Raw genomic sequence first — 72089 nt, 5'->3', positions numbered from 1 at the left:
TCATAACTTAAAAAACTAATAAATAGTTAAATACCGGTAATAAATAAGAATCGGAATCCCAACATAAATATTATTTGTCCGATTCCAATTCCAGAAAAAAAACACCCAATTCTCCGACTCTGATTAATTGTTCCCTCACTAAGATAAATACACTCAAAAAACTCCCAACATATTTTGTAAGGGACTAAGATTGTCATTGTGGAAACTTGAAGCCCTTTGACTCAGTTCTGAAAGTTTGGATTCAAAAATACACAAAACATTTCCTTTCCAGTTATTTTCTAAATATTTTTTTTTTTTTTTGTTTCCTTGTAGAAGTACATTTCTCAATTGGATAATTAATGTGGTTTGTATTGCCACCCTTTTTCAAATTATTTCTAGATACATAAATAATTGTATTCCCCTTTTTTTAAGATATAGGAATGACGTAAGCTCATAGATTAAATGCACTTTTAACATATTTTATGTAACTCAAAAAAATGTATCCAAGCTCTATGCTTTTTTTTTTTTTTTTTTTGGTTACTCTTAAAGTTACAGGGGTTATAATGAAAGTGCATTGAAGAAGGGAGATATTAGTATGCATATCGAAGATAAGCCTACGTCGTTTTTATGGGGGACTTGTCCTTGAAAGATAATAAGTACACATATACATAATATATCAAAGTCAGATTGGATTTATTTCATCGCATCTAAAGATGATTTTATGAATAACCAGGGGCGTACACAGGATTACATTTTTTTGGGGGTAGGGGTTTTGTTTTTGGATTTTTTTTTTAAACCAAAAAATAAGATTTATTGAAAAAAATTGAAAAATTAAATTTAAATATTTTTTTTTTTTTTCAAAAATCCACAGCTACTTACAAAAAATTTACAGGAAATTTTTGGAGAAAAAAAATCAAAAATTAAATTTCAAATACCTTTAATTTTTTTTTTTTAATTTGAAATATAAAATTTTTTGAAAAAAATATTAATTGATAAATTTTTTTTATAAAAAATTTCAAAAATTCTTACTTATTTACAGAATATTAAGTATATAAAAATTTCATAAATCCATATTTATTCAAAAAGAGTTATATATATGGTAAATTTTTATTGAAAACTTTATATCAATTTTTTTGAAAAAAAAAATGTAATTTTAAATTTTCAATTAATTAGCTAAAATTTCACTTTTTTGTGGAGGGGTTACATCCCCTCCACCCCACTCTTATGATGGTAACTATTTATTTACAATACATACAAAGTTTCAATTTGAATAATCTAAACCAAAGACTACAAAAATCGAATCAATCATTTACGGACTTGGATATTGAGTTTGAAATAAGCGCGCACCATCCTGTCCAATCATCTTTGAGCATCTACTAGTATAAGTTTATAACTACAAACATACTCCAATTAGGTTGGATACGAAAGGAATATGAAAAATTTAATTAAATTTTCAAATATTAAAGTTTTTGAAAAATTGTTCAATACATTAAATTTTCTATTAAAAAGCAAAAATTCCTTAATTTTGGTGGGGCTACAGTTCCTCCAGCCCACCCCCTGTGTACGTCCCTCTTCTAGGTCAATTGGCCCAAAAGATTTTTGCCATGGACAATTTGTCCAACGAAATTTTGCGAATGACAATTTACTTAATGTATATTTTGCCCAAAGACCATCTTGGAACGTTGGCTGAAAAATGATACTAAATTTCTTTATATATAATAACTTGATGCTTAGGTTCAGCTGCAGTGGAATAATTTAATTTGTTTCGGAGCACAGGAGCTCATCTACACAACCTGTGAGTAGATATGTATTATAGCATATTATAAGGGGTCTTTGGTGCTTAGAAACGCGTCGGCGGTATACTCGAACTATAACTTCTGTGTTGTGTTTTTTAAAGGATCATTAATTAATATAAAAATATACTTTTCTGCAAAAGAACACTCATTAATTTACATATATGACATACAAGTATATAGAATATGTACAATACGTATTTATCATAACATCATTTTAAATTGAATTAACATATGCAATAGTATATATAAAGAAATTTAGTATCATTTTTCAGCCAACGTGCTCCTCATGGAGCCCAAGGTCATAATTGATGTTGGAAACTCTTAATATCCCAAAATACACCCTGGCCCTAAAGTTTTATAGTTGAATTGCTGAGACAAAAGAAGGTATAAACTGTACTTTCGACGTGTTTCTAAGTACCAAGGACCTCTTCTAATATGCTTATGAAACTGTAGTACTGATGATTTGTTTGTAGGACAGGTAAAATACAGGTTCTTGCAGATAAATTGGGACTGGCTTTAACTGAATCCACATCAATAAAAAGATAATTTAAATGTACTTTTTGAGAGGTTATGTTATTATATTTTCATAGAGTCCGTTTTGAATGTGATCGACAGTAAGTAACGATGGAGTAGCGAAGAAGGTAACAAATTGTCAAACTTGCTGAGGCGGGGAACGAACCTTCTTTCTATAATCAAAGCAACTGGCTACACTAAGTCTACTGCTTACCGGGTGTACAAAGGCTGGAAGAAGGAGTCTTCAAGAGCAAGTTTCCAACATCAATTATGACCTTGGGCCTCATGAGGAGCAACAGGCCAGTGATGTCCCCGTTCTTCTTTAACTCGATAAATACTGTGAGGTTTTGAAGAATATTGCCATTTCTTGGATAGTCAAGGAGGCCAATGGAACCCAGCTCGTGTTTCAGCAAGACTCAGGACCTTCTTAATAGCAATAAAATTCCTTTTTGGGGCCACAAAATCTCACACCCCTAACTCCTCTGATATGAACACCATGGACTTATACTTCCAGGAGAAGTTAGAGAGACAGGTTTGTGCTACCAGCCAAAACAGCATGAAGGTCCTGAATACCTCTAATACCAAACACCGGGAGGCTATTGATCTTGCGAAAGTTGTCAAGGCGTGCAAGGCCTTCAGGCTAAGAATTGAGAGAATGGTTGCCAAAAATAAAGCTCATATAGATTAACATAAATGTCGATAAAATAAAGAATTAATTTAACCATTACACTTTTTTACTACTTGCATCTTTTATTGATCTAGAAGAAGTTAAATTCAATGTCAATTTATCTACTAGACCCAGTATAAATCTCTATGTAGTCAATAATTTTGTAATTTGCTAATTTCTTTTGCCTCAATATCCAGAACTGTTTTGACTTGAGGTGGCTTACGACATCTATCATGAGTGTACACCTAATACCAGTATAAACAATTTATTTCTAAGAACTTTGCATATTATATATTCATGCCCAACAATTCTTGTAGATAAATTGGCATTGAATTTAACTTCTTCTATATCAATAAAAGATGCATTAGTAAAGAAGTGTAATGGTTAAATTAATTCTTTATTTTATCGACATTAATGTTATTCTATAAGAGCTTCATTTTTTACTTCACTTTAAAAGTATCTATATGATTAGCATTTTATATACTTAAGTTGATTAAATTAAATGGGCATCAAATCTCCCCTAAGTTTACTTTGCAAACCATAATAATCTTAGAACAAATAATACTGTAAGGAGTTTACATAATGTTGAATAGATAGATATCCAATATCCTTCTTTTCTTTTTTTTTACAAATGCTTAAAGAATGTCATATACAAAAAAAAATCAGGAATACTAAAAGCGAGAAATGCTCAAATTCTTTCATCAAATATTCGTGTTGATATTTTCCCCTTTCCCTTGTATTACCTAGTACTCATCATGGTTCAACCAACTTATTTATTCAATATATTCATTTATTCTATTTTGAAATATATAATTTCTAGTTTGACTTACATGGTTTGAGGGATTTCATCATTGAATTACGAAATCAAATCTATATTTTTTATGCATAATGATATGGTGAATTTTTATTTTACATATGTACTTCTTTTTTTTTTGAGCGCCTTGAGGTTGAAAGAACAAATAAAGTAATTTGAAAAGAGTGTATCATCCTCTTGAGTCTTTTTTTTGTAACGGTTTTTGTTGTCATTTTAAAGAAAGAAAGACATATGCGGTTCGTCATGATAAAAACAATATTGAAGAAAAATTAAGAAAACAGAAAAATCCAAAAAAAAAATTATTTACTCTATACAGGGTGGGGCAATATAACTGCAGTTCTTCTCCAGTTCAGTCCTGTATATCAGTCCTAAAACTTGTAAAGTTCAATCCCTGATGACTTAGCCCAACTTTGTTTCTTCTTTTTTAATCAGTACTAGTACGGACAGCTCGAAGTCTTAAGGACTGGTCCCAAGGACTGAAAGGACCAATCCCAAGAATGGAATGGACTTAATAGATAAAGACAGACACCAGGGGCGTCCGCAGGAATATACTTTTTTTGTGGGGGGAGTTGTTTTTTCAATTTTTTGGAAAAAAAATCCATAGAAAAATTACATTTCTTAAAAACAAAATTAATAATCCACAACTATTCACAAAAAATTAAATTTTTTATTAAAAAATTTCAAAAACACAGCTCTTTTCCCCAAAATATTAAATTTTGCCGAAAAAAATTTCAAAATTCCAGAGCTGTTAAAAAAAATTAAAGTTTTGGGACAAAAATTTCTAAAAGTTACATTTCAAATATAATTTTATTTTTTAATTTTTAATATTAAATTTTTCGAAGAAAAATTTCTCAAATTCAAAAAAAATTAAACTTTGCAGAAAAAAATTCAAAAATCCGGAGCTTTTGAAAAAAATTGAATTTTTTTGGGAAAATTTTCTAAAATTAAATTTAAAATATATAGTTTTAATTTTAAAATTAAATTTCAAACATAAAATTTTTGAAAAGAAATTTATAATATTAAATTTTTTGGAGAAAAATTTCAAAAACTATTCACAAAAATAAAATTTTTGGGAAAAAATTTCAAAAATCTATGATAATTCTCAAAAATTTAAGATATTCATAATAATTTTCAAAAAATTTGAAAAATCCTGAGTTGTTCAACAACAACTGAAATTTTTTGGAAAAAATTTAATTAAATTCCAAATATTAAATAAAAAATTCCTTAATTTGGGGGGGCACAAGGACATTGAGTTCTATTATAATTCAAAATAATAGATATTATGCTTGTAATTATTACATTTTTTTATGACATTTTGTTCATGTAAATACAAAATGAACCAAGTTAAATAAATTCTTCATAATTTTTCAAATTTGAATCGAATATTTTAATAAAGAATATATCTCAAAATTATATATATTTCTTCTTACATGTAAATACTATTCATACAGGCGATAGGTTAATTAGGCAACCGGTTCCTATTGGTGTCCAATAGAACAAATATAGATTTTGGAAAAAATGAGATTTAGAAATTTTTTTAGAATAATTGTGGATTTTTGAAAAAATTTCGAACTGTATATTTGAAATTGTTTTTCAAAAAATTTAATATTATAAATTTTCTTCAAAAAATGAAATATTATAAATTTTCTTCAAAAAATGAAATATTATAAATTTTTTCAAATATTATTTAAAATATTGAAGAATCGGCATTGCTAATTTTTACTAAAATTGCATGGGAATTGGCATTAGTATTTTTTTTAATCGTTCTATCACTAATATTTATGCTATCAGACAAAATTGGTATTATAACTTTATTTTATTAGACAAAATTGAAGATATAGAACATTTTTTATCTATTTTTTCAGTATTGGACAAACATTAAGAATCGAGGGCACCATTAAATATAAATTAAAGTCAAAAATATTTTTCATAGAAATGTTTTATTACAAAAGGAACAAAATGGAAGGGATTTGAGACAAGTAGATTTAAAACAATGATTTATAAAGGCCACCCAAACTGACAGCTCCTAATTTGTAGATATCTAATAATAGTTATGAACTGAAAAAGAGAGTATTTGAATTAAAATAATTTTCTTAAGGAATTCATTACTAAATATATGTAAAATAAATAGATAAATACTTCAAAATCTTTGAATTTCTAAAGACATTCATTACTCGAAGGTTTTATTCAATTCCTCCTTTCATTTCCATATATATATATATATATATGTAAGGAAAGAGTATTCTTTGCAACGTCGTAGAATGAAGTAAATACGTTCAATTTGTACAAATTGCTTCTAATAAGGGATGACTATAATAATAATTGATCTATTGATTTATGCTAAAGAAGTACAAAGCAATTATGTAAGTAATTAAGGTTTAGCGAGAGAAGGGGAAGAGAAAAGCCCAGCATTCCTGTACTTAAAAATAATACGGGCTTTGGCAGCAAAAGGTGGACTTGAGAGGTTGCTATAGAAATACTAATGGCTATAGTTTCCATAATAACAAAAAAATGATTCTAACAATACAACTAGTAAACAAGGCCTTTGCAAACTTTGTCACTCAATGTTTGCCCACCTACAGCATCAATCACAGCCTTTGCAGGAGTTTATGACAAACTCATCCGACAAGTTGACCCAGGCAACCACTACAACAGTGAGTACACATTTGGAGTTTGAAATTTCTTGGTTTCAGTTTCCAAAGTACCTTACCAAGCAAAGTGTAGCAGGTTTAAATCTGGGGAGGAAGGGGACCAAATCCCTTTGTGCAATTGCCTCGTACGCCTCCTTGCCTGAATGACTTCTGCCAGAAAGTGGTTTGGGGTACTTGTGTATGAGGACAATCCCAAGGTATCCTTCACGGGCCTTCTGATGGTCCAAGAAGCCCGGAGAAGTTGTTGGCGAGGCGATTCATCGATTGGGTAGGGTCCTCCTTGATCTTCTTCTCCAAGCTGAACAGGAACGCCGGATCACATTTTAAGTAGTGCCTTCCACTTCCTGTTTTCCTGGATAGATCTTCTTCATCATCATCTTGGCCAGCTAACACAGATTAGTTATAAGTGTAAGGCCTAATTGAACTTTAAGTAGGATTGAGGATCGACATTGGAGTAGTTCATGCCTATTGCCTTGCTATATACGTAACGGTGTTTGCGGTTATGTTTTTAAAAACCAGAAGATAATAATATTTTCATCTTTGTGGATGATCAGGGGCGTCAGCAAGGGGTTGGCTGGAGAGGTTGTACCCCCCCCCCACAAATTAAGGCTTCTTTGCTTTTTACTAGAAAATTTAATATTTGATTTTTTTTTAAATCTATTTTATGTAAATAGCCATGGGTTTTTGAAATTTTTCTCCAAAAATTTAATATTTGATTAAGTTTTTTTTCAAATTTTATATTTGAAATTAAATTTTTGAATTTTTTTTAGAAGAACAATGGATTTTGGAAAAAAATTGATTTTGTGAATAGCTGTGCATTTTTGAAATTTATTTTTTTGTCAATAGCTGTGGACTTTTAATTTGCTAAACAACTTTGGAGTTATGAAATTTTTTCAAAAAAATGTAATTTTTTCAATTTAAAGAAAAGAAAAAAATTCCAAAGTTTTTTTTTCAAAAAAAATCCAAAAACCAAGCCCTCCTCTAAATATAATCCTGCGGACGCCCCTGATTACTCCCTAAATCATCCTTACTGTCGAATTTTCATTAGCACAGGCTCGGATGGTTATACTTTATACTAAGATTTTATCTCTTCAAGAATGAAAGAATATTGATCATACCTTTGAATATAAAATTCTCTGATCAGGTTTTCAACGACAAAAGAAATTTCACAATAAGAAATGCTTAGAATTTATAGCCATAGCAATACCATATTAAAAGACATTCGTAAATAACCTATATAAGGTAAGAAGGTTGTATATTGCTTGTCCTTATATGAGCAATGATCATCATGTTACATGTTTGATGTTACGTAATAAATACCGTTTCAAAGTGTTTTAATCAGATCAAGTTTTTATTTATTCATATTACAGTTAAAAATTGAATAATTAAGATTATGTTTCTTCTTTTAACTTGTCAAAAGGACAAACTTGTAGTATTTTATTCTTCAAAGTCATGATATGACTTTAAATATATATAAGAAGAGCATGCTTGTTCAGGGTAATTTGGGGGAGGGGGCGGGCTTCTTTTTTTCTTTTTTTGATTTTTTTTCAAAGGTCTTGCAGCTATTTTATTTACTACTTTGAAGGCTTAATTTATTAAAATTAAATTAATAATTAAAATATATTTCTCATGATGGTAATGTTTAGTACCATGTATTGTAAAAATAGATCAGCTACAGATAAAAGTGTCTTGGAGAGAAAAACAGACAATCCAAATTTATTATTTTACTTCACATATTCGATAGCCGTTCCAGAAATACCGTCGGCAATCGAATATAAAAAATTCTTGCAGCAACTACAAATATTCCTCACAAGTAGGGGGGAGGGGTGCAGATTCCTGTACCATTGCCCATAAATAAAAAAATTACTCCACTTTTTTTTTTGGATTTTTTGAAAAAAAAAAAAAATCCAAAATACATGTTTTTAGTTATAAATTCGTGTTTAAATCATCAAACATTGGAGGACATTTAAAGGTATTTGAGCTAAAAAAAATACTACATTTAAAGCTTTTTTGGTAGAATTAGGGAGAAAAGAGTATTAAAATGACCATATTTTTTTCTAAATTTATGTTTCAATTGAGTGCCAAGCGAAAGTTTACACCAACAAAGTAGAACTTGTAAAAAATTGATTTTTTTAAGACAGTCATCTTACATACAGACCAATATTTCATAAGCATATTAAAGTCAATCATAGACTTTGGCTTCAAATTTGTAGGATTAGTTAAGATATCCTAAAATGTTAGCTAAAGTATAGAAACCTTTATTTGATCCATGAGACTTATATTGGTACCAATAGGCCCTTTCAAATAAAATCTATCTACTTAGCATTCTTCGATTGAGAAGGTCTTTTTTTTTTCTTGAATGGCAATTTGCGACACGACCAATGGGTTAATAATCATAATCTACTGATAAAAATTAATTATAATTCGGCAAAGAATACAAATGTAAACAACCCTTAATTTTGAGAAAATTCTTTGTAGGTTGCTTTTGTGTTGACGTGCCACATATGTACAATTTCATAAAACCTTGAACACAAACACGATGAAATTTTGGAAAAACGTACCAAAAACTATATAAATCACATTTTGGGGTTTGGGAATGTGTCTAATATTTTTTTTTCGCAAAGTATATCTTTTAGATAAGGGTTCAATGGTTAGAAAATATTAATATCACTTTTTAGAGATAAATCCTGGACCACTAACCGTTAAATATTTAAGGTCATGCTGAACTTCTTTTTTCTTTTTTTTCATTTCAAGAATTTAAAAAATGATAGAATGACGTAGCTCAATGGACAAGCGCTCGGGAGAAATTACTGTCATGAACTCAATGTACATAGGTTTGCAACCCGTTTTTTCCTATAAAGTATATATATTTTATGTATATGGACTTCACAGACCTAGATCAAAAGAAGTAAATATAATAATATGATGTTATTTACACTCAATCAGTGTACTTCTATTTGACCAATTAAAGAAACAATAATAAAAATTAAAAATGTATAACATAACTCTTGTTTGCCTAAGCTTTCAATGATTCCCTATAATTGCTTTGGTTTATGATATATCACTAATCAAATATTCATTATCCAGCTAATTACTTTATCTATAATATCTAGGAATTTAGAGTAGATCTACTATCAAGGACACCACATACAAAATTTCAGTGAAATCCGTTTTTTTAGTGGAATACCCCATATATAATTACTGAATTACCTTCATAATATATGTTAAACTTCTCTGCAGGAAGTTTTGCCTCCAGTGATTGCAGACTTAAACATTAAGGTAATATTTAAAAGAGTGAAGACCTTGACACACTTTGAAATGTTTTAAATGCAATGAAGCTCAATAGTATTGTAACTAACAAAAAAAAAGATATACTTCTGAAAAAACGGTCATAATCAAAGCCTATAAGTCGGTTGACTTTTTAGTTAGTATTTATAAATATAAAAATTATCATTGTTAGTAAGAGTAATGCATTTAAGATAAGAATATTAAAGTATTAAAAATAACGTATTAGTTCAAAGAAAAAATCAACGAAATAAAATTATAAAATACTTATTTTCGTAACTGATAATGTTGTATTTCAAGGCTCACGATTCAAAAAATACTCTATATTAAAAATAATGCTTGAAAATGTTTATATTTGGTTATGCTGTCAATTTTTAGTTTGAATGAAGCTCTAATGGAAAGTTTCTTCTAACTTTTTTTGAAAAAACATTGATGAACATTTTAAAAAGCAGTATCGTAATTATAATTTTATTATGTTTTTTTTTTTTTTTTTGGTTTTTTTTTTTTTTGGGGGAGGGAGGACGATTGGAGTGGCTATAGATGAATTACCATTAATAAACCTGATGAACAGATTTGGTGATACGGGGGGAGGAGGGCTTATGAAGTGTTAGAGTGGAAAAACATCAGTAGGAATTTTTTTTAATTATAAACGCAGTAATTTAAAAAAAATTAAATATGGGCTAAAATATAACTTTTTCTATAAAAGGTTATTAATAAATACAGTTAAACCTCGATCTAACTAATAGAGAGAAAAGGGTTTCTGTTAAATCCAATAGTCCGTTAGAGCGAGGTACCGTTCACGTAGCATTTTCCTCCAATATTGTATTCTTCCTAATTTTTTCTTCCAATGTGTCTTTTTTTCCCGTTCCGAAATGCTTGCATATTCTTCCACAGCAACCTCCAAACAAAGTGGGTTCATCATTGTTATAAACTTGATTTAAAATGCAAGTCTTATTTTTAAATTAATTCATTTATTTTAAGCCTATTGGGTTCTACTACGATGCTATCAGCAAACCTTCCAGGCCAACAAGCGGAAAAAATTGGTGTTGTGAATTTTGTCACTTGCATCCGAAATGTGTTGCAGCAGGGTCCGTTAAATCGAGGTTTAATTGTAGATAAAAATACTATTTTCCATACAGAATTGTCGTTAAACATATTGACACAATCTAAGAAAAAGAGATCCAAAAAATGGCTTGAAAAATAAAATGAAATGTACATTTCATACAAAGTTTAAAAATAAACTAAACTATTTATTAAAAGGACCCATGTATATATATTTTTTATTTATTAGATAAACCTTTTAGTCGGAAAAAATAAGACTTTAGTCGGAAAATTAATAAAAAAAAAAACTCACTTGCCCCCTTTCCCCTCTCAAAAAAAGTCCTAGCACTGGTCTCCCGGGTAAATGCAAAAAATATGGGGATCCAAGCCCCTTGGTGATAACAGCCCTCATGATTCATTCTGAAACTTCAAATTCATGTTTCCTTTTTATTAAACTTTTTTAGTTATTATTGATTTGTTTTACCATTTACTTAAGTGAAAAAGTTATTAATGTCTTAGTTTTCAACTATTGAAGGTTATATCCATATTCAACTGTGGATTAAAAAAATATAAAAGTTTTTTATTCTTCCCCCCCCCCTATCCCATATATTTACATAAAATGAAAGCTAATTTCTTTTTAATATTAATATTTAGAAAATAATTTATATGAATATCGATTAGTGTTGTCTGAAATTCAATATTTTGGTATCAGTTCAGGTATCAAAAATAATATCGGTATATCAATATTTTTTTATAATTATTCAACTATAATTAACAAAGAGCTTGTTTAGGGCAATTCACATGCTCTTAAAAAAGCACATCAAGATCTTTTGTATGGGAAATTGAACTAGCTCACAAATTTGATGACCTTATATAGACAATTTTTTTTCTTCCTTTGTTCTATAAAATCCGATTTTCTAGTTTAGAAATTTGGGAGGACATCATCGACAGTACAATTGTTATCAGACATAACAGCACTACGAGAACAAGCAAGGTTATATTTAGGAGGGGTTCTGGTTTTTGGAAAATTTTGAAACAAAAATTCAAAAATCTTTAGTTATCTACAAAAATTTAATTTTATGAGAAAAAAATTTCAAATATTACATTTTTAGGAAAAAATTCCTATAATGCATATTTATTTGAAGATAATTAAATTTTTAAGAACAAAATTTAAAAATATAAATTTCAAGTATTAAATTTGTGGAAAAAAATTTAAAAAATTCATATTTATTAACCAAATATTAAATATTTTGAAAAAAAAAAAAATTAGGCAGAAAATATGAAAAATTAAATTTTAAATATATATTTTTCTTTTTGAAAATTAATAGTTATTCGCAGAAAATTAAATTTTTTGGGAAAAAAATTTAGAAGAATTAAATATTTTGGGGAAAAAAATTTGAAAAATTAAATATTTTGGGGAAAAAAACTTGAAAAATTAAATTTTTTGGGAAACAAAATTTGAAAAATTATATTGTAATTATTTAATTTTTTGGAAAATAAATTATAGTTTAGAGCAAGAATTCCGTGATTTGGGCGGGGGCGGGGGTCTGGTTAATCTTGATTTCTAGGCAATTAAATAAGTGCTCACATTCCGGTCCAACTCGACGATTTCCTTTATTTTATCAACATCAGTGACGTCAATATTTCCAGAACAAAATCGTTTGAACCACCGCTTTGCTATTGCATTCGATCCTGTATTTGGTATATAAACAGCACAATTTATTTTGCCTGCATGCTCCGCCTTTTCACCTTTGTCGTAGTGATACTTCCACTTTGGAACGCTGATACACAGAACTGACTTCACCAAACACAAAACTGTGAATGAACTTTTTTTAATTGTATGCTTAACCTTTGGTCATACTCAAAGCTTTTTTTATATATACAATGTATTAATTGTGAGATATAGCTCACTAAAGACATCTAGCAAAAATGCTCAGTACTTTTTACTTAGCCAAATATTAATGAGAAAAGGGGTTTCATTTGAACAAAAATATGGTTGTTTATACCCCAAAAATGATCAACATCAACAACGCTGACGTCTTATGAAAATGTTCTATTTTAAGGGATACTTATGTAGATAAAAGTACATAATACATATAATATTTGTGTAGTATTTGCACAATAGTTTTTAAATCATGTTTATAAGGCTGAGCCGTACTGAACGGCTTATAGGTACTCTATAGCAAAAAGGATAATAATAATAATAATAATAGAAAATAGAAAGTTGTCAATGGACACATTACTTTTAAGGTTTTGCAATTTATACCTGATATATACAGTGAATGAACATATGTATGTATTGGGATTGCGTTCCTTAAGTATATGGTGATTTACGAGGATAAGAAATAATATCCTCCTATTTTAATAAATCACTCCTCTTAACTTCAAAATTAAAAGAAAGAATCAAGCAAAATACACTTATGTTTTTTAATTAGTTACAAATGACTGCCTTGGAAAATGATATTTGAATTTTAGCATTGTTTTAAACTTGATACTAGTTTAAAATATATATATATATATTACCTATCAATGTTATTAGAACAAAGTTAGGGAACAAGAAAATCGTAGAGCAAACACAACGAATTTATTAAGTACGTCATTGGGCGCATTTGTTTGGGTACATAAAAAGTAAAATGTGTAAAAATTTCATTTGCCAACAAAGTTGAATGGAGACCATATTTTTGCTTCTATTTCATTATTAGTCTTTGTGTTATTTTCTCTGTTAGTCACCAGGATTTCGGCAAAAGTTAGAAATCGATTTGTATCTAGCTAAGTACAATGATCATTTATGGTCACAGTAGGAGGCCATTAAATTATGAGAGATCAAGGTCAAATTTCAAGGTAGCACAAAATGTTAAAAATGCATAATCGACATTAGATCATATTGAGGTATATTCATCAATTGGTGTTCTTACGAAGGTTTAATAAAGAGGCTTCATATAACCAAATATCCAATTCAGAAAAAATGACAAAAACTGAAGATTTGCAATCTACCGAGTGTCCATTAGGGTGCCAATAAAATCCCTTTTTGTCAAAAGTAAAAAATGGAGGGTTCAAATGCCTTCCTTAGAAAAAAAAATACAATTCACAAAATTTGAACAATTTCCTAGAATATTTAAAAGTAGCTGAAGGACCCTACAGTTTTGTAATTTTACATATTTTGGGGGGAAAAAACTAAATCTTGTTTTAAAATATTTAGTATGCTACTAAATATAGCTTGTTAGTCAAATTAACAAATTTAGTTAAGTTAAACTTCTATCAAAAGTTTTTTATAAATGTTTATGATAAATCCTTTTTTACGTCTCTAAAAGAATGATAAAAATATTTAAATGAAATGTAGCCTTTTTACCTATCCGTCTGTTCATCTGCTTATTACAGGCAGTGAACGGCTATTGATAACTACAAAAATTTGCAAATGCGTTTTTTTAATTAGATTCACAAAAAAAAAAGTGCAAATTTGATGATCTTGATCTCCTATTTTATGACAATTTTTTAAGGAAAATCACATATATAGTCTAGTTTTATAGAATAAATCAAAAAAATCTGTCTTATAAAAAAATATGGCAATGAAAATTTGTTAGGAGCTAATTTTACAGAAAAACAAAATGACCACCAAAGTCATTTGAGGAAGAGAACATGAACAGGGTTAACAATAGAAATATATATTATTTTTTTTAGATAAAAAGTAATATTGCAATGTAGCTTGTTTCTTGCTTAAAAAATTACTTGGAAAAAAACTTTTTCAATTTGTATGCAAGCGCCATCATGGAATTAATTATTGGGATTGTCTTTCAAAAGTATTTCTCCCGAAGTTCCAAATTTCAAAACTTTCGGGCCGTTGAGCTGCATCTAAATATTTATAAAATTGTTCAACCTCTCTTAATTGTATTTTCTTTATCAAAAGGAACGTATTTGAGCCCTCAATTTTTTAGTTTTTCACAAAAAGGATTTTGCATTCGTTCTTGAAAAAATTAGTTTTTTCCCATTGATTCCTTATTTATTAATATTAAGAGTGACTGAGCATACAAATAATCAATTAATCAAATATATAACGTCAAAATTGCCCATGTAGTTTATAAACAAATCCATGATTGATGCTGATTCTCAATATATTATTTGTAGGATATAAATATGTTTGTATCTTCAAGGATATACCATTAATATGATGCAATCCACACAAGGATATTACAATATATGCATAGTATCAATTGAAGGAAACGAATAGGACTAAATTACTTCAAGTAATATATGCTTCAATGTATATATTTTGACTCTATGAAACTAATGTATCCTTTGATATACTATACATAAATAGAATTAGAGAAAATATTTCATTTTGTATTGTTTCCATTTGATACAGTTTATGTTGGTACTTTTGAATATTTTCTTGCAAATACATACGGAGTTAATAGTAATATAATGAGAAATTGAACAAAGGAATATTAGATCAAGGTTTTTTCCTTCTTCCCGTGACAAAAATTCATAGTATTACATTACTAAATAATTATTAGTATTGGATTCAAGTTGATATTTTGAGCCCAGAGTTGTTAAATTTTTTGGAGAATTTACCTCATAATGTATCCTTTTTAATAGTAGGACATCAAGACTTTTTTAATTAGAAAGTAACAAATTCTTTATTTAGGTAGTTTATACTATCCTTTTGATTAAGACTTAAGGGGAGTGAAAAATAATCTACACCGTAATAAAAATTGTTTAAATTAAATATACAGGATGTTAAGATCAAATCGGTTCATTTTTCAAAAATCTAAAAATTGTTTCTGAGGCCACATTTTTTGGAAGATGTACTTGAAAATTAGCTTGAATTGTACATATGATTGTGGAAGAGAGCTCATTTGATATATCTACCTCGAATATTAATCCTGGCCTGGATCCGTGTCGGGGAGGAGGGACAGGTCTTTACGAGGTAGGTCATATACATGTTATTCATTGTCTCCTTGATGGAGATCATCAGAGATTTCTTGATGGCATGAGATGATCAGTTTGTTATAGATTCAACATAGACCCAGACAAAATAATCACGATAAAGATTGATGATCTGAGATCACGGGTCTTCAGATGAGCCTTACAAATCTATTACACACCAGTCACATTTGAGATTTCTAATTTGAAATCTCAATGTTGTTGTAGAAAAAAAATTATCGTCACGGCGCAAAACTGTTCTCCTCTGTAAACTCAATCTACTTTATATCTTGAGAAGCTGTTTCATGAAGGCCAAAACTTTTTAAAGTTTGTTGATACAACATCGTTTCTGCTGGTAAAAAAAAGACACTATCAGACAGCTGTATCATTACAAAATTACCGGCACACATAAGCGCCGATTTGATCTTAACGTCCTCTGTATATAAATGATAAAAAAATTCAAAAAAAAAAAAGTAGCTATCAACACCACCACTTAGGAGATGGGAAAAACGTGGATAAAAATAACAGTTCATACTTTGTGATGTTAACAAATCGCTCTGAATGATGAATTCAGGTCTTTTTTTTTTTTTTTGTTCTAATATAGTTTTAAAATGCACCATAAAATAATAATATATTTTGACAGAACTATTAATAAGTTTTAAAGGTAATATTGAATGCGATAATTAATAAAAAAAATATATATTTAGCAGTCAGTAAAAATAAAAGTTCTAGACTATATTTCAGAGTTTATTTTTTATAATTTAATTATTCAATATAACAGTCGTTATTAGCTAATACATCCTAAAAACAAGAGTTGTAAAGAGTTGCATGCTCTACGGAGATATATTTTGGGAAGTTCCCCACACTTCATCGATGTGATTGCGGAGAAATAGTACATTCTGAGAGGAATTAACCTTAACCTTTGGGTATATATAAACTTATACAAAATAATCGAGGGTTTTGAGATCTAAACTGGATGGAGGCTATATCATTTTTTCTCAAATGGAATCCTGTCGTTCAGCCATTCCTGAGATTTTCAACAAGAATGAATTGAAGCTCCATCTTGCGGAGGAATGTTTCTTAAATTAAGGAAGGACAAAAAGTTAAAGTTTTGATCCATATCCATTTTTTCTCTCACACTAAAGACAGTTAAGAGATTCAGCATACAATTTCCAACATTTTCTCGGACCTTTCAATTATTTGGATCCTATAGCCTCTCTGAGTTTCTGACCTTGCTTCAAAGATTTTATTTTCAAATCATGCCGGGCCAACCTACGCATTGATAACTGTAAAATTCCGATTTATGACGCCATATTGGCCATTGATAGTTTACGGTTCCTAGAAATTATTAAATAGATTTTTTCGATGTTCTTACCGGTAGTTGCTGACTTTTGATGACCACTTTTGGGCTTGTGATCAAAACTAGCAGTCCTAAGAAGCTTCTGGATCTTATATTCAATGGAAATAAAGATTATAGGCTCTTGATAATTTGCAAAGGCAACTTCCCTTCTTTGTAAATAACTTCAACAGCCTTCCTTTATGGATGCATGATAATTAAATGTTGGATCTTTTTCTTAACCCTTTTTATATTTTTTGATCGGGGTTGATATAAGATTGAATTTAAACCAATCAGATAGAGGATTGATCGTTTAAGCGCTGAAAATTTCGTATAAAATTTTGGTATGTACAATAACCAATAGTTGCGAAACTCAAAATTTAAATTGCAGATCTACAACGCAATCTAGCTCTGAGCTTCTTTTTAAGATGAATTTGATCAAAATTGTCTTGATGACTCTCGCGTTTTGGATTATTGCATGTAAATCACTCATCTGATGGATGCATTCAATAGCTATTGAGTTATGCATCAAAATACTTTGAACATTTTATATATAGTCTTTTACAAAAAAAAAAAAGAATGTATCGTTGAGTTTGAATATCTTAAACATCATATCCTATGATTTTGATTTATAAAATAATCAGAACAAGATCAAATCAATATTTCACTTTTTTTTTAAAGATTAAAGTGGCTGATTTAAAAATAGTCTCCTCCCAATTGAAGTCATTTGTAATGCATTTTTGCATTCAGTAGTGTAAAATGAGTTTGTAGAGGTCAAGTTCAAATATCAAGCTAAAAAAAATGTAAAAAATACATAATAACCATAACTTTGGAACAACTTGAGATACAATTGGATTTATGTGTGGAGGTTTTGCATCTACCGAGTGCTCATTCTAGTTTTTACAGTGAATTTGTTCAATCTATATACACGGCCAGTCATGAATAACATTAATCTTATTATATCTTAACCTACTATAATAATAAATGAAAAATTTAGTTCTTTCTGCTTCAAAAACTATTATTTAACATATTTTTAGTGGATTTCTATAACTGTTGCAACCATTTCTAGCCTCGAGGATAGTTGCAACATTTGACGAGTTGCATTCAAATACATTTTTTGGGAAATCTATTGACTTGTGTGTCGTTTCAACAGATTCATACAATAGCAGAAATATAAAAGTTGAAATGTAACGAGTCTAATACAAAAAGTTTTGGAACAATTCCCAATTTCTCCTACATATATATTTACTGGTTGGGTGTAAACACTTTGAACTTTATTATAAAACTATGGAAATCTCCATATGATAAAGGATAGGGAAGTTCAACTGCAAATTCAATAAGGTATGAATGAATGTATTACATATCTCGTAGACTGTAATCAATTTATAATAAACAAAAGAATTGATGTTGGCAAGATCTTCTCATTGATCTAGCATTAAGAACAAAACCAAACAAACAAATTAATTAATTTTTCTGTATTTTATTGTAATTTCATTTAAAAAAGAATTAGGAATATAATTTATTTATGGTTCTTTTTTGGTTCGATAAGGTAGGGGGCCTTCAAACTTGAGATGGAGGAAGGGGGAATGGTTTTTATATTGTTTTATACAAATAAATATGTCTTTACACATAGATAAAAAGTCATGGAAAAAATGGAGAATAAGACAGTTGTACTCCAACTGTCCGTACTCAATCTCCTCTTTAGTGATAAGTAAAGCTTTAAAACCAAGTAGTGAAAAGTACCTATTTGCCTGAGGAGATACATGTTTGTAATAAAAAACCACGTGAAAAAATTAGAAAAGGAAAAACAGTTGTTGCGTGTGCCCTTTCTTCTGAAAGAAGTTGGTCGCAGTGCTTTAACTTGTCCCTCAAACAGAAGAATCATCCCCTATATTTGGTGTACATTGTTTAAAAATTTATATTAAAATAAATATATATGAATTTTAATATATTTACAATATTTCCCCTTCACTAATACTTTTTCAAATGTAGGAAGCTCTCCTGTTTATAAGCAATAATTCATTTTCTCCCTTCAAAATCATATAATAGGGAGCTGATATTAACAAGAGTTATATGTAGTTCATTAGTACCATATATATTTGGCTCCTGCCTTCTCCTTGCGCTCTTAAAAGTTTGTGACCAACTTCTATATGAGGTAATAATGGACCATTTCTATAATAGACCTAGTTTAATTGATCTCAATTATTTCGAAAACAATAGTTTAAAGATTTGATATTTAAAAAAAAAATTGGGTCAAAATTGATAAAAAACCAAAATCCTCGCCCTCTAAAAGAAAATATTAGTCACGGAAGCGCCCCCCCCCCCCACACTCAAAAAACATCCCTAATGACGTCACAGTCTGGATCCAGGGAAGTAATTGAGACTGTAAAATGTCCTGATAGACACGTTGATTGACCTTCACACCCTAGGGAATGAATATCAATGGTGTCTTCTTATTTCAGGAGGTGACGTCTACCCAGAAAATCCCTGGCACGCTTCGTGTAAATGATGTGGTTGTTATAGGAAAATAACCCTTTTAGAAAATAACCAAAAATAAAGATGGAGGTTGAGTTAATCATATACAACAAACATATTTAAAAAATACAGCCGTCTAGGAGAAATATAAAGTTGAAGTTGTAATTGGGTAAATAAGTATTATGTAATCACTAGTGTTGTAAGACGAAGAGTAACTCTGGAGATTTGTTGCAGAGTTACTGTTGGACTTGGAGTAGAATTGAGGATCGATATTGGAGTCGTTCCTGTGTATATAATTCCTACATGGACGCGGAGTAGGGTTTGTGTTGATTTCCTTGATCTCATAGCTGTTTGCAGCTAATTCAATGAAACGTCATGAACGCTAATCTGCTCTACTCCCAAACATTATCCAAATTCTCAGTATGAGTACATTCATTTTTGTTTTCTTATTATTTAACATACCGGAGGAGTCTCATGTAGGATAATGAGTATTCCAACATAATACACATGTTTGTTTTGTAGCCACTTATAATAGCTCCTAATTACATATTTACCAAAAATAAGGTTATGAGATAATAATAAGTATATAATTAGGGAATTGACTTAATGAATCTGAGTTAGGTTCTATAAATAGTTCTTAACAACAGCACACCTATATGTACGTACAACTTGTTTTCAGGTAAATAATTAGAAAGTCAATTGAATTACCTAATGGTAGAAGGGGTTTAATAGAATTGGTCATTCACACTTTCTCTGTTTTTGCTTCGTCGGATATTTATGTTTCTCTGGCTCTTTTACAAACTATTTATTACGCCCTTACACGTTTTGGAAATTGTATCTCCCTTCCATCTTCTTGTGCGAGCTCTGGCTGTAGAGAGAACAGTCATTGGTCGACCAATCTCAGTTTTGCCCGATAAACGATAATTATCCTCCTAATACGACCATTCTGAGCCTTTGATACAATACTTCACCATTTCTAATCTGGCAACACTGAGCACCTTGCCACTTCCACTAGTTGTATTGTTTACAGTACATGACCGAAGTAAAATGACGAAAACAAGTAAAGTGACGATCTTTTTAGTGATTAAAACAGACACTTCTGTTACAACTCCAGAGGGTACCCTTGCGTTTCATACAGTGAAGCACCCCAACAGCTCCAGATCGATGGACTGCACATTTGGTTTGCTTTGAAAGATTTTTCCAGATTCGTTGACAGCTCAAAAAATCTCAAGTGCTCGCACCAAGACAGAAGCCATTATTAATGCCGTGATAGCCCCACATTCTACCGAAGTTGCTCTGGAAGCACTTGAAGAAATCCCCGTATTGTGGTGTCTCTACTAATTGCAGCAATCATGGAGCTAAGAAACTATTCCCTCTGCTCATTCAATATTTTGATTGGAAAAATGGTGGTCTGCAAAGCAAATTAGTTGAAATTAAGAGCAGCCCAAAAGAATCCGCTGAAACGATTACAGAATACATCAGAGAAACACTGGAAAAGAAAGGGATATTTTCGAAATGCATTGAATTTACAGATGGCAACTGCAATACAAACTTTGGGGGAATCCGGCGTCCCGAGGAAGGGAGGAATGTTTTTGAAACCTTAAAAGAGCAGACCAAGTCTCTAATTGGCGTGGGCTGTCCAGCACACAAACTCAACAATTGTGTTCACCATGGACACACTGGATGTTGACATTGAGAACATCATCTTTAAAATGTATCAACACTTCCACATTTACACTGTGCGCACCGAGAGCAGAAGGAGTATTGTGAGTTTGCTGATGTTGAGTACAGAACTCTCCTCTCACACAGCAAGACACGATGGCGTTCATTATTCCTAGGCATTGAGAGATTGCTATAGATGCATCCAGCTTAGAAAGCTTTCTTTTTTGTCTCAGGAAAAACCACCCATTCTGCTCAAGAAGTTTTTTGAGGATGAGCTTAGTGAAATTTACCTCTGGCAAATACATTCACTGATATGTATATTTCAGACACACATTCAGGAGATAGAGAGGGAGAACAATTCAGTGTGGAAGTAAAGAAAATTCTGGACAAGATCCACACCATGCTTCATGAACGCAAGACAAATAACTTTATGCCTCTTAAAGTCAATGGTATGTTGGCACAAAAGCAGAAAGATGGATTTGGTCAAAGGTGTGGCCATTTCAGTGCTGAAGTACAGGGCCTGTACAGTGCGTGTCTTGGTTATTTAGAGAGATGGATGGCGCCCATGGAGGAGTTCTCCACTTTCATGTGGATGGATCTGAGTGAGATACCTGATTGGAAGGATGTTGAGGGATGTATCAGGTACCTAGCTGAAAACGGGGTGGAAATTGATTATGCAAAGTGCTTTGATCAGGTCACTAATCTTAAGAAATTCATTGAGATGAGTAACAGTGATAAAGGTTTCAGTGATCTACAAGCACACCAGAGGTAAACCAAATTCTTGAAAAATCCACAAGTTTAGTTTTTCATTCAGAGCTGCTTAAGATTGCCCAGTTTTTTGCAATACCTGCTCACAATGTAAATGTCGAGCGATTTTTTTCACTGATGCAAACCCAATTGACCAAGGAGAGGAATCGCTTGTCTGTTGAATCACTGAAGTGGATTTTGTACACCCAGTACAATCTCAAACACCTGACCTGCAAGGAATTTCATACCTATTTGTCTTTGTGGAGGACTAAAAAGTGTCTTACTTTTCTTATTTTAATATGTGGCTATATAAAGTATTTATTATTTAGAATTTTTTATTTGTTATCATTATTGCTTCAATATATGGACAAGACACATTAAAGAAGCGCTGTACTAAATGCCACAAAAAGGATTTGTTTTACATTTGCACTTTGCAGTTTTGATAAAGTTCAATAAATAGATTTTCATATAGTCATTTCTGTTATGATCATTTGTGACATTTGTATGCATTCACATGGTCATGGTGCGGCATGCTATACACTACCAAACACAACAATGTTTCAAGGGCTGGAAAAAACGTTGGCAAATGTGTATTGCATTTCTTTGAAGCTAACAAAATATGTTTTAATTATTTTATGTGAAATTTGTATTTTATTTAACCATTCCCAGTAATTTTTGACAAAATATATATTCCTCGTCAACTCAAAAACAATCATAGTAATGATTTTTCTAAAAGTTACATATGCATTATTCAACAAATTAAAGACAATTCCTATATGAACAAGTTATTTTTATTAAAATTATTTGAATGTGTCACAAATTCCATTAGAAGTAGCAACAATTTATAAAAAAGATTAATTGGCAGATTTTATTTGAAATTCTAAATCTACTAAATAAAATAATGGTTTTAAATTATAGCTATTACTCTTATGTATCTTAACTTATCACCAAATTTGAATGTAAGGCCTATAATTGACTCAAATATGTCTATTAAATAATTGGATGTGTTAAATCAGTTTGATTTTTTCCCCAATTCTTGATTTTTATTGACGAATTGTGTTTATGTTGATGCACCACTTAAGAAATAAAAAAACTTAATTGAACATTTTCTCTTTTTTTTCTTAGAGCAGGATAGTTTTTGGGTTAAACTTTTTCAGAAGTTAATATTAAATTTTAAAGGAAGTAGCTTTTCTAGGACAAACTTTCAAAAAGTATTAAAAATAACTTTAAAAAATTGAATCTGATTTAATATTAATATTAAAAAACTAATTACAAGTTATAAATGAAACTTTCTAGTAGTACTACTTAAATTAGAAATTAAACCGATGATAACCTCGATAATTATTTAGGACAGTTTGAAAAAACTCAAGGATATAGTTTATCTATTTATAAATCAAATAAGATAATTATATTTATTTAAAAATATACCTGGGAGCTCCATAAGAGCCGCTTAATTAATTAACTCATCACTAGTTTCAATAAAATTTAGATGTAAGAAGAAATATATTATTTAGAAGCATCATCATACATAGTATTAAAATAATTTTTGTGTCTGTTTGATGTTCGTCCTGCTTGGAAAAAAACAAAGATAAAAACTTCAAAAACGGAGACTGATACAAACCTTAAATATAAAATATTAGTTGTTTAGCAATCTGAGTTATTCTGATCAGACCAGATTCCGGTGTTTTGGAAGGCAAGTTTATTTGTTTTTATTTGGTGTTTTGTTTTGCTTATACGATGATGTTTTTTTTATAAAACAAGATCAATTCCCCGTGTCTGAAAGATTTTTTTTAAAAGTATGGGTTGTGGAATCAAAAATGCACCAAAAAAAAAAAAAATTATTTAACGGAAAAAGTGAGAACGTATATTTAATACGAATTAAAAAAGAGAATTAAGTAAATGAAGGAAGAAGATAATTATCGAGTTAGAAGAAACAAGGCAAGTTATCAATAAATAAATCATAAGGTCAAATATTCAAAAAATTCCTTTATATTTACCAAAATCAGTATTTTCAGAGGGTCAATTATATATATGTTGCATTTTCAAGAGTGCCAAAAGGGTTACAGATTTGATTGTATAGACATCAAATGGACAGAAACCAAAACCCAAATTGTATACAAAAAGGTTTTACAAGAGAAGTTTACCCATTATATATTTATAGTAGATCGTTTTAGTTTAGAATTTTAGCTTAAACAAACTAAATATAAATAAAATCTTTTTAATTTTTCATCTGCTATCTTTAAAATAGTGTGTTTACGCTGGTTGTTATAAATTATTGGATTCAATCTTGATAAATTATTTAAACATGTTCATTTTGCATTTACATGAACAACATTTTAACCAAAAATAGGATAATTGCTATTATTTGTGATAATTATAAAAGCAATTTGGATGTAGTCCAATGTTGGATCTGGAATACTCAAACTCATCCTATAAAATCTATCAGAAAATGTCGGGGTCACATATTTATTTTCAACTCTATTCATAGAAAATGAAATATCTTTGTAACTGTCACTAAAATTTAGTTAAAAGTAAGATATTTAGTTAAATTTTAATAATCTAATTATAAATGAAATATACATATAAAGAATGAATGGAAAAGATTAAAAATTAATCCTGAGCAGATTTGAGCTTTTTATCTACAAAAATAAAAAGTATTCAAAAGAATAGCGAAAATCAGAAGAAATCAAAAGTTTATATTGATAAGAAACTAAAATCAAGAGAATTGAAGATATATATTTTAATAAATCAAAGTTTTTCCGCCTATATTAAAAACAGTCAGGGGATGCACTCAATATAAATCGTGTGTATTAGACTGTACCGAAATAAAAAAGTTAAGAACTTGCTATCCAGGATTATTTTTTTATTCCTCTAAACAAGAAAATAACAATCAAACCTGCAAAAAAAAAAATCTTTTATGAACGAGTTTTGATTTGAAAATCTGTAAAATGTCGAAAAAAAAAAGGATATTTTGATATTGTTTCTTTAAAATTATCGATTTGAATCAAGTTAGAGGATTTTTAGTTTCAATTAAATATTATAAATAAACAATATTTCTCTAACTTGCCTCATGTTGTGAGTATTTTAGTTCCGAACATACAGTCATCCTGATTATCTTGAAGCTTCCTTTCTCCATATGCTCTTGAATATTCATATATAGATAGGTACTTGTATCTGGAGCATTAATTTATATCTTTTATCTGTTGAAGACTTATGAAGGAATAGGAAACGATATCTTCTGTATAAAATAAATTATCCTCTCTTAAAAGGAATAAAGTCCCAATCTCAACCTGAAGGAAAGATTCCATAATTATCATTTTACATAAGGATTATTGAATAAATATTCAATGAATTTTCCCGGCTTATTCCATTTAGTATCTCAAATAAACCTTTTTTAAATCACGAAGAAGTTGGTAAAATTATTCCCAGAATGACTTAAATCTCTTCAAGACCTATCACCTTCTTTCCATCGATATGATTCAGGTCAGTAGGGTGGTATACTCTATAGGTAAATGAATTCATTGCTTTCAAATTTGTCTTGCCTCACTTTCAAACTCAAAGACACATTCAATCTTGAACTGTAATCAAGTATAATTCTAAGAATATGATAATAATTGTGACTTCTCAATATATTTATTTGGAAGTAATCTTGCCCTTTATTCCACACAAGTCAAGTGTTTCAACCAAATTTGATTTTTTTAGATTCCAAGAAATATTTTTAGGCTCTAAAAGTTTGATTTGCATTTATTATGAATATTTTTTTTTTTTTTTGATAACCATTCAAAGAGAAACAATGAATGAAAAGTTGCTTGTAATTGTTCCTTTTTGTTTTGTTATAATTATACGGAAAATCAAACGGGATTTTAATTTTTCTCTGACATAACCTCTCGTTATGAGATATAAGACATGGTTTTCATAAGCTTGAGCTGAATCGTAGGTTTTACTTCAAGTAACTTTTACTTCAAGTTCCCAACTTTTTGGCCCTAGTATTTTTTGGGAATTCGAAGCAATGAAGAGACAAAACTAATTAAATAACTTTGAGGAATGATTGCCTTTATAAAAGGCTCAGGAGCGTTGTTCTAATCCTTGATATTAGTAATTGAAGTATCGCCCCAATTGAGCTTAGGTGAACAGTATGGTCGTATACTGATATCTCCCAAATCACTTCCATCTCTTATTTATCTTATTTTCGATATCTCGAATTTTCTATTTTCTTGCTTAGAGCTTGATAGTAAAGATAGTCGTAGATGCTCAGCATTCTACACACCTTTCTCTGCAAGTTTCATGCAGATAATTTTTACTTTTTTGAAAGTCCAACTTTTTTTTTTTTTTTTTTTTTTTCATGTTCTGAATTAATTGTTTGAAATAAAGTATGTAATGGACCAATTAAATTATTTTAATCTACTTTAATTTTGAGCCACATATGTAAGTAAAAATTCGCAATAAACTCGATGATAATGTTTTTGTTTGTTAATCAACATATGCGTTGTGATGTAGAGTCGTAGGGAAAGGACTTGCCATTGTGAGCCATCTTGAATGTGAAACAATGTCAATTTTCATATAAAAAAGTCATCTGCAATTCATAGGTTTACCATTTTTGTAATGTGATAAGCATAAAATAGACCATTAGACAATTCATCAACGACACTTACAGACATTTCACGTAGGGGGGGAAAGTTGCACTTATTTTTCATAATTTAAAATCAAATTGGAAGTCATGAACGTTACCACAACCAATATTCCCAAGTTTCTCCATTTATAATAAATGAATACATAATAAAGTTGATATAATATATTATTCAAATAATCTAGTAGAGGTGAAAATTAGTTAGCTCCACTTTTGGACCATCGAGCTCAGTTATTATGTGACATAGTGGTAAATCATTTGTATGACGTTCACACACTATTCGAACAAGTCTATGGACCAAAAGTGTCTCTATTAGTTGCATGATACCACCATGAGCCTCTGTGTTTACAACACACTATTTTACTGTATAAAGTACAGAAGGTGTACTTATGTCACCAAGAATATTGAATTTTTGTTTGTCACCTGACCCTCCTTGCTTGGTATAGCCTCCAGACAGTTTATTTGAACCATAAGGTACATGGGCAAAACTTGTACCAATGTATAGTACTATGACAGGACATATAAAAAACCAAAATGGCAAAAACAATTCCGTCGAAAAAGCGAGGTTAGATCCCCCAAAGTCAGAACAAATTTCCGTCCGAAATTTCAAATCCCCAAAAAAGTACAACTCCCCCCCATAAATTAAAATAATATGTTGATATTGCTTTATCTGGAAATAATAACAATCTTAATCTCACCATATTTTTAGTTATACCTTATATTATAAACTTTATAGATACATATTTAAATGGAAATTACAAAGATCATTTTCTAAAAAATGTTATCCATTTACCAATTTTAAAATTTAGATAAAATGTAATTTTGATGTGCGAGTTTGGGGCATTAGTAGGGAATTTAGTTGTACATAATTCAAGCAAGATAACTTTTAGTTTTTAAACTGAATTCACCCTTTTTATCCTATATGTGAATAGTTTTCCAATAAATTTTAGCTATTTATTAGGGGGGGATTTTGCAAACTTTTTCAGTTTCTAACACTTTCAGTTCTTTCTTGAATATTTTTATACACAAAAAGATTTAGTAGGGAAACATGCAATTCGTTAATTACCTTTTGTACTTTCTTCCTGGAAGAGATCACCTCTGTCCGAACATCATCTCTAATGATTTTGAGGAAGTATTGTCCTCAAGCCATACCAACTGGTAGAAACCATTTATATCCTACCATCCGTGCTCTTGGGGAGATAATTCTGCTTGGGTCGACTTAGTTGCAGTAAGTCACCGTCTAGCAACTAAATGAGTGCGACGTATCTTTTGGAATATTGATCTTGAACATGGTGGTGAAGAATGACATCCAACATTTGCACACATGTGATTCGTTCCTCAGCTTTCTTTGGTTTGTACTTGTCCAAAAATAACTAGAACCCCTCTTCATTTACAGATGTCATTTTCTTCTTGGTGTACATCTCGCACACAAACTTGTCAACTGCTGGCAATAGTGGATGCTGACTCCATCTTACACACGTTGACTGTGCTTTTTCGTTTTCCTGGAGGAACTTTAGTGGTTTTATTTTCCCCTTTCTATTGAATAACGATGTATAGTCACAACCCGTAAAGGTGGGATAGACAGGCAGTAATTTGCAGCATGTATCACCAAGAGCTGCATGGATCTGAGTTATGCTTATATAATGCTGAGATTGGATTGTTATAATGTCTTGATAAAGCAAAATCAAGACATTGTTTTAATTTCGGAGGAAGTTGTACTTTTTGGGTGGTTAGATATAAATAAAACGCGTTTCGAGGGTTCGATGGTTATTTTCTTCTTTAAAGGAATGAAATGCAAAATAAAAAATATGTAGCGATATCAAATTCCCAACTTTTGTCTTTACAGTACAGTCTAGTGTGCATATAGCATTGAACGTCTGCACAGACTGTACTTTTTTTGCACATTGATCCCTGATATATTTTTTTTTCTTTTATCTTAAAAATAACAATGTTGTCGAACTTATGATATAGGCTTGTCCATGTAGCATTGGATATGTAGCACTGTTTTTGATATTGCTGTCAAAGGTATAATATAATTCAGATATATTTTCAGTATCGGTTAAGATTTGAATAGAATATAAACACGGGTATGTAAAAATAAATTAACTTTTGCATTGTTTTGTATTGCATCATACCGAGAAGACTGGTTCATTTGTTTTTGTTAGAGAGTGCTCGAAATACTAAATTACTCATCAGTCATTATTTTTTTTCTATTCATGACAGGGGCCCACGAACTTCACCACTGAATAAAATATGTATTGGAGAAAAATAAAGTATGCAACAATGAATTAAACGTCGTTCAAATATTTCCCCCGTTAATCCTTCAATTGTTTCCTTTGAATGCTCAAAAATGAACAAAAAACATCAACAGTGATCATTTTCCTTTGAATTTCTACTCCAGTACTGTGTATTTAATTGACCGAAATAATCAAAATTAAAATCATTTCAACTTTTTCCTACGATAGAAAAAACAAAGATAATCCCAGTTCACTAATGAAGGGTTGAGATTTACTTTATCCCTCCAAGCTTGAATGTTGAAAAATAAGATCTTCTATTTAGTGGCCTGGTGTAACGATTATAACCATGACTTATTCGAAAATAAGAGACACAATAATCTGTTTTCAATTGAGATTTGACCAATTCATACGTTTTATAATACATTAAATGGTTATCATACATAATGAAACAGATATTAGGTAGGAAAAGTCGATAGGATGGGGGGATATGGCAAGTATACAGTGCAAATTGTTTATGGACAGAATGGAATGTTGGAGATTCAGTGCTCTTATCCGACAGGCCATGGCCTTCACGTCGAGTCAGATGAAAGTGAAGATTCTTTTGTATCCTTTTTTTTCAATTGATGGTGTTATTTTTTGTTTTGTTTTTGTTAATTCACATAGATTGTCAGGTTATGAGAGGAATAATCCATTCATCAATTGTGTTTTTCTTATTCCTTCCTCTCTTTTATAAGTGTCAAGATTTCAAATACGCACTAAAACTCCTTAGAATATTATTAAAAACAAGAACATGACAAAAAAGAAGTAAGGAACTCTAATGAACCTATTTATAATCTAAGCAGATTAACAAATGACGTAAGGAAGAAATATTATCCATATAGTACTTAGTATATCATGATTAATTCATCATAAATAAAAATGAGTGCCTAATTTTAGATTCCATGTATCCTGGTGGATTAGATCATTTTAATTTTGATGTTTTTCTGATGGAGAATCACGGAGAGTTTCAAAATACTTTCCTTGAACACAAAAAACGCACGGGATCGAAAAAAGAGGGATGTATTAATGAAAAAACTCATGAAACTTAAGCCTGACTGCGTCTGTCTACAAGATGTAGGAAGTGAAGTTTCATTCACATATCACAATCAGTGTTTACTTTGTCTACAAAGAAACTATGAATGCTTTTTTTACTGCACATGGTTACTCGAGAGGTATCCTCTCCTCATTCCCGGAAAAGTATATTCCTATTTTTTACTTAAAGAATATTCAGGGAAAAGCTAATGGTATGGAATATATGTAACAATTAATGGCTTGCATATTTCTTTATTTAATGTGTATGTACCGAATGAAAGTCTCATACCTTTTACCAGTCAATTTTAAACAATATAAAAAGTGACCCAGTCCTTTGTATTCTTTATAGGATACATGAACCTAGACATTGTTTAAAAAATTGGAACCCTTAAAGTATTTTTTTTACTCAAGCTTATAGAAAACCTCAATTTAGTAGATTTAATTAAGATACAAAGTCCTGATGATAATTAGTCTTGGAGGAATGGTACTTGCACTTCAAGAATAGATATATCTCTAATGTCGTCAAATATATTCTAAAACACTAAAACAAATCATGTTATCATATGGAACTTTTTTCTAACCATAAAATGATACAAGTAGAACTTCCATCCATACCACTAAGTCGTCAACTTAAAATATCTAAATTGATTTTTGAACACGAATAATTTAGAAAAGTGCTTCAATAATGACTGAAATTATTTTATTAACCTCTCTAGACATCTAGTTCACTTACCCATAACGCCAAGACTTCAGCAATCATGTTTTTAAGGCAAAAAGAAGAGAAGCAAGATTTTTTTATGAAAATATTGATGTCATTTTAGAAATGGGATCTATTTTCAATATATATTTTTTGTCGCAGATACACTGAACACAAACAATATCTCTGACATTGTGGGAGGAAGAAATGGAAAGAAAACGTTTAAAAAAATGATGCAATTGACAGGAGAAGAGCTTCCCTCTTTAAGAAGTCTCAATCGTCCGTCAGAATTCAAAAAAAATATATTAGGGAACAGAGTTCTTGTAGAGACATCCGAAATTCTCAAATATTTCCATCAACAGTTCGAAAATATACTTAGTGTGCAACAGTATTATTTCCCAAAAAGACGAAAATCCAATGGTCAGATTCCCGTATTACATCAAAGAACTTACATTTTAAAGTATATATATATATAATTTTAGGAGTAATAAACTTTCAGGATCCGATGGAATCGGTGGAAAAGTTTTCAAACTTCTCCCGAATGTGTCTTATCTCCTTAAGTTCGGAGCTTCGATGAAGAAATTCCCCCAAATTAAGTCTTGGAAAAATTTCACCGATCCCAAAGAAAGGAAACGGTACAAAATTTCAAAATTGGAGGCCTATTACAATTTTAAACGCAACATATATACTTCTGACGGGAGTAATTACATAACAAATGGAAGTCATCCTCAACCACGAGATTGGGGACTATGAAAAGGATTTTTCATGAAATGTCAAGATTAATTACATTTATCGAAGCATAAGAGAATCCCTTGAGTCCGTAAGTGATAGAAATAAATTAGGAGCAATTATTGCAGTAGACTTTCATGAGGCATTTGCTTTCATAGAACACAAACATTACTGTCCAAAAGTTTCTTCCAAACACTTCTTTAATTCAGTTAGAGCTTTGCTTAATAATGGATCATCGACTATTAATATCTAGGGTCACTCCAGTGAGCCAATCAATCTCAAGAGAAACTGCAAACATGGTTGCCCTGCGTCACCTTTACTTTCTATTGCGGCAATCGGTTCGGTAAGGTTCTACAAAGAAAATATGGCGGCCTTGGAATTTCTTTTAACAACACTAACCATTTTTTGGATGTGTATGCCTATGACATTACTCTATTTATTGAAGCAAACTCAAAAAGACAACTGATCAGGAGATTGTAAGTTCTTCTGAATGCGTTTGGAAAAGCCTCATATAGATCTGTTCTAAAAATTAGTAATGATAAGACTACTGTCCTCCTGATTGGTTTGTGGTGTCCGTATGCATCAACTAAAATTAAAGGTTCCCCCATTTCTGACAAAATTGTAGTTTTGTCCATTGAATGGCAGAGAGACGGCGAAGTTTTAATATTCTCAGACGGATTGATTTTTACACTATCCACATTGTTCCATTGGTGTTATACAAACTTTATTCGTTACCTCTCTTGGCTCAAAAAGCAATTACAGAAGAAAATGCTTGGTTAAAAACCCTTTTTATAAAATAAATATCTCTCAAAGAATAAGGAAATGCATTTTTGAAATGCATTTCCCATGAAAAATGTGTTTAGATTTATATCAATAAATATTTTTCGATACATTTTATGAATTATGGGGGACAACAATTCTATCTAATGAAGCTATTGAAAAAATATGCACATCATGGGGTGCTGCTCATCGTATCATTTGGTTTTTGAACACATATATATGGTCTAATACAACGATTCACGATTCAGCGGAACACAGAAAAAAAAAATCTTCCAAAATACAGATTCCTGGAGAATCTAGCCTTATTCGATGATACTATAACATTTCACGATCTTCATAAACAATCCTCCTCAGTCTGTGTAAGAGGACAATTTAGTTTTCCACTGAAAAAACTACCAAAATACAACATTCCTCCGTCTCCCTGCCATTTGAAAATGTGTTATGAGCAAGACTTACGAAGTAATGTTAATAAGCAATGCGATTAACATATGAATCTTAGAAACTTACCTAGAAAATATAAGGCTGGTTGCTCCACATAACGATGACAAGGTATTCACAGCACAACTTAAAAGATCGACAAATCTTATTTTTTTCAACTCTCCATTTAAAGACCGTGTGAGAACTTTTAATTCTACCATTCATGCCTTTGTTGATTGTCTTCATGCCCTGACTTTAAAGGGAGCCATATCATTGAATGTCAACGGCAAAAAAACATCGAATCGAATTTAACAAAAGGGATAATATTGTTTAGAATATCAAATAGTAGGACTTCTTCTGATATTATTAAGGCATTGGATTTTGCTTTGTCTAATGCCAAAGCACTTATTGAGAACAAGTTATGCGCCTATCAACCGCTGGAGGCAGAAGAATTGTGAACAATTTTTATATCTGCTGCAGCCTTCTCATTGAGGGTTTCAAATGTGTTGTGTTATGGATGACAATATAGGACAGATTTGGTACGATATTACCCGAAAATATTAGCAAAATATTTGAAAAGAATGATTAAATCTTATGAAACTTTTGGGAAATGATTGTTTTAAATGTAAATTCTAGAGTCTTGACTCGATTTTTTGTTTTTTTAAATCCTTTATTATTTATGATTGTCGTTGTATTTTATTTTTATTTGTTTTACTACATCTGATCATGTTCAATTAATTGTCCGATTTTTTTATTGTTGTTACTTATAACTCAATTTACATACCTACATAATTTTATATTGCTATAAATTATAAGTGTTTATGAGCCTTAATAAAAAAAAGATAATTTAATGTGTACATCTCCATTAATGTTGGGCCTCGGTCTGAAAATCATAGATCCGTCTAAGACAGATATGATTTTTAGTGAACCAAACTAGTTTGGTATTTTAAAGTAAAGCGGTCTCAAAGAAAAGGATATATAGATCACGGCCTTACATTGCTAACAGAATAATATACATTGTATTTTGTTGTCAGCTGTCTATTTTTCAGGTTCTTTTCTCTTTATAAGTCTTATGAACTTTGATTGCTTGAATTATAGTCAGTTCATTATATAGCTATGAACAATTGTCAACAGTTATTGAATAATAATTACTTAGTTGGGAAGAATTAACTAACTACCAGCTGATTTAGAACCTTTTTCTATTTATTTTCTGAGGAAAGGTTGCGTGATGCAATAAAGATAATCACATGAGGTAGAACCCAAAGAAAAATTTGGTTTGAATTTGTATTACAACTAATTGGTCTGAATTCGTATCGTTTGAAATTCGGTCTAGACAGATTCAATTATTGATGAATTGTTGATGACGTCAGTTAGTGTTGTGTCTGTTCTTATTTGGGATCGGGGACCACAGTCCAGTCTAGTCCGGTTTCATTCAGTCCAGTCCCGCTTGTTTGTCCACAAAGAAGGTAAAATCCATCCTTCATGACGTAATTAAGGTTTTTTTCCTTTATATATTTACTCTGTTATACAATAGAATAAACTATATAACTAAGCAAAAATATAATTTGTTCATTTTATATTGCATTATAATGACAAAAAGACTTTTTTGCAAGGTATATGCAATGTCCTTTATATAATGGGTTGGAAAAAAAGTAATTTTTTTATTTCAATGCTCATTAGATGTGCTCAATCAATCGATTTAAGCCAAGTGTGCCCGTATAGATCACAAATTTTCATGGTCGCCTACCACGCGTTTTTCCCTTTCAGGTAGTAAAAATGTAAAATATGGCGAATTTCTTCCTCTATCCTTGACCCACCATAATTCACAATTGAAAGGGCAAGGCGCAATACTGTTGAGAAGCATTTGTAGTATGTTATCATCCCTTTACAACGTCTTATTGAATGATCTGATGTGACCAATAATTAACAGATATACTTAGTTTTTAAAAAAAAAGGTAAAATTACTTTTTCCTTTACCTATTTGGACTAATAAATTATCGTTATTTTTATAAAAAATTCCAAGGACCTAAAGCTTTGACAAGGACAAGTCCCAAGACTGTACTATAAAAAAATAAGTAAGGACCTAAATAACTTCCGTTGTGTTTCAAAGCTGTGAAAATCGGTACAATTGCGTCATGTAAATTTAAACGTGTTAGATAAATCATATTTTTTACAACTCAGGAGTCAAGATAGGGGAGAAAATCGGTTCATAGATTGAGATCGAAAAAAATCGATCAATAAAAAAATACATCTTGGCTTACGATCTGAGATCACAGTCTACATCGATCCAGGAAAATTACTTAAGAGTTCAGACCAAACCATAAAAAATTGGTTTGTGGCCAGGTCTCAACACTAATTTCCATCCAAGCATGAATAATGTGATGCTGATGAAACAGAGTTTGAATAGGAAATGACTCGACTCTTTTTCCATTGTGATTCAATTTTCAAAGTGTTATTGTCTTTTCTTGTTGATTTTATTGTTTTTCTTATAGATGTTGATAATTTTTCGACTTTAAAGAGATTTCCTTGATTTATGGAATGATATTTTCTTATAAGGACCCTTATATAATTTTTTTATTATTATTTTCTTTATGCTGACTGAGTTCGCTCTAATTGATCTACAACAAGGAACAAAAGGAAATCATTCTTTTAATATGCAACCCGTCATCATAAAAACAACTAGAATGTTTTTTCTCAAAATTGAGTATGTATTGTATTAATATTCTTCAGCAAGAAATGTTCGTCAATGGATTAGGGCTGGGACAGTTTTTAAGTTTATTTATTAAATTCTTTAATAATTTATTTTCTGTAAAAATAAATTCCATAAAAACAAAAGTTGATATAAAATTTACACAGGTTATATAATAATATTATCATTAATTTAGAATTTTTTTTTTTTAGAATGCAAAAAGATGCATTTCCCTGTAATAGACCAGACCGATTAGCAGTCACAATATCGCCAGCTGTCGAAAAAATTATTTAGTGTATTTCTGAGGTACCTATTGTGAAGCTTACTTTCAAACATTGGGAAATTAATCTAAATTATCCCTTCACCATACAACTGGATTTTTGTTAACTGAGATGCATTTTATCATTTTGTTTTCCATTTCTTTTGAATAATGTTTTATTTCTTTTGACTCAAATTAGTAGCTATCATGCCAATGTTTAAGGGACGATAGATACTTATGACACAAAATATATATTCGGTTTCATAAAAAATAATAACCGACGCAATTTCTATTTTATTTCTTTATTTATATGTGTATATTTTTTCATAATATTTAAGCCAAATAAAGAATGATACAAAAATAGTCTAAATTTTATAATATCGAAATATTTAATATATCTACGTAGCGCACCAAGGGTAAAAACGTACCGAACTGAACTGCTGTCCAACCCCTACCGTACCAGCCCTATAATTTGTTTAAAAATATTATACATAATAGCCCTTTGAGTGTGGCCCAAACTGTACTTTAAGTGCCTAAAATTGATGGCCACAATAAAAGAATAAGAAATTGACAAATTTTATTTAAAATATATTGGTGGCCCTAAATCAAACAAACATTTTAAACTATGGCTAAAATTAATGGGTATCTAAATTCATTCCACAAATTTAAATAATAACCTTATAATTGAAACAAATACGTATGTCATTGAAATATTGGGCTGTATGTTTATATTAAATAAAAAAAATAAAGTGGGATTGTGTCATTTGTTTTGTTTTGGGTTGTTTTTTATATTGACGTACCATGTACAGTCTGAGACCGTTCTAATTTTAACGAATTCAGTGGTTTGGACTTGTCTTGCAGTAAAATTTGTTCTAGAAAAAAAAATGGAGCTTGATCTTTTCCTACAAAAGAAAAGCGAGAAAATAGTTATGTTTGTCCGTTTTTTAGAAAAGCAAACTTTGTTAAACGTTATATATATTGGTCCATAATAGTTGTATAATATTACAATTTCAGTCATGTAGCGTCAAGAAAAGAATAATTCATTTAACACCGAACTGAAAGAAAAAATGTTCTCGGACTGATTCTCAACACTAATAATAATAATAATGATTTAAAATGTAAGATGAATGAATAGGCTTTTTGTGTTAGACGGATAGGATCCAAATATGTGGAACATCTGCTTAAAACATCCAACAGTAAATTTCAATTACAACAAACGTTCATACTATGTTCAAAGAGGCTTAACACATATACTAATACATATATGCATGGAAGATGGGTCAGAAAAAACCTCATCACTACATAGATAAATGATGGATTATCTCTACAAAGGAAATGGAACCCAGATAATAACAACAACAGACTCCCTCGACTCAACTGTCAATATTAAGTTGTGTGGAGATGATAAAAAGACGAAAACATTCACGTCGAGCTTTTTGAAATGAACAAGGATGCAGTATATTTTTCTTACAGCTGTTTTCATGGTTTAACTCTTCTATGACTATGGGGGCATGGGATTTTTGTAGAGAAAAAAGACGAAATTTACATATTAGAAAAAGAAAAAGGGTTGGTGATTGTGCTCTCTTTTTTTCTTTTTTCTCCATTCCTTAATGCATGACTACTTTTCTGAAATATACAAATATGTAGTATATTTTCCTTTCTGCTTTTTCATTAATTTTAATGACAATTCCATTACTTGCAGGATGGGACTTTTGTGTAGAAAAAAACACAGTTTTTACATAAGAAAAAGAAAAACGGCTTTTTTGTCTATATTCTTTAATACATGCCGACAAGTTTTTTTGGAATACAAAAATGTGTTAACATATATCGTTGAAGGAAGAATTATTTCCTAACTTTGGTGTATTTAAAAATTTTTTTAATGATATTTAAGTATAACCATAACATTTTCCTTGCACCAGTAATTTAAATGTAGAAAATTCTCCTCCTTATAACAATAATTTTATTCCCTAAAATAATATAACAGGCAGCTGTTTTAACAAAGGTAAAAATTCAGTAATAACATAAGTCTAACTCCCCCTTCTCCTCGTGCCCTACAAAAATCTCATCCTTACCTCTAGTTTAAAATAGATAACTCTACGTAGTATGAATTTAAAAAGAGTAATACAAAGGAATTTTTATTTTTTTATATTAATTAAAATAAATCAATTACTTTAGCTGTATATAATATAAATTAATAAAATTAGATTTATTCCTTTATGATAACATCTAAACAATTGATATACCTAATTAACAGTTGGTACTAAGAGAAAAAAAAGACTAAGAACCTTCTTTTTTTTTCAAATTTGATCTTTTCCTTTGTCAATAGACGTTCCGAGTGGATAAAAAAGATAGACCAGATCTTTAATGTTGAAAATCGGTCCAAGACCGGGCCTCTTTTCAGATAAGACTTATGTGATTTTTTCTCTATATTTTTTTCCTATTTTCCCATTAAAACTTTTTCTTACAGAGCGATAATTTTTCTTCATCAAGACAAAAATTCCTACAACCCCATCATCCCTCCAATGCCTTTGGACACCCCTGGATTGGGATTGATATTTCTCGAATCGTGGGTCGATTTGTTTTGGTGTCAATCAATGGACCGTTTTTCTCCCTCCCGCCTGATTTAGCAGTTGTACAAATATGATTTATTCAACACGTTACAATTCAAATGACGTCATTGTTGGTCGACAACACCAATTTTGAAAGACAAATAACATCATGAACAATTCAAAAAATAAGACGAATAATAAATTAACTTATTCAAAAGGATCGAATTAGTTGGGTCCACTAAAAATCAAATTGGTCTTAGATCAGTCTATGATTTTCAGACTGAAACCCATCACTACTGATTTTATTATGTGGAGATGATAAAAAGACTCCAACATTCAAAAACAACAAGAACATCTACTTTTGAAATCAAATCAAAAACACTTTGATGGATTAGCGGTGAGGGAATCCATTTTTTTATTTGTGTGTTGTATAACATTCTTCTTGGCTCCTTGCACGAAATCATATTATTACTTAGTACATAGACATTACTAGAAGAACAACAAGAATTGAGATGAAGGAGCTATTTTTCACGTGTTATCATCACATTAATTTTTGAAAGGGGAAGGAAATTATGTTTGTTCGTAAGTGTATTGTTATTAACATAGAATATTATACCGAATATTGAACATAACAAAGAAAAATACATCAACAAACTCGATTCATACTAACTCCGTACAGCATCAATAACTGGGAGGGACTCACTCACTATATTAGGAACAACGAGTATTGTTATTTTTATTATTGATCCAACTGAAAGTAGAGCCAAAAATGAGAAGAAGCAGCTGGCTACACTTTCCTTGCAGTTTAACAACATGATGGTATATACTAGTAGTGATGTAACGTGTGCTTAATTTGCATTTCCGGGTTGTTATATGTGGTTCGTTACACTAACGCAGGAGGAGGGGATGGAAGTTCTGTTGTGAGGTTGGTACATTTTTATACTCCCCCCAAAAAAAAAAAAAAAGTCATTTCAACTGTAATTATTCCCAGTTCTATAAGGATAATCATTTAAGTTGAACAGTAAAAAAACTGTTCATTTTGGCGTCAAATTTTTTCATCCTCACGAAAAACAGTACCCTGCAAACGCCTCCTTCTTATGGCAATACTTAGTGATGAAGATTGGGTGTATTTTTTGCTCGTTCTTATTTTTGTAGTTGGTAAGCTGAAGAATGTTTTTTTTCCTCAAGGTGAATGGAAATACAAGATTATACCATAACACGGGGTCGACTGATGTTTAGCTTCCACCAGGCTTTTAATATTGACGTCATAGTAGATGAGTGGTTACGTGTTTCGTCAAAATCTGTGTGTCTGACCCAGGAGTCGCTACAATACATCAGATTGAAAAGTCTAGCAATCCGATTACAATATTGGTCTAACCTTGTATTTCTATTAACCTTGCTTTTCCTAAGCTGTTTTCATTGTTATTTAACTCTTGAGTAGAGAACTTCCTTACCTACACCATTCAATTATATTCCAAACCTGATTCAATATTTGTATGTACTCATAAAAGACGGAGTATAACCCTGAAGATTTGTTGCAGAGTTATAATTGTAAGTCCTTGTGGGAATCAAAATAGATTTGAGGATCCACATCGCTGTAGTTCTTTATGAAGATTTAAAAAATATTTTTAGACCAGTGTCCTCGTTGACTTCCTTCTCCCCCTTTTCCCTCATAAAACCTGATTGTCAGCTGATAAAAAGTCATGACAGCTAAGATGCTCTAAAACAGAGACAATCACAGCTTTATTGTTATAAGCGAGTTAGGTGGTCGCCTAAAGTAACATCCTCAGGTGGCTGACAAAAAAATCTTAGTCAATGTAGTAATTTGTTATTTTTCTCTAATTTTAAAACGATTATTTTTTTTATTTCTCTTAAGGCTACGAGCCACCATTGGGTAGAGGGTGTTTGCTCCTCTTCCCTCTTGTCTGAAGGGAGGAGAGAATGGTGGCGTTTCATTATTTTTGTATGGTCAGTACAAATGAACGGTTCATTTCTGCAATAACCGATTCGTTCACGTATTTTGAAAACTATTTCCGGCTTTACACGGTTTAGCAGTTTGAAAACCGGGTTGGACCTCAAATCTGTGACATCACTAGTGCATACTACAAAACGAAAATTTATCTACATTGTACCTACAGAAAAAAAATTCCCTCCCTTTTTAACAAAAAAAAATATTTATTTTCATACGCTATTTCTAAAAGAAAAGTTAAATCCTCTTTTTTTTTTAAGCATCCTTAGATAGTTAATGTCAAAAAACCTATTTAAAAACAAACTACTACTTTTTCGTGTGGGGTCATTGAGAGTGTAGGGTACTTCAAATCATCTGCGTCTCTCCATCTTTAGTTTGTTTACAACAGCTTCGTGCCATTTAACAGTAAATTTATATTTTAAATAGGTATGTTGTAGAATTAATATTTAATAATAAAGTAATTCACGGGCCTGCGTTGGGTTTTTTTTTTCAATGGAATTAGCTCCCTCTTAATGAATTTATGTAAAAAACTCGGTTATTTGTTGGACAGATAATTATTTATTATTATACGAGGTTGTGTGCTTATATATTATATTCCTTTTTATAATTTCTTCCATTAACTGTATGAAATAAATGAAATGTGGGGGATTTTTGAGGAAATAGTTTAACATAACATGTTATGTATGTACCATATAAAAATTTGTTGTGAAAAGAAACGATTTTTACTCCTACTAAGAAAAAAAAGGAGCGCAATTGAAGAGAAGGAAGTTTTGTCTCTTTTTCACGGAGGCTTTTGTTAGTTAAAAAAAAAGGAAGAAGAATGAACCCCCCTCTTTTTTTGAGGGAGTTTGATATCCAATAATAAGAAGGGAAAAAAAGAGGAAGGTTCACTTCTCAGTTGGGCTATGAAAGTCGTTCGAGAGGTTGTTTTTTCAAACTGCTGAAAAAAATATTATTAGTGTGTCTACTCATTTGAAATAGAAGTGAAATCTACATATTTGAATACATCATCTTTAAAACACCAATAATCTATTTTCTACAGAGACCAATCAAATTGGTGGTAAGTTAATTTCCCTCTTTGGATTTTCTTTGAATGATTAAATAATGTGTGCTAATGTATTATATTATTGGATGGAGTTACAAAATATGTCAAAGGTTAATCCACTCTTCAAAACCTCTCTATATCAATTAGGAGCAGGGTTTTTACTAAATAAAGTTAGTATGGAATGTAGTTCCGTGTAAAGTGATGTTTTTAGTTTGAAATAGTACATTGTGAGGAAGGTATTGCGGATCTTATCGTGAAACAAGATCACAGTTGTATCCAAATATCTTACATTAAAGTAAATGTAGCGTTATTATTTTGCATTTCTCTATGACTATGCTTGAGATTATATCTATTTCTTTATTCCATAATGATACCATTTGTGTTTTATTCAAAGTTCGCTCGTGTAAAAGTACACTCCTTATATATTTAGACATTATTAAAATTAGAACAGTAGATGAGAGTTAACTTAGTGGAACGCAAATCATTAACGAACGAAAAATTAGTGGAATCCAGGACATTGAACTACAAATTAAGTAATAAGCCGCCTGCAGTACTATATTCCTGTTGTATATGGTTAGTGATGAAAATCGTGTGTATAATGGGCACGTTAAAAAAAGAAACCGAAAATCAATATGGTAACCCTGACAATTTCAGGAATATTTTGTAGGAGATCAGCCACAATCATCTGTGACAAGGGAAGAAAATAAAATAAACAAGGGCATTGCCAAGAATTACTCTGGTGTAGTGTTGGATCGGTCTAACAAACTAAACCAACTGCAGTCTTTAGTAAAAAAGATTAGACTGATTTTTAAAATAAAACTGAAAAGGGGGGGAGACTGATTAGGAAATCAGTCCTATCCGATCCAACAATACTCCGATGTCAATCCCCAATTCTACTCTAATTCCCCTACAAATCCTCAGGATTACGCTCCGTCTTTTACGAGTGCACACAAAAGTTCAATCAGTTTTTGAATATAATTGAATCTATTTGAGAAAAGATGTTCACTACTGAGGAATTAAATATAATGACAACTGCTGAGGAAAAGAAAACTCATTCTTTGGACTACCAATTCCATAAAACGGGTCTGCTAAAAAAATCACAGGCTTTACATCACTAATGATTTATATTCTCTACCCTACTAGTGTTGGATTTTGGTCTGAAAATCCTAGACCTTTCTGAGGCCGTTCTAATTTTTGGTTAATTTAGAATTAATTCGGTCCTTTAAATAATTTCTGTCTAAATCGATCTTACCTATCGACCTCATATTGAGTTAAAGGTGATGCATAATTATTTATCATATTTGTACAATTCATAAATTCGTCTATGGATTAAGATCCAAAAAAGTCGGTTTATATACAGAGTGCTTAGATCAAATTGGCGCATTTTTCAAAAATATTTAAATTGTCACTGAAGACACAGTTTTTAACGGATTTACTGAAAATTGGCTAGAATTGTATATATGAATGCTGAGAAAGAGTTCATTTAATTTATCCGCCTCCACCATCAATCACAGACTGTTAACGGGCCCAAAAGGAGGAGTAGGCGTTAGTGAGGTAGTCCTTTGTATGTTGGTCATTGTTTCCATCATGGAGGAAATCAGAGATGCCTTGATAAGATAGCATGTTCAATTTATTTTAGATTCAACGTAGCCCCATCCATCGAATTAAGATTCAGATTACTAGGGGCCATATTTCCTTCCCAATGAAGTCCTAACAGTGCCCACTCAGGCACAATTTCCATGTTGTTGTGGGTAAAAATCCTTCTCACAGTGCAACACAGTTCCTCCTCTGTAAATTCAATCTTCTTTATATCCGGAGCAGCTGTCACCATGATCCCTAAAAAAGCAATAAATATATCGATAAAACTTAACTGAAGTTTTATCGATTCATCAACGTTTCTGGCGCCAAAAAAATACCCCATTCAAACAGCCACATCATAACAAATCGCGGACCCACACAAGCACCGATTGGATCTTAACACAGGGTATAGAATCCCAAAAAATGTATTTACAATTTGAAAAAGATTAAATTTCGGTCAACACAAGACCGAACCGAAAAAAACATTCGGTCTTGGACCGAGTCTCAACACTAGTGCATACAACCCTTTTCAATTGTAAATATTTTTCATGGATTAAGATCTATGATTTGTTGTTGACCTATTTAGGCTCTTCGTAAAGTGTGTTGGGTCATATGTTTGTCAGTGAGATGGATTTAAAGACATAAATGAAAAACTGCAAAATAGTTTAATGACTGTAAATAAATCTTCATTTTTCTATTACATGGTTAAAAAAATGATTTCATGCAATTTAGAGAAGCCAATCTGATTGACCTATTTTATTTTACATTACAACGCAAGGAATAGCGTGAATGATTTCTAGGAGAAAAACACATGTAATGTCTTATAATATTTCTTGATTAAATTTATAATAATTAATATTCTCACGATATGTACATAGATAGAATGTGCTTAATTTTGTTTATTTACTTGATAATTGCTAGTTTGATTGACCATGAGTAAAGTAATTGGGATCATTAGTTATGTTAATGAGTAGATTAGCACTTTGATTACTCTTTGATTTATTTTCAACTACCTTCCTTCTATTAAAATGGTTAAGGTCATGAAAAGTTAGAAGACTCTTATTAATTATTACCCTTTTCTTCTTCTTTCAAGTCAAACTTGAAATAACTTAAGGTGAATTCCTGGGCTGTTTTGCAATAGGTATTCAATTCATCTCATCTTTTAAGACGGAAATATTATATGAGTTATGATGAACAAGAACTATATTTAATATATATTAGACTGTTTCGAAATTGAACTCCCAATTGATTTTTATGTGGAGAACAGTATTTGTGTCAATAAATAGTATTTCTGAGATGTTGATACTGATAGAGTGATTTAAATATTTAGTAGGAACTATGACAACGACACAATTAAACGATATTTCAGAGTTCTTAAATCATTCATATTTCCTTTATTTATAGAGCAATTGCTAATATTTAAAGTTATGTAAGAGTTTTTGCACAAACCAAAACATTTTTATTTTATAAAAAAATTCATCAGACTTTTAAAATGCCCATTCAATTGAATATCTCAATTTTGAACTTTAATAACAATTAATCGGTTAACACATATAAATGATACAAAAACGATGAAATCCCGTCTTAATATCTCACCATTCCTATGAAATCTTTTACCACAATGCGCTCTGTTAATATCAAGATATGTGTCCCCTGAATAGAAAAGCAAGCTAGAATGATTTTTCTCAAAATGGAGCGTGGATTACATTTCTATTCTTATGAATCCTTTGGGTGTGATGCAAATTAGACTTAAAGTACGCAAAATTTATCGCCACAATAATAAAAAATAAGAAATTGACAGATTTTATTTGAAATGGACCATATTGGGACCCATATAAGGCTTTTAAATCAATAATGATTTTAAACGATAGCTAAATTTTTCTTAATTACTTAAACATATCCCACCAATTTGGATGTAAAGCCTATAATTTACTCGAATATGTCAAATATTAAGTTGTATGGATATATGAAGAAAAATTTATTTGGGATTTTCCTAATTTATGTTCATGATTGTTTTTATGTTGACACGCAACATATCATAAATACTATTATCTACAATAACTCAAATTGATCCAAAATCGGAAAATGATGTTTTCTATTTAAAATTCAATTGTAATGAAAGGCAAGTTAGTTATTGACAAATGGTCACATAAATCACCAAATAACCGATGGTATCTAAAAGTATTGGGGACTATTTTTATTTCAATTTGGTTATAGCCAAGCAAAATGGTTTTTTCTTCAGACATTTTCAAAAATTTATAATTAATGTTTGATAATGTGTTAATTATAATTAATTTATTTTGTTGACTGTTTGTATCTGTTCCTCAAACGGGAATTTTTTCGGAGCAAATCTAAAATCCATAGAGTCCTCATACTAAAATTAGCCAAAGTCTTTCAAATGACACTGACAAGTTTGGAAAGACTATGAGTGAAGCCCAAAATATTTTGGTTTATCATTAGAGATGCCACATTCATACTTTAAATGGACACTTTCATTTTTAAAAAAAAGTAATCACTCTAAACTACATGCATATCTTGCTAATAAAGACAATTTAAGTATATACATACAACAGTGTACATAAGCAAATCGTTCCGTTTTTTATAGTAAGATTTAAATCAATGTTGTCAAGAACGGCATGTTCAATATATTTCCAAGATTATTTTTTAGTATAAATATATACCTATATAATATCAAAAAATTATTCCTCAAAATCTCCTCCTTCTGCGGCCACCATAGCCTCCGGTGTAGGCCGAAGACCTTGCATATGTCATAGTCTATTGGCGAGTAGTCCAGTGGAGGCCAGAAATTGGTGAGGTTTTCCTTGCACCTAGCCTGAGTTGTTGTGGCAGGATGCTGAATCTTTTTGCCAACGGTAATCCCCTTTGGACTATTTAGCATCCAACCAGGGCTTTACAACATATTTTATCACCTTCATTTTTCAGTGAAAATCTATTGCTACTTTTAATAAGCCTCCTAACCTTAAGGACGAGCTCAACAGAACAATTCACAATGTCCGCAACCTCCTTTACCGAGTTATTGGGGAGAAGAAGATCTGCAATCTGTTGCCTTTTTTGTCTCCATTGTCATTATTGTCATATAAATTTCAAAACAATTTATTTCTAATTACCTATCACCAATTGCAAGTAATAATGGCTCTATGGAGCTCTTATTGCCCTTGGACAATTTTCTTACGCATACTGTATTTCATTTCAAAAATACTGATCAAAAATGTACCTTAAAATCCTACTTAATGATGCTGTTCTATTGTTGAGGTTTGAAGATGATAATATGTCAAGTTTTTAGAAATGAATTGTTCATCAGGCATGATAGATGTGGTGGTAACCCGCCTTTAGACGGGCCATATTCATTCTTAAAATGGGCACTTTCATTTCAAAAAAAGTAATCAGTCTAAAGTATATGTATATCTTGCTAATAAAGACAATTTAAGTATATACATGCTTAAGGTCATATCAATCTTCTATTCATTTCATTTAGCTTAGAAAGTCATTCCATTTATTAAGTAATATTAAGTTTATTAAGAATGTTGAGAAAAGATGTTAGAAGCTCCATATAATATTTAAACGGAAGGATGCTTATATTTATGGGATTGACATGTAAAACAGATTTTGAGGATATGTCTTCCGTCAGCATATAAACTATCAGGGATGCCTGGGGGAGGAGGGTCCAAATTTCAAATATTTGGATTTTTTTTTAAATTTTTTTAGGAGTATTTTGAAATTTTTATCTAAAAAAATTATTTTGTTATTAGGAGCAGGGGTATTTTGGTTGGTTTTTTTTATATCCTAAGGATGCCTTGACAATATTGAAAAAAATTGAAGAAAAGGAGACAATCCCTCTGTATTTTTTACTTTCATGTATCACATTTTTACCTTTATTGTATCACACAACCTTTCATACAAAAAGGAACATAGAAAAAAAGGCCCAAAATCTTTTGTTGGTTATGCAATCCTAGCCCAATCTCCCAACTTTGGAATGATTATTAAATGATTGTTGAAAACTGTTCATAGTTTATGACTTATTTTTAATCAACCAATCAAAGATCAAAACACTAATACTTCGAAAAGAAGCAGAAATCTCTAAAGCTGACAACAAAATAGGTACAAGGTATATTTTTATATTAGTGATATGCTGACAATCAATTTTGACTACCATAAGTGCAATTTGTGGAACAACCTAAGGGTTAATATGATTTTTTTTTTTTGTTAGAAATTGAATACAAATGTAATCCACACTCAAATACGAGAAAAAAGTCCCTCTAGCTTGTTTTTGTGTTGACGGGTCACAATGATACTTAACTGAATATTTTATCTGATTTTATGTTGAAAAGTATATTATATAACTAATATATTACTAATTTTGCAATTGATAACAATTGCAAATGCAAACCAACCTGAGCGTTTTGTTAAAACTCCTTACTCCTTGGATATGAATATTTAAATTGGCATTAATTATGGATGTGTGTGCAAATATTTGCATGATATTAGTTATATAAGAAGGTTATGTACTTAAATTAACATATTTTGTTGTTAGAATTATTTTCTTCGAATGTCATGTCGTTGTATATATTGTATCACGCAACCTTTTATATAAAAAAGAAACAGTAAAACGACCCAAAATCAGTGTGTAGTAGGTTAATACTAGTGCTGGGTTTCGGTCTGGAAATCCTAGACTGGTATGAGACCGTTATAGGTCAAATTAGTTCGGTCCAACTTAAAAGACCGGTTCTGGACCGGTCTCATATAGAAATTCGGTCTTGATCGGTCCAAAGGAAAAATTCGGTTTGAATTTATTTAAAGGTTACACTTTCAAAACAAATATTGAATGACAGATCGATTCTCCTATTTCTCCATTTTCACAAAAACACTCTTTCAAACGACTGTGAAATAACAACTGCCTGAAACTTTGGTGAGTAGTTGTCAAAAGAGGCTAGATAAATGTAGTCAGATTCTATTGACGAGTACTGGCATCTTCACATTAATGTTGGAAACTTTTCAAAACACCTCGGTAGGAGGAATAAGTACAATGTCGATTATCAATTCTACTCAGAGTCCAACAAATACTTACACTCATAACTCCACAACAAATCTTCAGAGTTCCTCTTTGTCTTTCACACACTAGTGATTACATAATACTTATATGTTTTCTCTTCAAGAATATTGATAATTAGAGGTGTATAAAATATGTCTTAAAAGGCTGGAGCGGGGCAAGTTGTTTTTTTGTGAATTCTCGCAAGTTTGTACGAGTTATGCTCCAACTCTTTTGTGGAATATCCACCAATTATTGTGGCATTAGCAACAGCTGTTTGAGGGTAGTGAGAAGAGGTGGATAAAATTCAAATTGCTTCCAATTATACCGTGATATCAATTTTAAACCATACCGTCTAGCAATAATTAACTATTTTCCTTAATATAAATAAAACTTGCTTCTTTAGGCCCCAAAAACAGCCTACATCAATAATGCTGACAACATCACGTGAAAAAGCTCTATTAATTGAATCTGAATCCCACACAAATGAAATGCTGAAACAGCAATATAATTGCTTTATTATACATATTATTCGAGTAATGAAAGGATGAGAAACTTAATCAAGCTTGATGAAGGGTATTATTTATTACCTATGCTGCTTTAAATTCATTTTGAAAATTGATGATTTGAAGGTTTTCCTCAGTATTCATTAATTAATATATATCTCCTCCGTATCATTATTGCTAACATGTAAAAGTTTAAAACAACATGCCGTGCTTGCAAATGTATTATATCAATCTTTTCATATCTGCAAACATTCCTAAATTATGCTAGAGCATACTAGTGTTGAGTCCTTTTTCTTTCGGTTCGATTTGAAGGGATTTTTTCAAGAAGCCGTGATCTTAAATTGTATACCGGGATTTAATCATTTTCAAATAGTGAAGCCATTTTTTTAGTCTTAATCTATAGCCCAATTTTCTCTCGAATCTTGATTTATGAACTGAATAAATATTATTTATGCAACACCATTACCTTCTATTGTCGTGTATTGTGTACAGTTCAACTATAGCATCTAACTTGTGACCTGTAATGCGGCCCACTACTCATTCTAACTTCAAGTAGTATTTTTTAACAAAATTGTTATATCCTCAAAACGCGTAGAACTGCCATGAAGTTTCATTTATTAGATTAGCTGCAAACACCTATGATAGAAGGAAACAAACACAAGTACCACTGGCTATTATCTAGAAAGACCATTGGCAGGAATTACTCCGACGTCGACCCTCAATTTTACTCTGAGTTCAAAAAGGAGTTACACTTATGACTATGGATGGGTAAATGTACTGTCGTTTTTGTTCATTCTTTAATCAATCTCTTCCTGTAAGACAGTTTTAACTCTCCAATATATCCTCAGAGTTAATTTCCGTCATTCATGAGCAATGAACATACACACTAGAGGTTACACTTTATACTTTGACGTTAATGATAACAGTTCTAGAAGCGTCAAATCACTGTTCAGTTTCCCAACTAGGGAAAAATGCCACGTTAAAAAAATGCTCAGGATTTACAACAATTTAGATGAGCATGGTCTTTCAATTACGTAGACTTTTGTTGTATGTGGTTAAGGAATAATATGATGATCATTGACCAATATTGAAATGATTCGATTTCTACGGATTTTCATGCATCAAAGTAGGACTACGTATCAAACTCAATGAGAAATGCATCTCACGTCTCTTTGATAAAAAATGCTATATAACTGACACTCATTAAATTTATACAAAAAGGTGCGTTCGTAGTTATATTACAGTGAACACTATTTTTGAAATAAAATAGTATGAAGTTCGCATGACTAAGGGTTATAAAAATAGTTTTCGCTACACTCTTAAGTCTTTTGCCGCAGCCATTGTAAAGATTTTACCTAATTTTAGTATGAAGCTGGGATAATATATGGATTTCAGATATGAGAGACTACGCAAATCGTCACATAAATTACCTTTACCAATGATATCTATAAGTCTTGATCACTAATTTTGTTTCAACTTGATTTGAACCCCGAAAATGCTTCTTTCTTGAGACATTTTCAATGTTTATTATTATATGTTTGATAATGTGTTAATTATTAATAATGGAATTGTTTTTTAAGTAGTTATTAGTGTTCTATAAAGAGAATTTGTTAAAAGGGACATTTAAACTCCATATATTTTTTCAACCTCATTCTAAAATTATCCAAATTATTGAAAAAAACACTGGGCAGTGAAGTTCATACTATTTTTGTAATCCTTAGATATGCCATATTCATACTTTAAATGAGCACCTTCATACTATTATAAAAATAGTAATTGCTCTAAGCTTCAGTGTGTGTAAGCAAATTGTACCCTTTTTGATAGCAAGATTTAAATCAACGTCATCAAAAACAACATCAGAAGCGTCCGCAATATTATATTTTGGAGAGGGGGCTTGGTTTTTGAAATCTTTTTGAGAAAAAGTTCAGTAGTACCTTATATTTGGCTCCTGCCTTCTCCTTGTACTCTTGTTTTCCTTACAACAATATCAAATCTACCTATCATCCATCTTCTGAGAAAGGAAAGGATTTTTTCTAGATTTACAACTGATTCCCCAATTTTCTCAAAACCAGCTAAACTTTTTTTTGGTACTGTCTACCAAAATCATATTTGAACATATTTGTTCAATTTCATTGAAATATATTCATATGAAACTTGAACCCAAGGCCCAATAAATTTTGGAAAAAGTTGGAAAAACTTTTTAAATGTGTCTTAAGGTGTTTTTTTTTTGTTTTTCATAATATATATTAAAGATTAAAATACCATGGTTATAAAATATTAATACTGTTTTGGTATTTAGAAAAAATAGAACAGAGATTCAAATCATGGCAATATTTACTTCATATACAAAAATACTAATGTAAGACTAAATTTTAAATTTTCTTTCTTGTTTTTGTTCAAAATTGGTTTTTTTAAATTATTATTATTATTTATTTTTTTCGGTTTATGGAACTGAGTTCCCATAACACTTTTCAAGCCATTGCTTGGGTTAAACGGTAAATTTTCTCGTCAAGAAGCAGTGTAAAATAAAAACACAAAATTGTTTTTGATCCATTGTTTTGGAAATAACAAAAGTAACGTCACACTTAGCACAATAACTCACAAACTAAACAAACCAATTGTCATGACATTTTGAAAGCAGTTATTTTGTGTATAGGTACTAACTGAAAATTAGGCTAATTTAAACAATAACGCCATCTGTTTGTGAAGCCCGGGATTTTTCAACCCATGTGTTATTTGGAAAATTTATATAGTCGTTACTTTCATGTTGTTATCTTAATTAGCTGAATATCCACCAACATGCTTTAAATATTTAAATTAACATTTTAACACGTACTACGTCTCTACAAACTTGGGAACATTCATGTGAATGTAATCATTAATGAGTCATGAATGTATAAGAAGAAGACTAGGGAGTTAGGCGGTTCTGATAATATATGGATTAAATGACGAGCTTTCTATCTCGTCACTCCCTTATGGTATTCATTAGGTACATAATTTTATAACTGTGGAAAACAAGAGTATAAAAGGAATTATTAATTGGTTTACATAATTACTAGTATTGAGACTTGATCCAACATAATTTTTTTGGGGTTTGGTCTTATGTGTACATTTGTTTTTGGCACTCCACATAACAGTAATTTCAATTACATTAGCCACTTACAATAAAAATTTAGGAGTGAGCTCTGAAACTTATTTGATTTGATTTGGAGGGCAATACAGTGGTTCTGATTGTTAGAGTATCCTAATGATTTCATTGGGCTACAATTGGTTTTTCTTCAAAATCAAAAATAAGGATTATATTATTATGTATCACTTGAGTAAAGGAACTTTAATGAAACTTTTAAAATTCAGCACCATAACTTCAAGATTCAAACTTCTGAATCCCTATAGAAGTAGTGAATGTTGTTAAAAAAAAGTCACTTTCAAATGCCTATAGGGGTCGAAAAACGCCATTTGAAACTTAACAAACATTACTTTTTCATTAAAATACAACAGAAGATCAAATTTACAACTCACCCTAAAAATGGGAAACCTTAGTACACACGCTAAAATAAAAATTTAGAATAAGTTGACACCTTTTTCGTAACCTTTGACCTTAAAACGTGTACTTTATAGACTTAAAATGTTATATAACTATTGCTTTAAGCATACAAAGGCTTCAATGATTACGACATTTGCGAGTTTCTTCTTGTTAATTTGAAAAATTACGCATTCATGGGTGAAAAAGTAATTTTTGGGTCGGGGGGATTATTTTTGCTCGAGCTAAAATAGAATTTGATTTCAAGACCCCCCCCCCTCCTAGTTCTAGCCACAAACCTCCCACTTTATAATTAAGGTATCTCATTTCTTTGGAAGAAAAAACTCCATCTACTGAAATGGAATAGTTAGTCACTCATAACGTCATTTCAGCTGTTTAAGTTACCATAAAAGACTGATAAGGACCCATCCTAGTACTGGCAAAATTAATCAGGACCGGACTGATAGACTGCTGAATTTTTAGACCTATTCAACACTAGTCTAAATTTATGGACCGATTTTCTTCCCTCTAGGAAACTAAAAAATATATATTCTCCGTAAGGTGTTGTGACAGTCTGTTGCTGCTTGTTTAAACTAGTTGTTCTTCATGCTCCATCGGAATGAACGATGCTGTGAGGGGTCATACATTTATGACGTTCGGAAAAATTACAATTTTTGATCCTCCCCATGTCTGGGTTTGACCAAAAATTGGTGGGGGACCAATTGGATGTCCATAATTTTTAGATCTCTCTCTAGATAAAATAAAACATATTGGTTATCTTGAAGACCACTGACCCGAAGGTGTCAGCAGAATTATATTTTTACCGGGAGGGGGGTTTTTGTTTTTTTAAATGTCAAAAATTAAATGCTCTGTGGCATTATTTGGTGGAATGATTTTTATTTATCATTATTAAAAAAGAAATCCTAAAATAAAAATTTAATCCCTATTTTCGCATTAAAAATATTCTAGTATATAAAAAAATCCTTCATTTGGGGAGACCCCCCACCCTTGCGAACTTCCCTGCTGATATACTTCAGATTGAAAAATATCCCACTCTCATCCTAGAAAAATATATATATCCACCCCCTCCCCTCAACTGTACGTGATAAAGGTATGACCTCTAATATTGGAAAGGTCTAAAAAGACTGTAGTCCTAATACCAGTCCTTATCGATTTTTTATGGACACTACAACAGCTGAAATAACTTTGGTACGTCAAGGAAAGGAATGTTAAGTGAAAAGAAGGGGAAGGATCTCGACTTTTTTCGAGTTATTCAGATAATGAGTACTTCAAAGAGTCACAAAAATTTAGATGGAAGGGCATATTTAAATAAAGATAAGAAGCATCTTAAAACAAATTAAAACAATCCAAATTTCCAATTCATTTAAATTTAATTCACAATCCTTCCAAAAGAAAATATTTTGATCCAAAACTATCGAACAAGTCCAATTCGGTAATAATAATCTTCTTCTTGGATGAAAATAATGGATATCATTGTGCTAATTATCCGAATAACTCCAAAAAGTTGAGATCCTTCTCCTTACTTTGGGTCTCTACGATTGACGTACCGAAATTATTTCCCTATTATTAAAAGGTTGCGATAATTGAATTTTAAGTATCCCTTGTCGCTGTCTCCAATTCGACATAGAAAGAGAATGTATGACGTGCGGGCAGACTTATACAGGAAGAGGGCGCTATAACAGTTCTGAGCATGCACCATTTTTTTTAAATAACTAATTTAACCAAAAAGCTGTCACACCACTTTGCGGAAAGTATATTTTGTTAGTTTGATCATGCCCAATTAAAAAGGCATTTTAAGACGAAGAAATTGCAACTTTTTTACAACATATATGTATAGTCAAGTGTGTTGTGTGTGTGCACCTTAAACCAATCTTAGTATGACTCTTTAAACTTTATTTTTATACGAAAATTAAATCCCTTTTGTATTTTGATCAATAATCAATTGAAGATTGATTGCATTTGTTTCAGACTGAAGGCTCTTTACATTTATGGATGATATATTGTACCTTCGTATACCTTTGTTTCCTACCTCAATACCCGGCAAACTATTGATTCTATAAATATACGTATCCTTCATGACTCACATAATTTTTTTTAAGCGTCATATGTGGTGTGTCAGCATAAAATTAATCTTGAACAAAAATCAAGAAGAGGAGAACACCCAATATATTTTTTACTTAATATACATGCTCAATTATACTTGTAGGCGTATTAGTCAAATTTACAGGATAACTAAAAATACACAATAATTTTAGTTATAGTTTAGAATCTTTATTTGATTGAAGGGACTTGAATTGACCCCATGTAGGCCCTTTCAAATAAATTCCATCAATTTCTCATTCTTTTATTGCAACTATCAATTTGATCTACATAAAGTACAATTTGCGAACTGCTCAAAGTTAATTATTGTTAATTCGTCGCTGAAAAGTACAAGTGTAATTTTGAGAAAAATCATTCTAGCTTGCTTTTGTGTTGACGAAACACATATCTATTAATAAAGTAGATTCGTGTATTGATTCTGTTTAAGTTCAAAGTTGTTTCAAGTTTATAGCTCTACACTAGGGCGGTTTGTAGTTCAACTCTTCTTCTTTTTTCTTTTTTTTTTCGATTACGCCAATGGGGAAAAGTTGTCATGTCGTAAGAAAATAATCACACGGAATTTATATTCCCACAAAGAGTATACGTCATTTATTGCTCCATTCCTTCAAGAGGGTAAAAACAAAAAATAAATTTCTACCCCCAAACGGGTTGGCCATAGACAGGAAAAGGTAGTAGTCCCTTGGTGCTAGGTCCAGACTCTATGGTGGATGCATAAAAACTTCCCATTCAAGCTCCCGGAGCTTCTGGCGCGTCATCAAAGATGTGTTTTCGAGCTGGCGTTGTCTTGATGATGTCTTGTTGTCTCCTATTCAGCAATGCTGGCCGCTTCTCTTCGATTGCCTGCTTACAACTCAAATTTTCTTGGTTGCTTTCGACGCGGTTTTGTCGTTCAGTTAGTAAATATGTAAAATATGTTGAATTTCTTCCTTTGAGACCTCCAAACTCAACGCACGATAATTCACTAATGAGCCGACCAAGCCTAATCGTTTGTAGCATAGACTTACACCTTCATAATGCCTTATCGTATGATCCAATGTGCTCAATAATGAACAATATATACTTAGTTAATAAAAAGTACTGGAAATACGAAATTACTTTTTCCCTGACCTAATATGTGTTCCAAATTTCCTTACGTTATTCTCTCTTTTGGTCAAATAGGATGGCATGAGACAAAAAACTACATGAATATTTTCTATAGTTAAGAAAAATGTCTATCAAAATTATCCTATGTGAAATAACGAATAGCCTTTTATTTTAATCATTATTGACTAAATAAAAAACTTTGCCGTTTTTCAATCTTACACTGAGATGTGTGACCTGAAGATGTCATCGTAGAACAAAGAAATTTCGCGGGAGTTTTTTCCTTACCAATTAACAACATTTCTCGCTCTAACCGTCATCGAAATTCGAAAAAAATGAACTACAAACCGCCCTACTCTTCTCATACGTATTGAGAGAGATTAACTCTCTCTCTCTCTCTTTGTCTGTAATTGGTTTTTAATAGATTAACACCTGGTATTTTGTCATTATTGGATGTTGTTGTGGACATGGATTTATGTTCTATATGTAGTAGTAACTAGTTACATATAATTATTTCATTTAAAGAATGGATACAGACTCAATTGTATGACATGTAACATTCAAACATTGATATTTTAAAAGAATAATAGTAACAAGAAGGATTAATAAGTGAAAATAACAAGAATTAATAGTAGATTCTACACAGCTTCTGTGAGTGAATTTCTTCTATCTTTGTAATCCTTGAGTGTGAATTTAAGTCACGAACGCATAATATTGTAAAATATAAGTATAAATCTCTCAATGAAATCATAAATCCTCGCGTCTCTCCATTTTTTTGTGTCACAATGGGATAAATATTAAATAAGAAGCTATGAATTATATGTACAATAATAATATGTGATGCATCAACATAACAATAATCTTGAAAAAATATCAAGAAAAGGAGAATATCTCAGTTTATTTTTTTTAGTTTTTGGAATTTTTTTGAAAAGAAAAAATCAAAGAATTGACATATTTTAGAAGAAAATTCAAAAACAAAATTTTCTGGAAAAAAAATTGAGAAAGTTCGAATTTTGGAGAAAAAAAATCAAAATTCACCAAAAAAATTTCAAATATTAAATTATTTGTGAAAAAATTTAAAAATCAATTGGTAATCTCAAAAAATTGCAAATATTAACAGAAAATTAAATTTTTCGGGGAAAAAAGTTAAAAAAGAAATTTGCAAAAATTTCTTTTTTTCGAAAAAAATTTCAAAATCTACCGCTTTTAACAAAAAAAAAAATTCAAAAATTTAATTTCCAATATACAAATTTTTGAAAAAACATTCAAAAATTTAACTTTTTTGGAGAATAATTTTAAAAAATTTATAGCTATTAAAAGAAAATTTAATTTTTTGAAAAAAAAAAAAATCAAATATTAAATTTTCTTTTAAAAAGCAAAAATTCCTTAATTTGGGGAGGGGCTACCCCCTGCAGACGCCCCTGATTTGAGTCAATTATAGGCTGATTATTCAAATTTGTGGGGTGAGCTAAGATACTCAATAATTATAACTATAGTTTAAAAACTTTATTTGATTTAAGGGACATATATGATCCCCGATATGGATACATTCAAATAAAATATGTCAATTTATAATTATTTGACTGTGACAATCAATTTTGGCAACTTTAAGTGCAATTTGCAGCCCCTCCAAAGAATTAATCAGAATAATTTGTTCATATAAATGAGCAGCAATAACTCGTCACTGAAGAATACAAATGTAATTTGCACTTTATTTATAGAAAAATTATTCTCGCTTACTTTTGTGCTGACGGGCCCACATACTTTATTTCTTTATACATAATTAATTCAAACTGTGTATATATATTTTTTATTATTATTACAAGTAATAGTTTCGGAATTTTTTTTATTATATTTTTCCTACATTTATTATTTACAAAAAAACTCTTATAGGTGTTCAGTCAAAGAACTATTTTTTTACGTTGTTATTAGTCATTATGTTACCTTTATTATTGTATTAAACATGTGATTAAATGTAGAAATTACTTTTTTTTTTTTCAGAGTAAAAGCTATACATCGTTATTAGTGATGCGGACTGAGGACTCTAGTTTTTCGAAGAAAAGCATTGCGGATAAAATGGATCGAATTTTAGATATGTTCCCCATTTCAAGATCTCGAGAGCTCCTTCCGTCTAAAACGGATTCTGAAACAATTGAAGATAAATGGGAACAGCTTCAATATTATGAATCCGAGCAATGGCAGCGCCGTTCCCCTAGTCCTCGATCAATAGAGCATTCATCTTCTAATGCCTCATCCTCATCCTCTTTGAACTCCACGTCAAACAAATTTGGTTTTTTCAAGAATTTGAAACGATTGACGGCTGTGAAGAATCCCTTTAGTTCTCGAGGAGCGTACAAACAGGCTCCCACCTCTGAGCATGTCAACATGTCACCTAATGGTCAACCCAAGGTACATAGTTCTGCTTCTTCATCCAGAATAGCTGAGTCAGTCGTCCCTAAACTCCGCTCGGCGAAATCCCTTCAGAATATCAATAATATAACCATCAACGGAATTCATTCAATTAGAGAAGCGACTTCTAATTTAAAAAATAAATGCAATTCCAAAATTGAATTAAATAGTCAAAAGCACAACTATGACATGTTTTTCAATAGTGAAGAGGATGAATTGGAAAATTTTCGAAAGCAGGAAAGGGTTTTAATGGGTGTTGGTCTGCTATGATGAATATTAATCTTCGTGGATTTTGTTTTCGATTGTTTTTTTGTTTTTTTTTATTTTGTATGCTATTCAACGAACCATTTTCTTATATCCTAACATAGTACATATATTGTCTTTATAAAACAAAACAAAATTACTCTGGTGTGTGTGGGAAAAGAGCAACACACTAGCGAGGAAATGTCAAATGTGTTGACGATTGAGGCATTCCCCATTTATATACATTGGGTTTTGTGCTATTTTTTTTTAATAAATATTTTCACTATTAAATATCCTGGTCATTTTGTTTGTGAATGATTTGAATTGTGCCATTTTCGAAATGACTTTTTACAATGGATTCAACGCGACTAGTCAATGTGCATGAATTGAGCTCATAACATATAGAAATATGTTTTATTTGTATATCTAAAAACAAGGTTCCACTATTGTTTCAAATAGTTTTTAAGAGTTCTTAATTTGTAGACGAGTTGTTCGCAACACATTTTTATGTAATAAGTAATAGTCCACCCTAAAGCTTTAAAACAAACATGGTCGTATTCATATATTTTTCCCCACGCAAGATGTCACTTGCATGATTTCCCCTTATTCCGTAAGTAACTATTTCTTCCTTTGCAAGTTTTCCATGTTAATTCGGCTAAAAGGGCTAATTCACGGAAGTTGTAAGGTTAATTATGCAATATCAATCAAATATACTCGACGCCCTAGCGGACCAATAAAGTGTCTCTACGACCACTGTTTTGTACAAATTTGATCACGTGGTCTTTATTTCCCTACTTTGTTTCAAAGCTTTAGTCCACACCTCCTTCCTTCTCTTGCTCTCTCCTCAAATCTTGTATTAATGTCATTATGTAATTACTTTGTGTTTAATATTGAAAAATAAATAAATGAAGAAATCTTTTCATGCATAATTTAAAACATAAATTAAGTAGTTTTATTTGTAATGAACATAGCTTGGATAACCTAGAGTAGAATCAAGATCATTTCATGTCAACACAACAAATAAGGAAAAATGATTTTTGGTAGGTATAGTAGCTTGTGAAAGTCTAAAAAATTGTGCTCCCTAAAATTTGTTATTCGTAAATTATGGACATCACTTATCAAGGCTGTCACAAATTTTTAGGTATTGTAAAGAACTTATACTAAAAACCGTTACTCTAGAATATTAAAACTATTGAAATGGTGTACCCAACAATTTGAAAGGGTCAAAATCCATAAATTAGATTATGGACTTTAAAAAAAAAATAGTTTCTTGAAATTGGCATGGTCGAGTATTTTTATATAATTATAAGACTGACTAGTTCATTTTCACATATTAAGGCATCACTAACGTTTAAAAATGTGTGGCTATTTCGTTCTTAACGATCAGAGTGAGTTTCCAAAGTTGAGCAACCATTTTACCGAAAAAAGTGATACATGGCTAAGGGGTGTTTAAGGCTCAAGAGATGGTTCTGGTAACAATTTTTTTTGCGTTTGAGGCCATGGCGGCCTTAAAATAGCATTTTTCTAAAAACGATCTTTTTGACACATATACGACTATTTCATATAAAACAATAAATACAGACCGTAAAATTTTAAGAATGATACTTGCTGCATGTTGGTGTTTGGGTGCATCTTTGCACACTTTTTTTAAAGGTGATGGAGTTGGTTAGTCCATCCTTGCCCGCGACATTAAGAAATTAAAATTAATTCTAAGCTCTTCTGTTTTTTTAAAGGAGATTATAAGGTATAAAAAAAATATTAAAGTTGAACCCATCGTTCTCTTTTCTTTTACATCATTGTCAAAAATCCTTTGCCTTATTCTTACTTGTGTAAATATTATAATATCCTTCTAAAAAAAAGTCTGCAAACATAAATATAAACATGCAGCGATAAACATTCTTAAAATATTATAGTCTTTATTATTTTATTTTAATAATTGTTGTTTGTGTGTTAAAAGATTTGTTTTTAGGGAAATGCTATTTTAAGGACGCGATGGCCTTAGAGGCCAAAAAAATTGTTACCAAAACAATCTTGAGCCTTAAAAACCTATATCAAAAATTTCAGACAAATTCATCAATTGGCTTGGCATTGACTAAAGAACTCACACGCACACAAGTGAAAATAATGCCTATTTAAATTATTGACTTTAGTAGAAAATAAAGTTAAGAAATGAATTGTATAATTAAATATATTACCATGTACAGTAATACCCAGGATTGCAAATAACTACCTGGATTAGCAAGTGTTTTCGATAAGGACTCTGCACTTTTACTTTGAATGACGACTGATGTATTAGGTTACAAACAAGTTGTTCTGTTTCAGTGAATCTTAAGTACAATGCTACCCATCCCAATTCAGATAATACTTATGCGGAAAAAATTTAACTTGTTATGATAGCGTCTATCCCAAAGATTCTTGTTAACAAATGGTTGTAAATATATCATTAAGAAGAAAGCTCTCAGTCTTTGTCTCTCATTATTAGTATTGGATTGAGGGTTCTTCTCAAATATTAATTATGCACGTAATCCAGAGTAGTATCATTATATGTATATATAAAAATATTATAAATTAACCATCCATAAGATTAATTTAATATAATTCAAATCAACTTCAATTGAACTAATATTATTTTTTTCAAAAAATTACTCTACTCCAGCAAATCTCTATTTTAAAAAACAACACCAAATATGACTGAAATCTTCGTAACCACAACGTAAATACAACTCCCTGGTATAGGGTTAAATAAAATAAGTATCGAACCTCAGGATAATAGCACAGGGGAAAACTCATTTTGTACAAAGGAATTTATCTTTGAGTACAGAATCCAAAACTGATCTCAGTTTTTCTCTCAGTCATCGGAAATTTGAAATATCTGGGATTATATTAATTCGAGACTATTATCATTCAGAGTCATTTTTACTCTTAAAACAGTTATTAAATGAAAAATAGAATTAATAAAACATATATATAAGTATTTTTTATGATTAAAATGTGTTTTTATTGATTCTGTATCTTATTCTGAACTCGATATATTTCCATTTGTGGGCTGAAAAATGATGAAAAACGACACTCTTGAACTCCCTGGTTAATCTTGTAACAAAGACAAAATACTTATTTACCAAATTTCCCCTAACTCTGATTGGTTGTGCAATCCAACTTGCATCCTGAAAGGATTTAATTAAATAGCGCTTGTAATAAATAGTAAAATTAGTTAGCTTCTGACTTCAAGATGTCTAAATCTCTACAAATTAAATGGATTAGTATTTTCAATGAAAATATAAATCCTCCTTTTGTTCTCACTGTGCACTCAAAGCTGTTAGATATAATTTTTGAAAAAAAATCTAAGCTGTCAAAAAATGCAACCTACAAAGACATTTGTTCATCGTCTTGCACAAAAACAACCTTCGCCTTTATCGCAAATTGAATTAGCTTAAAAGCCGAAACCTCAAAAAAGGAAAGTTGGATATTTTTCGTGAAGGTTTGACTAAGGCATTCTTTGCAGTATATATCCCATTAAACAAACTGTATAACAAAGTATTGAATAATGTTCTTGAAAAGCATATTGACTCCCTTACTCATCGACTCTTAGAAAAAATTATGTTTGACCGATTTATGAAGAAAATATATCAAAGATAAAATCTGAATTAACTGATAGGCTTTTTTGGATGGGCCCTTACGAAACGAGTGATACCAAGGGTCGCTTGGTTGCCAAGGCTCTTTTGAGAAATCTAGACAGCCAATCATATCGTCTTCCTCATTTAGTGACAGTATAGTTTATGAAAAATACACCAAAAGCTTCAGATATGTACAAGTTAATCAACGATACTCTTCAAAATGTCCTCCCTGGTTACAATTCAAAAAAAAATTTAGTAAATACTCACTGATGGAGCTCCGTACATGATGAAGGCCGGGAAAACCCTTAATTAACTTTTTCCTAATCTATATCATGTCAACTGTTCAGCCCATGCATTACACAATATTTGTGAACAAATTGCGAAGCTTTTTCCAAAAGTCAATAGGCATATTACTGAAACCAAGAAGATTTTTTTTTAATCAAACAAACGAACTGCCCTTTTAAAAGAATAGTACCCTGACCTACCTCTCCCACCGTTAGGGGTCCTGGGTCAAGGCTTCCATGTACTGCACAATCTATGTTAAAGAGATAAAGAAAATGGTATGCGAATTTAATCAAAATGATGCTCTCGCCATTCATAATTGCCAGCAAGTTCTCGAAAATCCAGCTCTTAGAAGCAATTTGTCTTTCATCAAAGATAATCTGTCATTATTTTCTGAAGCTATTACAAAACTTCAAAAAAGAAGGAACACCCATTTATGATTCTATGAATATACTTTTTGAAGCCAAAAAACAACAACTTCTAGGAGAAAAAAAGAAAATACTTAAGAGAAAAATTACTTCTGTCATTAAAGGAAATCCTGATCTTCCATTTATGAAAAAAGGCTGGATTTATAATCAGTGGTAGTGAATCAGTCTAACATGATTCCAGAAGACATCGCCAACTTCATATTCTCCAACCACTAATGTGGACGTTGAACGGTCCTTTGATATGTTTAACACTACCAATACTGATCAAAGACAAAATTTACGGAAGACAATCTTGATTTGTCGTTATAATATACGAAAATTAATTAATAAATTATTATAAATATATAACAACACCGATTACTTTAAGTTATCTATGTAAAACTCTCCTTTTTTTTAAATTTCAAAAAGCTCAAGGTGGTATTTTGGGTGCTCATTTTTCAAAATTTTAGCGCTCTTTTTAAGCTCATTTCGGCCAAAAAAAATTGCTCCAAAATCCTAGTCTAGTTATGAGTGTCTAAAGAAGAGTGTCGTTTTTCAGCATTTTTCAACCTAAAAATGGAAATATATAAAGTTCAGAACAAGATACAGAATCAATAAAAACACTTTTACATTTGTGTTATTTTCCTACTTTTGATTTGGTGATTGTTTTAAAGGTAAAAAATAACTCTGGATGATAATAGTCCCGAATTACTATAATCCCAGATATTTCAGAATTCAAATGACTGAGGGAAAAACTGAGATCCGTTTTGGATTCTGCACTCATAGATAAATCCAATTATTATCTTCCAATCATTTGTTGAAAATTGTTCCCAAGTGTAATTCAAATTAGGATAACTTGGCGTATGTATGAAATATTACATAGGGCTTATGTGCATTTTCAAAAGCAATAATAATTACCTCCGCAACGAAGTTTTTGCTTCTGTTTGTTCGTTTGTAAGTCACCAAGATTACGGGAAAAGTTAAAAATCCATTTTCAACAAACTTTTTAAGAAGATTATATATGGTCGCATTAAAAGGTTATTAAATTTTGAGAGGTCAATTTGATTATAAGCGTAGATCGTCAGCACTACCGAGTGCCCGTTCTAGTTATTTATGAAATGTGGAGAAAAAAACGACTAGAATCTTTGTCTGAAAAATATTTTAAAGATGATATCAATTTTACAATATTGAAATAACAAGTTATCAAATTCCTACAACTCACAATTATATATTTAATTAGCATAGAATCTTAAATGTGAATGGATATTAGATATTTAAATAAAAATATGTGTCTTGGTTTTTGAGGGATTGGTTAGTAAAATGGCTTCTCTAATAATAGTAGACCTAACAACAACTTCCTAGAATGAAGGCATATAATGATGATGATATAAACAACAGCTGCCTTTAAAGTAGCAGATATAAGATAGTACTAGAATAGACACTCGGTAGAGCGCAAAACCTCCACCTTAAATCAAATTGAGTTATGTATCCCAATTTTTTCCAAAGTTATGGTCGATTATGCATTTTTTACGTTTTGTGTTACCTTGACCTCTCAAAATTTAATGGCCTCTTACTGTAACCATATATAATTTTCGTATTAAGTTTGATCAAATCTATCTGTATCTTTTGCTGTAATCCTAGGACTAAAAAACAAGTACAGAAGCAACTTCGTTGCTGAGGTAAATATTGGTGTATAAGATTATGAAAAAATAATGATAAATTGTCAATTTATTAAAATACAAATAACTTTTAATCAAAGAACAATTAAACTAATTTTTTTTTCTGTTATTTTAAAAAATGCCCTGAATTTAGTATGTACTAAAAATGTACTAACGACAAAAATTTCCTTTAACATAATTTTGAGTAAGAGTTGATTAGGAATTAAAATTACTTGGGTTATGAAAAACGGATACTATAAATGAATATTCAACAAAACATATTTTTTAAGTCTTTACGCTAAATACATTGGACATATTCTTGAAATTTTGGATCGACATATTGGGCAAGGTAGATTTCTTCTTTGAATTTCTTCCCCACAATCAAAACACAGACTAACATGGCCACAATTTAAAATTATAACTTCTCGTCTTTGAGTGCAACATATTACACATGCGTTTTCTGGACTTAAATCCTCCTCTTTATTTTTGCGCTGAGCTCGAGACTCGCGTATTTGATTCAGAATATCCCTTTTCTTTTTTTGCTCAAGCCACTTTTTATAGTAACGATACAATCCGACAGACGCAATTCCTAGACCAACTCCTCCAAACAGTATCAAGGCCCATTTCGTACTATTGGTGGATGAAGAAAAATCCTGTAAATGTTAAAATATGTTGTATGTACTTTTTTATATAACTAAGTGAGTTGGAGGATAGCATGCCTCTATAATGGTTTGAGGTGAATCTTTTGTAAGGATGTATGGTGAGCATAAAGTTGAAGAAGGAGGACGCATGGTGATTTTATTGGAATTTCTATCAAGAATAACTTCTCCAATGGCTGTCATTCTTTGATCAGGAAACAACATTTCCTCTGTCACTTGTACACCCTTGCTCACGTTGCCAGAGAGCCAAGAAAACAGATAGGATGCTATACTTCCTATATAAGAATGAATTAAAATAATAATGTGTCATTGAAAATTAGTGACATACCCTCGTGGGCCATAAACTTATCATACACAACGTCTGTATCTACGCGACTAAATCGAGTAGGCTCTTCAATTCCAACACGGAATTTGTCCCATAGTCCACTTGACTCCTTGAGTGAGAATGGAACCGTGTCCATGGTTTTACTAATAACATTTGCATCGTCCAACCAAAATCCTGATAAAGCCATAGTTTTAGAATGTTCCATTATCGTGGATATGCGCAAAACACCGGATAATTCAGGACGATAAATACTATCCAACGGGATTCGATCCGTTTCTACGAGTCCTCGTACGAAAGCATAAGAAACTGCGATGCTTTCACCATCTCCACTCAATTTCCCTTTCAACTCTATCTCTGATCTCAAGTTGGAATTAAGTTTCAAAACTGGAGCCATCTACAAAGTGAAATGAAAGTAAAAGTCATGAGAGATTAATTAATTAAGAATAATGATATATGAAATATGTTTCAGTACTTGAAGTTTATCCAGTGTTTTTACTTTTTCCCTATAAGATACATAAAGACAGGCACAGACAAGGCTGTCCACGCCCAGGCAAACGATTTCGGGTATAAAGTCCCCGAGGGGAGGAAATATTGTATCCCACCATGAAGAACCCGTCATATCCCCAACAGAAAGTAATTATCCTCCAAGACCAATGTCAACCCTCATTGACATTAGATCCAAAAGTAAAAACTGAAAACAATAATAATACATTTCAATTTTTATTCTGTGTTTACTTCTAGCTTCTATGACGTCAGTCACTTCAACATAATATCAATACCAAGGATATTTTATAAAAAGGACTTAAATTCAGGTGTCACCTAAACTATTATCTTGAACTCAATGTGTATAGGTTTGGTACTCGGTCGCTCCTAGAGAAGAAAATATTCATTAACATTATATGTATAAGTATTTTAATGGGTATTCCTAGGTCAGATGGAGTAGTTGTAATGATTTCACATTGCTTTTCAATCAATACGGATACATATTATGAGTGCCCCCCCCCCTCCTCCGAAAAAAAGACTTTCGCTGAAAGATGTCCTAAAAATCCTCGATAACTTGTCAGAAACAGGATCTAATCAAACATTGTTTGTCTCGAAATGGGATGTTTCATACATAAATTGTGTTTTTATATACACCTTAGGATAAAAGAAAAATCCGAATAAAGTCCCCTTTTCATCTGAAAAATAGCAGTTTCCTTAATCCGGATTTGATTGAATTATGTATCATAGAAATATCAGATTTGAAACATACTCTAAACTAATTATAATTGACAAATAAGACATTCCCAAAAATAAAAACCTTGTTGATACATAATTTGGTTCATTTTCAATCGGATGACGTTAATTAAAATATCATTTTTTTATTACCTATTTTGATTCCTTTTCCTAGACTGTCTTGAAAATTTAGTTTAATTTTCTTTTCTTTTTTTTTAAAGTAACATTTGTATCTATTTCTAAAAAGTTCTGAAAAAAAAAGTATATTTTATTTTTTTCAAAGGGCACTCATTTTTTTACTCACTACAAAAATAAGCAAAAAAAAATCCGAGTCACATTCTACTTTTTCCAGCTCTGATACTCCATTGGGGGGGGGGCACCCGTCCCCTTCCCAACGGTCCTGATTAAAGGATATCAATTATATTAACATATAATATAGGAAGTTAAGTGTTTGTCTCACATTAGAGAATGTCCAGTATGGAAGGATGCCCTAGTCAGCTGTGTATAGATTGTTATGTTATATTTATGAAATGACGTCATGAGTTTATATCGGAACAACAATAGTAGATCAAGAACATAGTGAAACATAATTATTAATTGATAGCCGATAGTATCATAGGATAGGCGATCCGCAATAGCGTATGATCTGATCAAGTATCAATCAGGCTCACATTCAGCGTTACAAACATATCTACTCATCTAGTTGCTACTACTCTTGAGAGGTTCTTGACCTTTTTTGAGTATGGATGAGGCATTGTCTGAAATTGAGGCTCTGACCTCCAAGAGAACGAGTCTCCGAGACAAGTTGAAGCGGAAAAGAGAGACATTTGAGACTATTTTGGCTCAAGGTGGAGAGGGGGAAGCGGTGGTGCCTTCATCCAACGATGACAAATTGGACAAAAAAGCAGATCCGGGTATATCCAAGATGAAGCATTATTCTATTCATTTATATTTTAACTTCATTCATTCATTTATTTCTTAGAAGTGGAAAAGAAGAAGACAAAATCCGAGGAGGACATCACGAGCCTCCTTGCGATGTGCTCTGCTAAGGAAAAGGCCGACAATAAGCAAAGAGATGAAATCATGGAGCTTCTAGGAGCAAAAACAGCCAAGGAACAATCTCTCATGGACTCTTTTCAGTCGCAAACCCTTGGAGTAAAAGAGTTTTGCTCCTATTCCACTAAAAGCGAATGTAAAAATATGGGAGGGAAATGTGATAAACTTCATTTTGCAAAGATAATCCAGTGTCATACGGATGAGACGCTTGGAGACTGCTCTTTTCTTAATACATGTTTCCATATGGATTCCTGTAAATATATTCATTATAAAGTGGAGGACGAAGAGCCGGAGAATTCGTCCTCTTCACACAACAACAATCAAAACTCATCTCATCTCCAAATACAAGACACAGACTCGGACTCTGCTAATTCCACAAAGTAATAACATATTTTCAAGATTCATAGGAAAATAATCAATCATTGAATTACCTTCACGAATCTTTCTTTCTTTGCAGCATAGTGAAAAAAAGTAATCTTCTTCATTCCATGAAATTAGTTCCACCACAATGGGTTCAGTGTGATTTAAGATCCCTAAAACTACCCATTTTAGGCAAGTTCTCAGTTATCATGGCAGATCCACCATGGGATATTCATATGGAGCTTCCATACGGAACTATGTCAGATGACGAAATGAGACAGTTACCTGTGCCGAGTTTACAGGATGATGGACTTTTATTTCTTTGGGTAACGGGTAGAGCTATGGAGCTTGGTAGAGAATGTTTAAAACTCTGGGGCTATGAACGAGTGGATGAAATCATTTGGGTGAAGACGAATCAGCTTCAAAGAATCATACGAACGGGTAGAACTGGACATTGGTTGAATCATGGCAAAGAGCATTGTATTGTGGGAATGAAGGGAAATCTTAAACTAAATCGAGGTTTGGACTCTGATGTCATCGTAGCAGAAGTGAGAGCTACCTCTCATAAACCAGATGAAATCTACGGTATCATTGAAAGACTATCTCCAGGTACTCGAAAGATTGAACTTTTTGGTCGACCTCATAATGTTCAACCGAATTGGGTTACTTTAGGTAATCAATTGGATGGTGTTCTTATTCATGATGAGGAAATGTTGAAACGTTTTAATACTGCTTATCCGGAGGGTTACGAACTTGCTCCCGGATATAAGATTTTTGCAAGACAAAAACCATGATTGATTATTGTTATTATTATTGCCGAGATGAGTGTTCATATAAACTTTTTTTGTCTTTACATCACAATTTGTGAAGTATTATTATTTTATTATATTAAACCAATTGCTCACATCGATATCCATATTTTTTTGTTTTCTTTTTACCATTTTCTCAGTCATTTATGTTACTAAAGTAGATAACAAAAAATACACTTATATATTGGTTGTCATTGTTACGTTTTGTTCATCGTAGTTTCAATCCGATTCTTCTTATAAACATTCGAGTTCAATCCATAAAATATATTATCACACCTTCATATATACATTAAGATGATGCAGTTGTTCCAACATTATCAGAATCAGCAGAACCTAATTTTTGTACTGCAAATAGGTAAGTAGAACACAAATACAAAATCTTAGCAAATTTGGTTAAAGTTCTCCTCTAGCACAATTGCAATTTCTAAACATGTGTTGAAGCAACATATTTCTATAATCAAACAAAGATTATCTTGTTCTTGATTATTTTTGTCACTTCATTTTCTTGATTGCAATATGTAATCACACCTATACCGTTTATTAAATAAAGAAGACATTATTAAACTTCAGTTTAGAAAAGAAGAAGAAAAATAATAATAGTTTTTCCTTTTTTATTAATTTCTTTTTTACTAACTATCATCTTTATATAATAATATAAATTTATAACTAAATTAAGAACTACTTTACACTTATAAATACATGGATCATTCTTCAATTTTGAAATAACAACTACTTTTTTTTTGCTTTCTGTTTCTTTGATTTTGAAGGGAATATCTTGAGCTATGCCTCTTGCTACAGAGTCTTCGTCTTAAAGTCAGTAATTTTGATACCATGTATATTTTGATGTAATTTCTAAATTTATCAAAAAAATAACGCTAATGGTACGAGTTCTTCAGTTAGGTACCACGAATGTGCCGAGAATTCCTTGATTGTTGGATCTAGACAAGTTTTATAGATCTTCATAAAACTGATCAAAGTTGCTGCTGAAGGAAGTGGAGCTGTAAACCACCAAGACAGGTAACCAAAAATAAAAAAGTATACAACGTGATTTAGTTTCTGCTGCTGTCAACTCACATATACAGTCCCCTAAGATAATCCTTGAACTATATTTTTGCTGAGAAGATCGATCTTTATAGCATAAAGAAGCTTAGACATCCACCTCGCTTTGTGTAGGGCACCATCTCAGATGAAACTTTAACCTATCCTTTACTTATGTAGAGAATTACCAGTTCCTTACAATCCCCTCTAACAAATTCTTTGTGGACAACGTGTTGCAAAGCTAAAGGATAGTTTCTCTTCTAGTCTATCATCCATCCAAAGATGGACAATTAAGGTCCTTGATATCCCAACAAAATAATGACTTAAGCTAAAGAATAGTTTAACCCAACACTCAAATATTGACCAATGCTAGTAATGCCAAAAGTGTGGCCTGTGAATGCAAATTCGTCAATCAGTAAAACTACTTGAAACAAAAGAATAAAAACTTACGCACTACGCAGTAAAATTTGACATATATACTAGTAACTGTACCTGTATATCTGTTCAAATGACGTTATTGTTGTACTATAGAAAGATTCATCTGATTCTGACGATGATTTATAATTATTTATTTATTATTATTTTTTTTAACACTCTAAATGTGGTTATTTTTCTTGTTAGAATCTAAATACAATATTTACATTCTAAATTTAAATATGTATTATATTAAAAGGATTTTAAACAGTAATGGGCATGTTAACTTATCTTTTTAACTAGTTAAGTTAATTATTATTTTATTTTTTTATAACTAGTTGAATTAAAGTTTATTTTGATTTCTATGAAAATGAACTAGTTATGTTAAAGTTAATTTCGATATTTTTTTAACAAGTTAAGTTTAAGCTAATTAACTTTAGAGTAATTTAAGTTAAATTAACTAACCGAGCCCTGATTAAGATAAAATTAATTTTGATATTAAAAAATAAATATTTTAGTTAGTGCATTGAGAGATTTATCAAGGTTCTATAATAAAGATTATTCTGTTGGTCTCTCTGCCTGAATATTTCTCCACTTCCAATTCAATGATCAAGAAAAAAATACAAATTCAAGTTACTACTAAAAGGGAACTCAAAGACAGCTAAAATTTAAGATTTTTGAGTCTCTATCTAATTGTAAACTATATTAAAATTATAAGAATATCAGAGATAATATAAAAACCACATTTTCTACGACACAGAAAATATCCTTTTTATCGATTTGATGTGGAATGACCCAGTTATCTACGTTAAGTTAAGTTGTATTAACTTGCCCAGCTCGGATAATTAATAAGAAAAAAAGGAAGAAAGGTTTTCCTTTTTTTATTTTTGTATTTAAATTTAATAATGTCCATTATATTTAATAAACGATCACTTATTGCTCTCTACAGTCAAGGAAATTAAAGTTACAAAAAAAATATGAAACATCATAATCTTTTTTGTTCATAGAAATATTTTATTTTAAAATAACGCGCCACTTTTGTTTTGCTTCATACGTGTTTAGAAATTGCAATTGTGCTAGAGGAAAACGTTAACTAAATTTGCTAAAATGTTGGATTTGTGTTCTACTTACATAGAGGTAGTACCAAAATTAGGTTCCGCTGATTCTGACAAGGAATACTAATTTTGGGGGTAACTGCATCACTCTAATATACATATAAAATACATATACAGTGGAGTAAATGAGGATTTGATACCTTGTATATTTTGTAACTTTGCACTCTTACAAAGAAAATAACGGTCTATAATTTTAGTGCTAGGTTTATTTTAACAGTGAGAAACAGAATAGGAACAACAAAAAAAGTGTTTAAAGAAAGAATAATGATGGATATAACCCCAAGAACACAACCCTCACTGCCAACTATTGAGGTACAAACATTTTGTTTTGTGGGTGTTTCTCTGTAAAAGGGAATGGACGACTTCACGGCATTTTTTGCTGTTCATATAATGTATTTCACTGTTAAAATTATAGTAGAGTCCAGGGATAGGCAACCTTTGAGTCATGGAGTGCCAACTTCAACATTTCTAATCAATGAGTATCCCATTAACGAATTTAGTCAGATTTGTGTATTTCTTCAAAATCATTTACCAACTAATCAAAATTAGGGGTGAAATTGGTTGTGTTGATTCTAAAAACAGGGGAAAGATTTGAGTCTGTAATCAGTGACATTTCTTTGATTTGTTAATTTTGAGAATGGAAAAAGTCTGCTTGCAAATATACGTTGATGTAAATATCTCAAGCATTATTCCTGCAATGTTTTTGAGGTTTTTTAAATTTAACTGAGTTAAGAAACGCATAAAATTCAATCCCTTGCGGTATTTACTATGCATATAACTCCATACGTATCCATATTTGATACATGACTCATGATTTTTCGAATCCTGTATTCCAGGAGTTTAACAATTTTTTTTGACTCAAGAACTTGATGGTTGCAATTGAAAATATATTTAATTAAGGAATCATTATACAAAAAGATGCAAATTTAATACATATAACCATGGAAAATATTGCATCATCACAAAAAAGCTAAAACCACGTGTTTTTTCAAAAAAGTACAAAATCTAACTTTAGAGGTGTTACACAGAGAAAAACATTGATTATTTAGTATATTGTTGTGTTCAAATTGCGCTGTCTATACAAGTTACAACTTGTATAAGAAAATTGTAAACTAGGCATTAGAGCGAAGGTTTATAGCTACTCTTAGGGTAAAGACGAAGTATCTGGCTGTCTATTTAGTATAATGATTCTTAACCAGAGCTCCACGAGGTTATCAATACAGGGTAGTCCGTAGGGTGTTGGATGGAGGGGCTTAAGCACCCCACTAAAAAATTTTTTGAAATAGATTACTGGCTTGAAGCAAAAATTTGAACGACAAAATATGGAGGTTAAGGTCTTGAGATATATTTTCTAGAGAAAAAGGTCATTTGTAAAAAATTTTACCCCAGAAGTTTTTGTTTCTTCCGAAAAAATTAAGTTCCCCTCCAAAATAAAATCCTGGGGACGCCTCAGTTATCACCTGGGCCACAATAATATTTTCAGTACTAGTATTAATTATTGTTCTATTAATGTGGAGTCGTACAGGATCATTCTATGTCAAATCAACGTGGGCATGTCACCCGACCCTATCAGATTTTGATAATTTTTGGCACACAAGCTCAAATTCATAAGTAAATTAAGTGTGCCAAATTTCTGCGTCGTTTGGAGATATAGATACTCGTCTCAGACCAAATTTTT

The 72089-nt window shown here is 31.0% G+C and overlaps 3 protein-coding genes across 6 annotated transcripts; 2 read left to right on the top strand and 1 right to left on the bottom strand.

Moving 5' to 3' along the window:
* Positions 1-40708: 40708 nt before the first annotated feature.
* Positions 40709-58401, top strand: LOC121118032 (uncharacterized). 3 transcript variants are annotated; one of them, XM_040712565.2, is made up of 2 exons: positions 40709-40970; positions 56809-58401. In XM_040712565.2, the coding sequence occupies exon 2, from the start codon at positions 56836-56838 to the stop codon at positions 57484-57486; it is 651 nt and encodes a 216-aa protein (XP_040568499.1). In that variant the 5' UTR covers positions 40709-40970; positions 56809-56835; the 3' UTR covers positions 57487-58401. The 3 variants fall into 3 exon arrangements, with proteins under 3 accessions (XP_040568499.1, XP_040568500.1, XP_071744926.1); XM_040712566.2 differs by lacking the exon at positions 40709-40970 and adding an exon at positions 55325-55458; XM_071888825.1 differs by lacking the exon at positions 40709-40970 and adding an exon at positions 55396-55523.
* Positions 58402-63472: 5071 nt separating this feature from the next.
* LOC121117503 (mitochondrial E3 ubiquitin protein ligase 1) lies at positions 63473-68274 on the bottom strand. Of its 2 annotated transcripts, XM_071888824.1 has the most exons (5): positions 67107-68274; positions 64877-65095; positions 64408-64798; positions 64140-64354; positions 63473-64073 (listed from the first exon to the last, which is right to left on the bottom strand). In XM_071888824.1, the coding sequence occupies exons 2-5, from the start codon at positions 65021-65023 to the stop codon at positions 63714-63716; spliced, it is 1113 nt and encodes a 370-aa protein (XP_071744925.1). In that variant the 5' UTR covers positions 65024-65095; positions 67107-68274; the 3' UTR covers positions 63473-63713. The 2 variants fall into 2 exon arrangements, with proteins under 2 accessions (XP_071744925.1, XP_040567894.1); XM_040711960.2 differs by lacking the exon at positions 67107-68274 and having other exon boundaries at positions 64877-65128.
* Mettl3 (methyltransferase like 3) lies at positions 65993-68038 on the top strand. Its single transcript, XM_040711959.2, has 3 exons — positions 65993-66533; positions 66602-67055; positions 67133-68038. Exons 1-3 carry the CDS (start codon positions 66362-66364, stop codon positions 67827-67829), a joined length of 1323 nt encoding a protein of 440 aa, XP_040567893.1. The 5' UTR covers positions 65993-66361; the 3' UTR covers positions 67830-68038.
* Positions 68275-72089: the final 3815 nt, after the last annotated feature.

Source organism: Lepeophtheirus salmonis, chromosome 5 (genome assembly GCF_016086655.4).
Source record: "Lepeophtheirus salmonis chromosome 5, UVic_Lsal_1.4, whole genome shotgun sequence".
Lineage (NCBI taxonomy): Eukaryota > Metazoa > Arthropoda > Copepoda > Siphonostomatoida > Caligidae > Lepeophtheirus > Lepeophtheirus salmonis.
This window is presented reverse-complemented; position numbering and strand designations above follow the sequence as displayed.

Excerpts from the sequence above, each read along its gene's own strand:
- LOC121117503 (XM_071888824.1), bottom strand. The coding sequence starts at position 65,023 with ATGACGGGTTCTTCATGGTGGGATACAATATTTCCTCCCCTCGGGGAC. Across the intron at positions 64,355-64,407 it reads TAAGTTTATGGCCCACGAGG|GAAGTATAGCATCCTATCTG; the intron begins GTATGTCACTAA and ends ATTCTTATATAG. Across the intron at positions 64,074-64,139 it reads CACCTCAAACCATTATAGAG|GATTTTTCTTCATCCACCAA; the intron begins GCATGCTATCCT and ends TAACATTTACAG.
- LOC121118032 (XM_040712565.2), top strand. The coding sequence starts at position 56,836 with ATGCGGACTGAGGACTCTAGTTTTTCGAAGAAAAGCATTGCGGATAAA.
- Mettl3 (XM_040711959.2), top strand. The coding sequence starts at position 66,362 with ATGGATGAGGCATTGTCTGAAATTGAGGCTCTGACCTCCAAGAGAACG. Across the intron at positions 66,534-66,601 it reads GGACAAAAAAGCAGATCCGG|AAGTGGAAAAGAAGAAGACA; the intron begins GTATATCCAAGA and ends TTTATTTCTTAG. Across the intron at positions 67,056-67,132 it reads GACTCTGCTAATTCCACAAA|CATAGTGAAAAAAAGTAATC; the intron begins GTAATAACATAT and ends CTTTCTTTGCAG.